General features: G+C 40.2%; 6 protein-coding genes across 6 annotated transcripts; all 6 read right to left on the bottom strand.

Moving 5' to 3' along the window:
- Positions 1–2,047: 2,047 nt before the first annotated feature.
- Positions 2,048–5,195, bottom strand: LOC101465332 (extracellular calcium-sensing receptor-like). Its single transcript, XM_014408490.3, has 6 exons — positions 5,107–5,195; positions 4,686–4,971; positions 4,004–4,576; positions 3,526–3,648; positions 3,183–3,306; positions 2,048–2,946 (listed from the first exon to the last, which is right to left on the bottom strand). The coding sequence occupies exons 1-6, from the start codon at positions 5,193–5,195 to the stop codon at positions 2,048–2,050; spliced, it is 2,094 nt and encodes a 697-aa protein (XP_014263976.2).
- A 13,947-nt stretch (positions 5,196–19,142) lies between these two features.
- Positions 19,143–22,350, bottom strand: LOC143421952 (extracellular calcium-sensing receptor-like). Its single transcript, XM_076892012.1, has 6 exons — positions 22,262–22,350; positions 21,833–22,118; positions 21,150–21,722; positions 20,672–20,794; positions 20,328–20,451; positions 19,143–20,113 (listed from the first exon to the last, which is right to left on the bottom strand). The coding sequence occupies exons 1-6, from the start codon at positions 22,348–22,350 to the stop codon at positions 19,215–19,217; spliced, it is 2,094 nt and encodes a 697-aa protein (XP_076748127.1). The 3' UTR covers positions 19,143–19,214.
- A 17,649-nt stretch (positions 22,351–39,999) lies between these two features.
- LOC101465913 (extracellular calcium-sensing receptor-like) lies at positions 40,000–43,135 on the bottom strand. The gene is made up of 6 exons (XM_076892041.1): positions 43,047–43,135; positions 42,621–42,906; positions 41,937–42,509; positions 41,459–41,581; positions 41,115–41,238; positions 40,000–40,898 (listed from the first exon to the last, which is right to left on the bottom strand). Exons 1-6 carry the CDS (start codon positions 43,133–43,135, stop codon positions 40,000–40,002), a joined length of 2,094 nt encoding a protein of 697 aa, XP_076748156.1.
- Positions 43,136–48,946: 5,811 nt separating this feature from the next.
- On the bottom strand, positions 48,947–52,160 carry LOC101466207 (extracellular calcium-sensing receptor-like). Its single transcript, XM_012917097.3, has 6 exons — positions 52,072–52,160; positions 51,642–51,927; positions 50,899–51,471; positions 50,437–50,559; positions 50,082–50,205; positions 48,947–49,845 (listed from the first exon to the last, which is right to left on the bottom strand). Exons 1-6 carry the CDS (start codon positions 52,158–52,160, stop codon positions 48,947–48,949), a joined length of 2,094 nt encoding a protein of 697 aa, XP_012772551.2.
- A 6,007-nt stretch (positions 52,161–58,167) lies between these two features.
- On the bottom strand, positions 58,168–61,229 carry LOC101466504 (extracellular calcium-sensing receptor-like). Its single transcript, XM_023152715.2, has 6 exons — positions 61,141–61,229; positions 60,733–61,015; positions 60,045–60,617; positions 59,539–59,661; positions 59,228–59,351; positions 58,168–59,066 (listed from the first exon to the last, which is right to left on the bottom strand). The coding sequence occupies exons 1-6, from the start codon at positions 61,227–61,229 to the stop codon at positions 58,168–58,170; spliced, it is 2,091 nt and encodes a 696-aa protein (XP_023008483.2).
- A 3,579-nt stretch (positions 61,230–64,808) lies between these two features.
- On the bottom strand, positions 64,809–66,912 carry LOC101467050 (extracellular calcium-sensing receptor-like). Its single transcript, XM_076892040.1, has 4 exons — positions 66,529–66,912; positions 66,144–66,374; positions 65,874–65,997; positions 64,809–65,722 (listed from the first exon to the last, which is right to left on the bottom strand). The coding sequence occupies exons 1-4, from the start codon at positions 66,910–66,912 to the stop codon at positions 64,809–64,811; spliced, it is 1,653 nt and encodes a 550-aa protein (XP_076748155.1).
- Positions 66,913–71,004: the final 4,092 nt, after the last annotated feature.

The following is a 71,004-nucleotide window of genomic DNA, read 5'->3' as shown; positions in this document are numbered from 1 at the left end:
GTCACATTTATCCTGGTGGGCCGGTCTCTAGTCAAAATGCCCAGGCCGATTTTTTGTCCCAGTCCAGCCTTGGTTGGAGTAAAATATTGGGATCTCTTGTGTCATCCTTACATACCTCCACAACATGAACATTTCAGATGATTTTATTTAAAATTACTATGACATTTATATAAAGAAATTATTTGCACAACATTTATTTATGTGTTCTTTTCAACATTCCTGAAATTATTCATAATTTACTATATAGGTATTAAATCTAGATGGTACAAAGCACTATGCCATTGCCAGTAATGGGCCACTACATTACATATAAATGCAAACACACTGCCAAACAGCAGTTATCTTTAAAGTTATTTGCAACTACACATGTGGTGAAAAGTGAAGAGAAAGAAAAAAACACTTAGGAACCCCCCCCCCCCCCCCCCCCCCCCCCAAAAAAAAAAAAAATAATAATAATAATTTACTGTCTAGTCACCTGCAGATTTTTAAAAAAAGAAGATAGAGAAGTGAACTCCCATCCTCACTTCCTAATTACCTGGAGGCACCCTAAAGACCGGCCCCTCTCAAAAGTTAGGACAAATCAGTTGGTAACTAGATAAGACAAGGAGACTAAACATTGAGGGACAAATTATCATTTTCTCCTAAGATAGCAGCAACTCTTTCATGAGAAATAACTTTAGACAATTCCCCTTACCACAAATTAACAGTGGGACGTTTATCCTTGACCCAGTTAATTAGAATACATTTCCAAGCCAGCAACAATATTTTATCTAATACTTTGCGCTGCAAATAAGTTCATAAAGATTCTTTTGAAAGTAAACCAAGAAGAAAATATCCAGAGTCCCTTTAGATCTAATTCTTAAAAATATTGCTCAATTCTTGAGATATGGAACTCAAAAATCTTTTGATTAGTTTACATTTCCAGAAGTAATGAAAGAGGGTACCAGTTTGTTTTGGACATTTGGTACAAAAAGGGGAAACATGAGGTGTAATCTTATGCAAAACATTAGGAGCTATATATAGGTAGGGTTAAATTTTGTATTGGGTTTCACAAATGGTTGCAAGAAAAAGTAGATCTAGCTATCTTAATGGCTCCTTTCCAATCCTCCTCAGAGGATTATTAACATGATTATTAAAATCTCTCTCCCATTTATGAATAGCACTCAGTGTACTGCATGGAAAAGATAATTCAAAGGAATTTACTGTCTCTTACCTATGATGTTGTTATAGAGTGAAAAGGAGGCAAGAGTTGTTTTTTTTTTCTTAAATTGTTTTGCATGTGTGTGCGTGTCAATGATTAGATAGACAAAATTTTAATATATTTACTCACATACATCCATTTCTTTCAGCAGCATAGAACATATCTTGCAGTGTACTGTAATCCATGCATCCATTTGCTTCCGCTTATCCTTTTCAGGGTCGCGGAGGGTGCTGGAGCCTATCACAGCTGTAATAGGGCAAGAGGCGGGGTACACCCTGGACAGGTCGCCAGTCTGTCGCAGGGCTAACACACAGAGACAGACAACCGTTTGTGCTCACATTCACTCGCGCATTCACAACTATGGGCAATTTGGATTAATCAATTAACTTATCCCTACAAGCTGCATGTCTTTGGACAGTGGGAGGAAGCCGGAGTACCCAGAGGGAACCCATGCAAACAAGGGGAGAACATACAAACCCCACACAGAAAGACCCCGGTCTGATGGAGGACCTTCTTGCTATGCGGCATCAGTACTAACCAACATGCCACCGTGCTGCACAAGTTAATTATAAATCCCTTATCAGTCAAAAATTAGATATAAGTATGTATTTTTCCAAAACTCTGTTATTTAATGTGTCACAGAATTTTAACTCATTCACTGCCATTGACGTCTATAGCCGTCAATGGCAGTGAATGAGTCAATGGGTTTAACTCATTCACTGCCAATGGCTGGCAGTGAATGAGTTAAGTGACTCGTAATGTCTACTAATGTAATAATACATGATGTAAACACAAAAATAGCAAAATAATTTAATTGGTTAATGTTTTTGTTTTTTGGTTTTTTTTTTAGTTTATAATTTTTCCCATAACATGTTTCTTGGTATTTTTTTCTGGCTTAAGAAATATTATGTAACACTTGGGTGCAAAAATGCTACTTAATAAGCCAAAAGCTGAAGACAAAATTGCAAATATTTCTACAGCTACAGTGAACTTTCCAGGAGAGCTGATGTATGCTGGGATGAAGGTAATCCACACAGCACAGAATATCAGCAGGCTGAATGTGATCAATTTGGCTTCATTGAAATTATCAGGAAGTTTTCTTGCCATAAATGCAAGGATCAAACAAATGATTGCAAGGACACCTATGTATCCCAAAACTGCATAAAAAGAAGCCTGAGAACCTGTATTACATTCAAGAACAATAATCTTATTGCTGTATGTGAACAACATATGTGGGTAAGGTGGGTTTAAACTCAGCCACAACACACATATTACTATTTGAATCAAAGTGCAGGAGCAAATGATGATTCTTTGTTGTGTGTGACCAAACTTTCCAGCAATGTTGTTACCAGGAAATGTGGCTTTGAAGGCTGTGACAACAACAATGGTTTTTCCCAAGACACAGGAAATGCAAAGGGCAAATGTCACACCAAAAGCGGTGTGGCGCAGCATGCATGTCCAGACTGTTGGCCGACCAAGGAAAGTGAGAGGACAGAGAAAACACAGAAAAAGAGAGAATAATAAGAGAGAGCTCAGCTCAAAGTTGCTGGCTTTTATCACAGGAGTTTCTCTGTAGTTGATAAAAACCACCATTGTGGCCAAGGAGAGAGAGGCCCCTAACAGGGATACAAGTGTTAGAGCTATTCCCATGGGCTCATGATATTTCAGAAACTCAATAGTTCTAGGAATGCAATCATCTTTTCTCTCATTGGACCAGTATTCCTTTGGACAAGGTGTGCAGTCTGCTGCACCTGTTGAGGATAAACAGAAAGGGTAAGTGATGTATGTAGATAACATTTTAATAGAATATACAATTGTACTTGGAATAGTAATAAATTAAAATTACTTTTAATAAAATCATATCATGCAGTAAGTCAATATTTTAAATATTAGTTATATGTAGACACTAAACAAGCATGTTAAATTGTACACTTTTAACTTAATATGGGACATGCACTCTTGTTATTGATCCCTTGTCTACCTGTTGAGTTGGCTATAGTTCCATCAGCACAGGGTACACAGTCAAAACAACATATAGGTTTTCCCCGAATTTGAGCTTTTCTGGTTCCAACTGGGCAAACATTAGAACACACCGATGTGGGGACCTGTGACAAAAGAAATATTTAAATATTGTAGCTGTAAATGATTATGTGTTAACAAGAGAATACTAAAGGATGAGATACTAAAAGTGTACTGCATGTAAAATAGAGAGACATCATGATTACTTTTTTCCCTGTCCTCCACACTATCTTTTCCTCCTCGATGCTGAGCTTGTAATCACCATTTGCAGCAAATGTCAAATGACCAAGTGTCACATGTTGCACTTTTCCATTTATCAACTGCCAGTTAATGACATCATAAGAAGCAGGAGGATCGCCATTCTCATCAAAAAACACCTCATCACCAAACTGATTTGTGAAATTCACCCTTTGTAATTTTTTACTGACCTAGAGAGGAAAAGATAATGCATTAGATACATATAAATATTCAATTATTGGTTTTGTTTAAACAATTTCAACGATTGTAGCTTTCAGGTGCACTATTTCTCACCTCCTTGGGTTGAATATCTGTCAGGTTTAAACATCGCTTTACTGTTTGTGCTCCAACTGGTTGGCAAAATACCAGCTGATGCAGAGCATGTGCAATAGCATAAACCGCTTTATAGACATTATAGGTCACTCTGAGCTCTGTGACATTGAAGAAATCATTCTCGGAATTCATTAATGTTTCATTGCCTGTACATCTTTTCGTTGTGTCCTCAGTAGCTGCATGTACCCCTGGCAAAACAGGTGTGCAGCCCACGATAATCTCCCAGAAATCCTTCACGAAAGGTGCATTTGGATCTGTATAAGGACTAATACTTGTAAGAAAGTGATTAAGCTTAGGAATAGCCATCTTCTGCATTACAAATCCCACTGTTCCACCAAAGGATCTATACATTTCAGGCGTGGATGGTCGAGATGATGTTATCCAAGCCACACAAGAAATCCATTGAATTCCTGTAATGTTCTGGTTCACAATCTCTTGCATCAAAGGATAAAAATCACCATCAACAGAAAAAGCTAAAATTACTTTGACAGACGACTGTTTAATTATTTCCACAACTTCTAGAAATTCATCTCTTGTGTACGTGCGTAGAACTGATGCAACAAAAGCAACACAAACCCCAAACTTTTCAACCTCCTCCTTAAAAGCAAGAATTCCATTACGTCCATAATCATTGTCTGACTGTATGGCTCCAATCCACTGCCATCCAAAATGTTTGACCAGTGCAGCCAAAGCTTTTGCCTGGAAATAGTCGCTGGGGATTGTTCTAAAAAATGTAGGATATTTAGTTCTGTCACTCAGACAAGCACACGTTGAGAAGTAGCTGATCTATAAAAGAGAATAGAACACAGAAAGAGTGTACATGCAATGTTACATCATACAATGCCATAAAACCAATATCACTTAGCATCATAAAATAAAAAACTTTATCTCTTACTATTGGCATATGAAAGGGTCCAAGAATTCCAGCCACAGCTATTGACTGAGATGACCCAGACTCTGCAATAAGGGCAGATATAGCTGGAGGGCAATGAGAAGATACATCTACCTCCTCTGCTCCACTAGCCAGTGTTAGTGCAGCACGTAGAGCATTTGTAGGAGATGCGCATGAGTTAAGGATCCTATAGCCAAGAGATATGTTTGGAAGGAGAGCAGGATCATTGTTGATTTCTTCAATGGCAAATAACATTGCCTGTGTCCATCGATAAATTCGCAGGTCAAATCTAAGGACATTTTAGTGATTGATCAAAGTAACCCAGCTATTGCTTCACATGTATATAAAGTACAATGTCAAGAATTAAAACACAAATAAACATACATGCATGACATATGAAAAAGCCATTTGTGTTAAATCATACCCTTCACACTGAACTTTAGGCGGCTCCTTATCAAATGTAGAGGTGCTGAGTATCTGTTTGATCAAGATTGGGAAGATTCCTCCGATCATTATGTCACCTTCCTTAAACAAACTTGGCATATCAAACCTGCCAAAAAGTTCACAGCCAGATACTGTGTTCGTGCTGAGAACACACAGAAATAGGAGGATACCTCTTTGCATGTTTGCACTGCATTGCCATATAGGCATGACAGCACAGTTCTTATAACAACAGTATTACATGTAGCCAATGTGCTATAATTTCCCAAAGGGCTCAGTGATCTTAGATTGGCAAACTTGGAATCAGGAAAGTAATGCTTTACACGTATTGTTAAATGTCAGTAAACTATCTTGTATCGAAAAGTGTCTAAAACTACTTTTGCAATGCACATTAATCATAAAGAAATTTGAAAGAGACTTTAGAAAACTCTTTAGCTAGATAATGTATAAGTTATCCATAGTCTTTCAGTTTTGAAGATCACAGACAGGGTAAATACGATTATTGCCCCTATAAGTACACTGTAAGAAATGTACATAAAAATTACAGTTAATAACTGTAAAATAGCAATGGTAAATTACCATTAAATCAAAAAGAGTAATTGACTGTAATATGGAAATTACATTTCTGTAAATTGAAAAATTGTGATTTGCTTTTATTTTTACACTGCTGATATGTTGAAAATATATTAATGTACTGTAATATGGCACATTGTCTTTGAAAACAACAGGGAAAATCTGTAACATTATTTACAATTAATCACCCTACAATTTACATAATAAGATTGAATGACAATCTTTCCTGATTTTTTCATTTGAATTTACGATTTACAACTGTATATTAATTACCTAAAACATACCGTACTTTTAATTTTAACAAAATGTCAAAACATTGCTTGAATTATTGTGAAAATTACAGTGAAATGTTTTTAATATTAACAAGCTCAGGCTCAGTATATGTTAACAGTACATACAAAAAATTACTAATAATAAAAAAATATGTATTTTTTTTAAGTTCTAGAGTCTCACCAAGTATAACACAGCTATTTATAATGAAACATAAATATTTTGTGGTATAGGGAGGTTTAAATCATGGATTTACCACTGTTCAGTCTGTGTTCAATCTGTTTGAGTGTGATACCACCTGCTGAAATTAAAATTAATTGATCAAAATGAAATACAAAAAATAATGAAATAATGTTACTAAATTGGTGTAGTTTGCAAGGTCAAGAGCAGTCAACGAATGTATTATAAAAGCTGTAACAAGCAGTTTCCTTAAAGTCCATGCACGTTTGGGAGACAATGCATCACGTGTCTAAACCGTCACCTATACACACACACACATATATATATATATATACACACATATATACATATATATATATATATATATATATATATATATATATATATATATATATATATATATACGTCCACGGCCGGCACCTGCTAAGCCATCAGCTGGACTTCATTGTCAGGAGCCTCGCAGAGTAATCTGGGTCCAAAACTCCATTTACTTTAGGTCCCAAAGTCAAACGAGCACTGCATCATCACTGAGAGTTAAAAACAGTCTAAATTCGTTCATCTGTAATAAAATGATCAGCGTTGCTGCTTTACCATTAAGTTTAACGTCCAGGCATCCAAGAAAACAGAATTTATTAAATTTAACGGAGTTAAAGTTAGCAGGAAGTTAGCTCGCTAGTTTCCACCTAAACATGATAAACCATGTTCTGACTGAGAGATTTCTGAAAAAATTTAAACGCACAGCTCTGCTATCACTTCCAACATAAATGAAGACAGAAAACTAAACAGCAGTGACGTTTGTAGGGTTACTGAAGTGGGACTAGCTGGTATAGAATGAGCACTCCTTCAGTGGGAGACTGTGGCACCCACGGTGTGGGACGGAGAGATTTCGCAGGTCTTTCCTCCCCACTGCTGTCAGACTCCACAATAAAGACTTTAACTGATCAAACACACACATCCACACATGTGCAATAACACTAAGTGCAATACTTTTCTGGCATCGTTGTATTTTTACTCAGCTGTATATTGCATTTGTATTCTATTTTTATCTTATTGTATATTTTATTCTAATGTATATAGTATTTTATTTTATTCTATTCTGTACAGTTGTGTACTGTATTTATCCTTATTGTATTCTAATTTTTGCTTCATAACTTTTGTACTGTCCACTTCCTGCTGTGACAAAACAAATTTCCCACGTGTGGGACTAATAAAGGTTATCTTTTCTTATCTTATCTTATTATCGCTAGTGACACAGCTATATTAGCAAAACATAAACACAGTGAAGCTGTAGGATGAATGCTAACTTTTTTCCACTCGATAAAAGTTAATGTGAGGGTTCCCCATGGTTAGGGACTAATGCTATCGCATGGCAGGATGCTGTAAACAGACCAAACTTCAGTCAGGTGAACAACTGAGATAATCCATCCACAATATGAGGTTGGCTAAAGTTTGACTTATCTAACTGTTTTGTTTCGCTTAATGCGCCTTATAATCCAGTGCGCCTTATGTATGAAAACAGACCCGTTCATCGACAGTGCGTCTTAGATAAGATAACCTTTATTAGTTCCACATGTGGGAAATTTGTTTTGTTACAGCAGAAATTGGACAGTGCGAAGTTATATAGCAAAAATTAGAGAACACTCGAATACAGAATAAGAATAAGATACTGTACACAACTGTACAGAATAAAATAATACATACAATAGGATAAAAATAGAATACAAACGCTATATATAACTGAGTAAAAAATACAACTTATAAAAAGATTGTTGTTACGGTTTGGAAGAGGACTCAAGCGCAGGACTCCGGTTCTGATGCTCACAAGAAGGGTTTATTTACAAGTCACCAGGTGTATATACAAGAATGTGCGGGGGGTGTTATATACAGCTGAGTGGGGGGAGAAGGGGTCTCCAGGGAAGTCCAAGGGAAAGCACGCGTTCTTCAGAATATCCACTCACACGATCACAGGCTCACACTCCAACACTGCCACACGGGAATCACACGGGGAAAAATCCAGGAAGCTCTGTAGACAGGGAGACAGGGTTAAGAACGACGCACAGAGGAAAACACTCTTAACTAAACTTGCTGTAGCTTGACTTCACTAATGCGTGGTAGACAACGATCCAGCGACGAACAGCAGGTGGGCGGTAGAATGGGAGAGTCCCGAGTTGCGTCTTCGGAGGCGGCAAATTGGCGTGAGAGGGCGTCTGGCTTGACATTACGGGAACCGGGTCTGTAAGTGATCGTAAACTGGAATCTAGTAAAAAACAGGGCCCACCTGGCTTGCCTGGCGTTGAGGCGTTTTGCCGATCGAATGTACTCCAGGTTCATGTGATTGGTAAAGACCACAAATGGCTGGGCAGTGCCCTCTAGCCAATGGCGCCACTCCTCCAGGGCTAGCTTGATGGCTAGTAGCTCTCGATCTCCCACATCATAGTTGCTCTCTGCAGAGGTGAGACGGCGTGAAAAGTAGGCACAGGGATGCAGCTTACCTCCTTGCTGCTGGGAAAGCACCGCCCCCACTCCAGCGTCCGAGGCGTCCACCTCCACAATGTCGAGATCGGGTTGGACGAGAATGGGCGCCGAGGCAAAGCGGTCCTTCAGATGGGCAAATGCTCATTGAGCCAGCTCAACCTTGGGAGAAGTAAGACGGGTCAGAGGCAGGGCCAGTTTACTGTAGTTGCGAACGAAGCGCCGATAAAAGTTTGCGAACCCCAGAAAGCTTTGAAGCTGTCTACGGTCGGAAGGGGTCGGCCAGGCGACAACGGCTTGAACCTTTGCAGGATCAGTCTTGAGGTTACCCCGATCGATGACGTGGCCCAGGAAGGAAACAGTTGAGACATGAAACTCACACTTCTCCCCTTTAACAAAGAGACGATTTTCGAGGAGACGCTGAAGGACTTGCCTGACATGGCGTTTGTGGTCGGCGACAGATCGGGAGAAGATGAGGATGTCATCCAAGTAAATGAAAACGAAATGGTCGATGAAATCTCGGAGCACGTCATTCACGAGAGCCTGAAACACAGCTGGAGCATTGGTGAGACGGCATCACAAGATATTCGAAATGGCCCAGGTGAGTATTGAAAGCCGTCTTCCACTCGTCTCCCTCCCTAATCCTCACCAGATGGTAGGCGTTGCGCAGGTCCAACTTTGTGAAGATGGTGGCACCCTGGAGAAGCTTGAACGCGGAACTCTGCTGAGTTCCGCGTTTTTGGTGACAAAAGAGAAACCAGTGGCAACAGGTGAGGACGAGGGGCGAATGAGACCAGCGGCAAGTGACTCATTGATGTAGTTTTCCATGCTTTCCCACTCCGGTCGAGACAGGCTATACAACCTACTGGTCGGGAGCGGCGCGCCTGGGAGGAGGCCAATCCCACAATCGTACGGCCGGTGAGGGGGAAGGGAGCGTGCCTTATCTTTACAAAACACTTGCGCCAGGTCGTGATAAACAGACGGTATGGAGGACAGATCAGGCGGTTCTGAAATAGTTTTATTGGGTGGTAGGCTCATGGCGGGGGTGGCGGCCTTTAAACAGGACATGTGACACTCCTCCCCCCACCCCGAAATACTTTCTTTCCTCCAATTAATCACAGGGTTATGTTGACATAGCCAGGGATAGCCCAAGACTAGTGGTGTGAGTGGGGCTTTAAAGACGTACAACTGTATGGTTTCAACATGATTGCCAGAAAGAGACAGGGAAATCGGTTCTGTGACATGAGTAATGTCTGGAAGACACTGGCCACTAAGGGCTGTGACTTGGAGTGAATGAAACAGAGGCTCCGTGCTAAGACCTAATTTTAGCGCCAGCGAGGCATCAATAAAATTCTGTTCTGCCCCGGAATCGATCAGAGCGTCGAGAGAATGAGTCTTGAGACGAACCGTTAGCTTAGCCGCAATCATGAGACGAGGAGGAGACTGAGAACAGGTGACCTCGCCCACCCGTACACTCCTCGCTACTGGCGGGCGCTGTCTTTTGGCCGCGCCTGGCAATCCATGGCAATATGGCCCTTGCGGCCACAATAAAAGCACTCACCGGCTCTCCCGCGACGATACCGCTCCTCGGGCGACAGTCTGGAGCGGCCCAGTTGCATGGGCTGTTCACTTTCTTCCATGCTGTCCGACGAGTGACTGCCGCTAGATGCCCCCCCACCTGACGTCTCCATGCGCCCCGGGGGCCTCTGGGAAATGTAGTTTCCGGTTCCCCGACGCGCCCGTAGGTGCTCATCCAGCTTCACACATAGTGTAATCACATCAGACAGGGTCTTAGGAACATCTCTCATCATCAGCTCTCTCTTTAACTCATCACAAATATTATTCAAGAGAGTACTTATCAATGCCGACTGCCCCCAGCCAGTTTCTTCGGCCAAGGTCCAGATTTCGACCGAAAAATCCGCCATACTCTGCCTCCCCTGCTTCAAATTTAACAGTCTGTGGGCAGCCGCCTCCGCTCCGGTGCCTCTTTCAAAAACACTTTTAAATTTGGTGAGGAAGTCCTCGTAAGAAATGTCTGGGGCTGTTCTTAAAACAGCTTGCACCCAGTTTAATGCCGGCCCACGTAACAATTGAACCATAAAGGCGATTTTGGCCCCATCTGTCTCATATGTTCTTCGTAACTGATGGAATTGTAGGGTGATCTGAGTCAAAAATCCACCACATTTATCGAACTCACCCGAGAAAGGCTCCGGCGCTGGTAACGATCGCTCTGGAGGTTCAGTGGAAGCCGGCGTGGGGGAGACAGGCGGAGCGGCTGCAGATGGATTTGGAGCCGATAGCTGAGGAGGAACAGACGGAGGGGGTGAGGTTGGGCTTACTGATGGTAGACGTTGAGCGAGGGCTTGAGTGAGTGCGGCCAGTTGTTGATTTATGTGCTGAAGCATGTGTTCGTGGCGTTCCAGAATTGCCTCCGGGGTGAGGACGGGTTGCTGGGTGGGATTTGAGTCCGCTGAGTCCATGATGGCTGGATCGTTATTGTTACGGTTTGGAGGAGGACTCAAGCGCAGGACTCCGGTTCTGATGCTCACAAGAAGGGTTTATTTACAAGTCACCAGGTGTATATACAAGAATGTGCGGGGGGTGTTATATACAGCTGAGTGGGGGGAGAAGGGGTCTCCAGGGAAGTCCAAGGGAAAGCACGCGTTCTTCAGAATATCCACTCACACGATCACAGGCTCACACTCCGACACTGCCACACGGGAATCACACGGGGAAAAATCCAGGAAGCTCTGTAGACAGGGAGACAGGGTTAAGAACGACGCACAGAGGAAAACACTCTTAACTAAACTTGCTGTAGCTTGACTTCACTAACGCGTGGTAGACAACGATCCAGCGACGAACAGCAGTCACCTCCTGGCTTAAATGCTGCTCCCCTTAATGAGACCCAGGTGTCTCATCTCCCGAGGGCGTGGGCCGAGGGCGTGAACCCACAGTGAGTTCCGCCGGCGAGAGAGAAGAGGAAGAGAGGGAGAGAAACAGAGGGCTGATCAGCGTGCAGCTGATCCGCCTGGCCGTGACAATTGTTGCACTTCGTCTTATTGCACATGTGTGGATGTGTGTGTTTGATCAGTTGAAGTCTTTGTTGTGAAGTCTGTCAACAGTGGGGAGGAAAGACCTGCGAAATCTCTCCATCCCACATCGTGGGTGCCACAGCCTGCCACTGAAGGAGCTGCTCAGTGGTGTCAGAGTCTCCTGCATGGGGTGGGAGATGTTGTCCAACAGGGATGACAGCTTAGCCACCATTCTCCTGTCACTCACCACCTCCACTGAGTCCAAAGGGCATCCCAGAACAGAGCTGTTCAGTCTCTACCTGTCCCCGGCAGAGATGTTGCCACCCCAGCAGACCACACCATAAAAGATGGCTGAGACCACCACAGAGTCATAGACGGTCTTCAGAATTGGGCCCTAAACTTCAAAAGACCTGAGTCTCCACAGCAGGTACCAGCTCCTTGGTTTTATTAGTGTTGATCTTGAGGTAGTTCTGCTGGCACCCGTCCACAAAGCCTTGGGGTCAGTTCTCTGTACTCCTTGTCGTCCCCATCAGTGATGAGGCCGACTATTGCAGATTCATCAGAGAACTTCTGCAGGAAGCACTGGGTGGAGTTGTGGGAGAAGTCTGCAGTGTAGATGGTGAAGAGAAACGGAGCTAGAACCGTTCCCTGTGGGAGCCCCGTACTGCAGACGACCCTGTCCGACACACAGCCCTGAGTTCTCACATACTGTGGTCGGTTGGTGAGGTAGTCCAAAATCCAGGTAGTGAGGTAGTGGTCCACTCCTGTGTTTTCCAGCTTGTCCTTCAGGACCGTGGGCAGAATGGTGTTGAAGGCACTGGAGAAATCAAAGAACATGATTCTCACAGTGCTCCCAGCGGTCTCCAGGTGAGAGGGAGAACAATGTAGAAGGTGAATGACGGCGTCATCCGCTCTGATGCCAGGCTGGTAGGCAAACTGAAGTGGGTCCAGTGATGAGCTCACCAGGCGCCAAAGCTGAGCCAGGACCAGCCGCTCCAGGGTCTTCATCAGGTGGGATGTCAGAGCCACCGGCCTATAGCTGTTGAGGTCCTTGGGGCGTGAAGTCTTTGGCCCTGGTACAACACAGGAGGTTTTCCAGAGCTGTGGGACTCTCCCCAGCCTCAGGCTCAGATTGAAGATGTGCTCCATCACTCCACACACTTGGTCTGCGCAGGAGCTGACAACCCTTGAGCTGATGCCATCTGGACCCGCTGCCTTCTTGCCTTTAATCCTCCTCAGTTCCCTCCTAACCTGTGTGGTTGAGAGGACAGGCTGTAGCCTTGTGTTGAGTGTGTATTGGATGCTGTTGTTGGGGGTGGGGAGGAGTGAGCAGGGTGAGTAGAGGAGGTGTGAAGTGTCTGAGGTGTCAGAGGTGAAACAGCAGCAGTGGGTGTGGGTGAGTCTGCAGCCGATGTTGAAGACTGCCTCATGGATGAATCAAATCTGTTGAAGAAATGATTCAGTTCATTTGCCCACCTCACATCCCTCCCAGGCAGAGAGTTCTGAAGTTTGTGGCCCGAGATGGTTCTGAGGCCTCTCCAGATTTCGCCAATGTTGTTTTGCTGAAGCTGGTTCTCCATCTTCTGCCTGTAGCTGTCCTTCCCATTCTTTATACAGTGGGGCAAAAAAGTATTTAGTCAGCCACCGATTGTGCAAGTTCCCCCACTTAAAATGATGACAGAGGTCAGTAATTTGCACCAGAGGTACACTTCAACTGTGAGAGACATAATGTGAAAAAAAATCCATGAATTCACATGGTAGGATTTGTAAAGAATTTATTCGTAAATTAGGGTGGAAAATAAGTATTTGGTCACCTCAAACAAGGAAAGTCTCTGGCTCTCACAGACCTGTAACGTCTTCTGTAAGAAGCTTTTCTGTCCCCCACTCGTTACCTGTATGAATGGCACCTGTTTGAACTCATCATCTGTATAAAAGACACCTGTCCACAGCCTCAAACAGTCAGACTCCAAACTCCGCCATGGCCAAGACCAAAGAGCTTTCGAAGGACACCAGGAAAAGTATTGTAGACCTGCACCAGACTGGGAAGAGTGAATCTACAATAGGCAAGCAGCTTGGTGTGAAAAAATCAACTGTGGGAGCAATCATCAGAAAATGGAAGACATACAAGACCACTGATAATCTCCCTCGATCTGGGGCTCCACGCAAGATCTCATCCCGTGGGGTCAAAATGATCATGAGAACGGTGAGCAAAGATCCCAGAACCACACGGGGGGACCTGGTGAATGACCTGCAGAGAGCTGGGACCAAAGTAACAAAGGTCACCATCAGTAACACACTACAACGGCAGGGAATCAAATCCCGCAGTGCCAGACGTGTTCTGCTGCTGAAGCCAGTGCATGTCCAGGCCCGTCTGAAGTTTGCCAGAGAGCACATGGATGATACAGCAGAGGATTGGGAGAATGTCATGTGGTCAGATGAAACCAAAGTAGAACTTTTTGGTATAAACTCAACTCGTCGTGTTTGGAGGAAGAAGAATACTGAGTTGCATCCCAAGAACACCATACCTACTGTGAAGCATGGGGGTGGAAACATCATGCTATGGGGCTGTTTTTCTGCCAAGGGGACAGGACAGAATGAATGGGGCCATGTATCGTGAGATTTTGAGCCAAAACCTCCTTCCATCAGTGAGAACTTTGAAGATGAAACGAGGCTGGGTCTTCCAACATGACAATGATCCAAAACACACCGCCCGGGCAACAAAGGAGTGCCTCCGTAAGAAGCATTTGAAAGTCCTGAAGTGGCCTAGCCAGTCTCCAGACCTCAACCCCATAGAAAATCTGTGGCGGGAGTTGAAAGTCCGTGTTGCTCGGTGACAGCCCCAAAACATCACTGCTCTCGAGAAGATCTGCATGGAGGAATGGGCCAAAATACCAGCTACTGTGTGTGCAAACCTGGTAAAGACCTATAGTAAACGTTTGACCTCTGTTATTGCCAACAAAGGTTATGTTACAAAGTATTGAGTTGTATTTTTGTTATTGACCAAATACTTATTTTCCACCCTACTTTACGAATAAATTCTTTACAAATCCTACCATGCGGATTCATGGATTTTTTTTTCACATTCTGTCTCTCACAGTTGAAGTGTACCTCTGGTGCAAATTACTGACCTCTGTCATCATTTTAGGTGGGGGAACTTGCACAATCGGTGGCTGGCTAAATACTTTTTTGCCCCACTGTAAGTACTCTCAGCTCTCTCTGCACCCTTTTCAACTGCTCTTTGTCTCTGGATTTGAAGGCCCTCTTCTTCTGCTTGAGGACGGCTTTAATTTCTGTGGTAATCCATGATTTGTTATTAGAGAAACACCGCACAGTCCTGGTAGGTATGGTATTATCCACACAGAAGTTAATATAGTCCGTAATGCATGTCACAAGGCTGTCGATGTCCTCTCCGTGGTCGTCACAGTTCACCTCCCACACAGTAGACTCAAAACAATCTTTAAGAGCCTCCTCGCTCTCCTCCGACCATCTCTGCACTGTGCGCATGGCTGGTGGCTCCCTGCGCACTAAGGGCTCATACACATGGACAAGGTGCACCAGGGTGTGATCAGATCTGCCCAGGGGAGGTAGAGGTGATGAAATGTATGCCTCTTCAGCACTGGCATACAGTATGTCCAGTGTTTTCTTGTCTCTGGTTGGGCATGTCACATACTGGGTGGGCAGCGTGGAGTCCAGTGAGACATGATTAAAGTCCTCTGATATTAAAAGAAGGGCTCTTGGAGATTGCATTTGCAGTCTGCTGACCACAGAGTGGAGAGGGTCACATGCTGTATCTATGTTGGCTGAAGGGGGGACATACACCCTTATTGCGATAACATGTGAGAATTCCCTGGGGAGGTAGTACACACACATGCTAACGGCTAACAGCTCAATGTTGCAGAGTTCTTCTTTCACAGTGATGTGCCCAGGGTTACACCATCTGTCATTCACAAACACTGCCATCCCGATAGCGTCACGCTCGTGTCCGGAGTTAGCGGTGTTAGCCTGGACTCTGTTAGCATTATGATGCTACATTGCTGATACTCCCTCTGTGACCAGGTTAGCGACGTGAGGTCATCCATCTTAATGGGCAAAGATCTTACGTTTCCGATGATTACAGAAGGGAGAGATGGTCTATAACATCTCCTTCTCGGGTGACGGCGCTCCCTCACAGCACGACACCCCCGTCTTTTCTTCCTCGGCTCACTGGGAATGTCAAGTCTGTCTGCCGGCAGTACTGCTGTGGGACGCAGCGCTAACAGCTGATCCCTACTGTAAACAAAGGATTCCTGCAGTGGGTCCCCAAACACGGGTGAAAAAAGTAGAAAAAAACCAAGAAAAATGACCAAGACTAGCACAAAACGGTAGAACATGATTGCAGAGTCTAATTGCTAATACTTTAGTTATAAAAATCCATCCATCCATTCGCTTCTGCTTCTCCTTTTCAGGGTCGCGGGGGGGCGCTGGAGCCTATCCCAGCTGTCATAGGGCGAGAGGCAGGGTACACCCTGGACAGGTCGCCAGTCTGTCGCAGGGCTAAAATAGTTATAAAAATTACGAGAAAAAAAGATGAGAAAGAAAGAAACTCAGAATGAGCAGAGGTGCTGTAACAGGCTGCCACACACGGGGGGCGCCGGAAGTACCTGTGCACCTTATGGTCCCAAAAATACGGTAAGTCAGGCAAACTGACCTCAATGACCTTAAGGTAAATGTCACCAGGATTCAAACTATTCCAATATTTTTAGTAAATGCAGCTACGGTATCAATTTAAAAAGGTGACTTCGTACTAGAGTTATAGCCTTCACAATATTTTCCGAGATTAAAGTTGGATTAAAATGTTCGGATCTCTCGTGTCGTCCTTACATACCTCCACATTGGTGACCCCTGAGGCGAACATGCTAAGGTAAAAAGAAAAAGCCAGCTCCTGCCTGGAAACATCAGTGGCTGGCGGACTTCCACCTCCACCTATAGCTGAGTTTGCTGTAGCTTTTAAACTACTTGGATCTTTGCCTTCATGATGCCCCTTCATGGTTCGTGTGCATCAAAGTTCAGTTTGCTCTTCGTGGCATTTCATCTGATGACACAAAATACCATCATGTGATCTCATACACTGATCTCAAGGCGCTGCTTGTGCAGCGCTTCTCCCTTTCCAACGTGAAATGGTCCTAGAAACTCCTCCCTCTCTCGGGCCTGGGTGAATGTACTGCTCTTGAGCTCATGGAGAGCATGCTGTCCTTGCTAGGAACATATGATGGATGATTCCTCTTCTTTCAACAGCTGCCAGCTCTCTCAATGCTGTCATTTTCTTCACAACCCTGTTTTACTCGGGGTGCCGAGGCCTTGGTGCATGCTAATTTTGTAACTTCGCGAAACATATTTTAATGTTTGCTTTCTGAGTTTCCCTCACTACCTTTCCCTACTTTCTCAAACACTGTGATGAAGCACGAGGTGGACCTTATCACTCCGGTCGGCCCTCAGTGTTTGTGTGCGCACACCCTGCCTTGACCCTGCTAAACTGTCTGTCGCTCAGGAGGAGTATGCAACTATGGCGCGACTGAGAATTGTGCAGTGTTCGAATAGTCCCTGGACTTCCCCATTAGACGTGGCACCCAAATCTGACGGTCAGTGCAGGCCTTGTAGGAATTTTTGCCATCTAAATAATGTCACGGAAAGCAATTGTTATCCCATTCCGCACATTGAGAATTTTTTTGGCTCATCTCGCGGGGACTTTTTTCATCAATTTTTTCTAAAATTGATTTAGTGCAGGGGTATCACCAGGTTCCTGTGCGTGCTGAGGATGTCCCCAAAACCACCATAATAACTCAGTTCAGCCTTTTCAGGTTTTTGCACATGCCCTTCGGCCTGAGGGGTGCAGCCCAAACCTTCCAGCGTTTGACTAACTAGGTATTACGCGGGCTCTCCTTCGTTTTTGTATATCTAGATAATATCCTGGTGGCCAACAGCTTGGAGGAACAGCACACCTGCGTCAGGTTTCTTGGCGCTTGGCAGCACATGGCCTGATCAATAACTTGTCTAAATGTCAGTTTGGTTTGCCAGTTCTACCGAGATTAAAGTTGCAGTAAAGTATTGGGATCCCTCGTGTCATCCTTACATACATCCTTACCTCCACAACATGAACATTTCAGATGATTTTATTTAAAATTATTATGGCATTTATTTAAAGAAATTATTAACACAAAATGTATTTGTTCTTTTCAACATTCCTGAAATTATTTACAATTTACCATATAGGTCACTTTAGTATTAAATCTAGATGGTACAAAGCACTATATCATTTCCAGAAATGGCCCACTACATTACATATAAATGCAAATATAATGCCAAACAGCAGTTGTCTCAAGGCCTGTTTTGCCTTTCAAATGGAGCTAAGAGAACGTGGTAGAAGGGAAAGTTTACTCCAGTTTTTTTTCATTTATTGGGAAAGGCAGAGGAAGGTGTTTATGTACACACAAAATATGGTTCTTATTTTGCTGGTTAAAAAAGAAGATACAAAGTGAACTCCCATCCTTTGTGCTCACTTCCTAATTACCTAGAGACACCCAAAAGACAACCGGCCCCTCTCAACAGTTGAGACAAATCATCTGGGAAGTAGGTAAGCAAAGGAGACTAAACATTGAGTAACAAATCCTCATTTCCTCCTAAGATGGCAGCAACTCTTTCATGAGGAATAACTCTTAACAATTCCCTGTACCACAAAGTAACAGTGGGAGGGTTATCCTTAACCCAGTTAATAAGAATACATTTCCAGTCCAGCAACAATAGTTTATCATCTAGTTTATGCTGCAAATAAGTTAATGCTGATTCTTTTGAAGGTAAACCAAGCATAAAAAATCCAGGGTCCCTTTAGGTCCGATTCGTAAAAATATTGCTGAGTTCTTGAGATATGGAACTTCAAAATCTTTTGATTAGTTTAAATTCCCAGAAGTAATGGGAAAAGGTACCAGTCTGTATTTGACATTTGATACAAAAAGGGGATACATGCAGTGTAATCTCATGCAAAACATTAGGAGCTATATATAGGCGGTGTAAAATTTTGTATTGGGTTTAAGCAAGCGGTTGCAAGTAAAAGTAGATCTAGCTATGATAATGGCTCCTTTCCAATACTCCTAAGTATATTCATTATTAAGATCTCGCTCCCATTTATGAATAGCACTCATTGTACAGCGTGGAACACATGGTTATTTCAAAGGATTTACTGCATCTTGCCTGTAATGGTGTTAGAGACTGATAAGCAGGCCAGAGTCTGTTTTTTTATCTTAAATTTTGTTGCATTTGTGTGCAGGTCTATAACTACTCACTCACATCCATTTCTTTCAGCAGCATAAAACATATCTTGCAGTGTACTGTAATGTTAATTATAAATCCTTTATCAGACAAAAATTACATTTAAATATGCATATACCCAGACTCTGTTATTTAATGTGTCACAGAATTGTAAGTGACTCGTAATGTCTACTAATGTAATATAAATGTAATAATAATAACAATAATGTAAACACAAAAATGGCAACATAATATAAATTGTTACTGATTTTTTTTTTTACTTTTAGCTTGTAGTTTTGCCCATGACATGTTTCTTGGTATTCTTTTCTGGCTTAAGTAATATTATGTAACACTTGGGTGCAAAAATACAAATTAATAAGCCAAGAGCTGAAGACAAAATTGCAAATATTTCTACAGCTACAGTGAACTTTCCAGGAGAACTGATGTATGCTGGGATGAATGTAATCCACACAGCACAGAATATCAGCAGGCTGAATGTGATCAATTTGGCTTCATTGAAATTATCAGGAAGTTTTCTTGCCATGAATGCAAGGATCAAACAAATGACTGCAAGAATCCCTATGTATCCCAACACTGCATAAAAAGCAGCCTGAGATCCTGTTTTACATTCCAGAACAATCATCCTATTGCTGTATGTGAACAACATATGTGGGTAAGGTGGGTTTAAAGTCAGCCATAATGCACATATTACCACTTGAATCAAAGTGCAGGAGCAAATGATGATTCTTTGTTGTGCATGACCAAACTTTCCAGCAATGTTGTTGCCAGGAAATGTGGCTTTGAAGGCTGTGACAACAACAATGGTTTTTCCCAAGGCACAGGAAATGCAAAGGGCAAATGTCACACCAAAAGCGGTGTGGCGCAGCATGCATGTCCAGACTGTTGGTTGACCAAGAAAAGTGAGAGGACAGAGAAAACACAGAAAAAGAGAAAACAATAAGAAAGAGCTCAGCTCAAAGTTGCTGGCTTTTATCACAGGAGTTTCTCTGTAGTTGATAAAAACCACCATTGTGGCAAGGGAGAGAGAGGCCCCTAACAGGGATACAAGTGTTAGAGCTATTCCCATGGGCTCATGATATTTCAGGAACTCAATAGTTCTAGGAATGCAATCATCTTTTCTCTCATTGGACCAGTATTCCTTTGGACAAGGTGTGCAGTCTGCTGCACCTGTTGAGGATAAATAGAAAGGGTCAGTGGTGTATCTAGATGTACATTTGGGATAATAATAAATTAAAAATCTACTTTAAAAAAGCATATGACGCAATAAGACATTAATATTTTAAATATTAGCTATATGTAGACACTAAACATGTCATGTTATAATGTACACGTTCAACGTTTACAGGATATACACTCTTGATATGTTTCTGTCTACCTGTTGAGTTGGCTATAGTTCCATCAGCACAGGGTACACAGTCAAAACAACATATAGGTTTTCCCTGAATTTGAGCTTTTCTGGTTCCAACTGGGCAAACATTCGAACACACCGATGTGGGCATCTGTGACAAAATAAATATTTAAGTATTGTAGAGGTAAATGATTATGTGTTAACAAGAGAATAATAAAGGATGAGATACTAAAAGTGTACTGCATGTAAAAATAGAGAGACATCATGATTACTGTTTTCCCTGTCCTCCACACTATCTTTTCCTCCTCGATGCTGAGCTTGTAATCACCATTTGCAGCAAATGTCAAATGACCAAGTGTCACATGTTGCACTTTTCCATTTATCAACTGCCAGTTAATGGCATCATAAGAAGCAGGAGGATTGCCATCCTCATCAAAAAACACCTCATCACCAAACTGATTTGTGAAATTCACCTTTTGTAACTTTTTACTGACCTAGAAAGGAAAGGATTATGTATTAGGTATGTATAAACGTTCAATTATTGGTTTTGTTTAAACAATTTGAACTATTGTAACTTTCAGTTAAACAATTTCTCACCTCCTTGGGCTTTATTTCTGACAGGTTTAAACATCGCTTTACTGTTTGTGCTCCAACTGGTTGGCAGAATACCAGCTGATGCAGAGCATGTGCAATAGCATAAACTGCTTTATAGACATTATAGGTCACTCTGAGCTCTGTGACATTGAAGAAATCATGCTCGGAATTCATTAATGTTTCATTGCCTGTACATCTTTTGGTTGTGTCCTCAGTAGCTGCATGTACCCCTTGCAAAACAGGTGTGCAGCCCACCATAATCTCCCAGAAATCCTTCACAAAAGGTGCATTGGGATCTGTATAAGGACTAATACTTGTAAGAAAGTGTTTAAGTTTAGGAATAGCCATCTTCTGCATTACAAATCCCACTGTTCCGCCAAAGGATCTATGTATTTCAGGTGTGGATGGTCGAGGTGCTGTTATCCAAGCCACACAAGAAATCCACTGAATTCCTGTAATGTTCTGGTTCACAATCTCTTGCATCAAAGGATAAAAGTCACCCTCAGAAGAAAAAGCCAAAATTACTTTGACAGATGACTGTTTTATTATTTCCACAACTTCTTGAAATTTATCTCTTGTGTACGTGCGTAGAACTGATGCAACAAAAGCAACACAAACCCCAAACTTTTCAACCTCCTCCTTAAAGGCAAGAATTCCATTACGTCCATAATCATTGTCTGCCTGTATGGCTCCAATCCACTGCCATCCAAAATGTTTGACCAGTGCAGCCAAAGCTTTTGCCTGGAAATAGTCGCTGGGGATTGTTCTAAAAAATGTAGGATATTTAGTTCTGTCACTCAGACAAGCACACGTTGAGAAGTAGCTGATCTATAAAAGAGAAAAGAACACTGAAACAGTGTGCATGCAACAATACATCATACAATGCCAAAACATCAAATATCACTTAGCATCATAAAACATACAACTTTATCTCTTACTATTGGCATATGAAATGGTCCAAGAATTCCAGCAGCAGCTATTGACTGAGATGACCCAGACTCTGCTATGAGGGCAGATATAGCTGGAGGGCAATGAGAAGTCGCACTTGCCTCCTCTGCTCCACTAGCCAGCGTTAGAGCAGCACGTAAAGTATTTGTAGGAGATGCACAAGAGTTAAGGATCCTATAGCCAAGAGATATGTTTGGAAGCAGAGCAGGATCGTTGTTGATTTCTTCAATGGCAAATATCATTGCCTGTGTCCATCGATAAATTCGCAGGTCAAATCTAAGGACATTTTAGTGATTGATACAAGTCATAAAGTAACCCAGCCATTGCTTCCCATGTATGTAAAGTACAATGTCAAGAATGAAAACACAAATAAACATACATGCATGACAAATGAAAAAGCCACTTGTGGTAACTCATACCCTTCACACTGCACTTTAGGTGGCTCCTTGTCAAATGTATAAGTGCTGAGTATCTCTTTGTTTAAAACTGGGAAGATTCCTCCGATCATTATGTCACCTTCCTTAAACAAACTTGGCATATCAAACCTGCCAAAAAGTTCACAGCCAGATACTGTGTCTGTGCTGAGAACACACAGAAATAGGAGGATACCTCTTTGCATGTTTGCACTGCATTGCCATATAGGCATGACAGCACAGTTCTTATAACAACAGTATCACATGTAGTCAATGTGCTATAATTTCCCTAAGGCCTCAGTGATCTTAGATTGGCAAACTTGGAATCAGGAAATTAATGCTCTACACGTATTGTTAAATGTCAGTAAACTATCTTGTATCGAAAAGTGTCTAAAACTACTTTTGCAATGCACATTAATCATAAAGAAATTTGAAAGGGACTTTAGAAAACTCTTTAGCTAGGTAATGTATAAGTTATCCATAGTCTTTCAGTTTTTCAGTTTTTCACAGACAGGGTAAATACAATTATTGCCCCTATAAGTAGATTAATTTAGCTTTAAATGATGAATTATTCGTTTTGATTTTGCTTTTTAAAAGTTTGTGTGCGTGTGTGTGTGTGTGTGTGTCTATATTGCATGAAAAAAAATCTGTCGTGATTCATTGGCAGCATTATTATTAAATTACAATTTTGTGTAATCTATACCTTTGTGCCAATTCCTTGTCTCATAACAGATCTTAAAGGCAGCGATAAACGATTTCAATAGATATATTTAATAATAATAGCAATAGCAACTGGACAGGCAAAACAGAGAAGCAAAAAAGTTCTTTTTTTTTCTTTAGATGGGCTTATTCATCATAAGGGCAGTGCCCTGGGGCGCACTGCCTCTGTCATTGCGCCCCAGGGCAGCTGTGGCTACAATCTAGCTCGCTATCGCCAGTGTGTGAATGTGTGTGTGAATGGGTTAATGACTGAATGTAATGTAAAGCGCTTTGGGGTCCTATGGACTAGAAAAGCGTTATACAAATGCAGGCCATTTACCATTTACCATATAATTAATTTTGAGGTTTGATGAGCTGCTTAGTAACATGATCACATGATTTACACATTTTTAATATGAAGGCTTCTGTAAAATCAGCCAGAGTGATCTAGATGTGAGTAACATATATATATATACATATATATATATATATATATATACATATATATATATATATAAGATCCTGTGGGACTTCCAGATACAGACGGACAAAATGGTGGTGGCTAACCAACCGGACATAGTGGTGGTAGACAAACAGAAGAAGACGGCCGTAGTGATCGATGTAGCGGTTCCGAATGACAGCAATATCAGGAAGAAGGAACACGAGAAGCTGGAGAAATACCAAGGGCTCAGAGAAGAGCTCGAGAGGATGTGGAGGGTGAAGGTAACGGTGGTCCCCGTGGTAATCGGAGCACTAGGTGCGGTGACTCCCAAGCTAGGCGAGTGGCTCCAGCAGATCCCGGGAACAACATCGGAGATCTCTGTCCAGAAGAGCGCAGTCCTGGGAACAGATAAGATACTGCGCAGGACCCTCAAGCTCCCAGGCCTCTGGTAGAGGACCCGAGCTTGAGGGATAAACCGCCCGCAGGGGCGTGCTGGGTGTTTTATATATATATATATATATATATATATATATATATATATATATATATATATTAGGAGTGCAACGATATTCGTATCGATATTGAACCGTTCGATACAGCGCTTTCGGTACGGTACGCATATGTATCGAACAATACAACATTTGTAATTTATTTTATCAACTTTCCTTCTGACGATGCTGTGTGTGTTGAGCGCTCAGTGAATCTGCGTTCGACTACTCCGCCTAGGCTGCACTGTCGAGCGCAGATCCACTGAGCGCTCAACACAGACAGCATAGTCAGAAGGAAGAGCGCAGGGCAAGCTAGCGAGACAGAAGTTAAGCTCTCCTTGCAACATGGACCTCCCCCACCCTCATTCAGATCTGGCGTTTGGAATTATTTTGGTTTTCATGTGACGTATGACCCTGAAGGTAAGCGAGTCATGGACTAAAGTAAAACAGTATGTTGGATGTGCCATGCAATGCTCAATTACATGGGTGGGAACTAGTGTGTTAGCGCAGTTAGCTCGTTAACGTGTTGGCCGTCTAGCCCCATGCACGGGGAGATCTGCGGTAGCTCGTTAACGGAGATTTGCCGTGTTGTGGCGTTAAGGTCATTTCAACGAGATTAACCTGAAAGCACTAGTGGGAACACAACGAATATGACTGCACATTTATGCCAACATCATCCTAGTGCAAAGACAAAAACAACAAGCATGCTACTAACTTTAGCCGAGTCATTTAGACAGCTGTTAGCACATGATTCTCCTTATGCTGCTGAGAATATAGCCCAGAAGAAGCGGATAGTATAGCTTTTATTTTGGAAAGAGACATTTCTCTGTAATAAACTCTCTTTTCCAAAGATGAGTGATTCCTCAATCAGATACAGGGCTCGCAATATCGGTAGCCCAACGTCCTGGGGCTAGCGATTTTTTCAGTCGGGCTACCAAAATCTATCTCTGCCCTGCCCGTCGGGCTATTGTAGGAAGGAAAAATATATGTCAATGCTTTTGCATTCTTTCAGAAATGTAGCTGGGTAATTATGTCATTGGCATCGGTGAGCCACTGTCAATATGTGACATATTGAAATCGCGTTTGAATTTGCACTTGTTTTTTTGCTTTCACTTTGCAATCGTGCGAACTGTGTATAGAGAGCGACAGCACTGATTGGTGAGTGATGATAATTTGTGCACCAATTCCTCTGACATCGTCTTATCAATCGTTAGCTTACTATGCAAACATGACAAGTGAAATCTCCCGCAGCAAGCTTAAACATGTGAGAGGTTGATCGCGCAGAGAATCGCTGAGCTTATGTGAGTGCGTGTGTAAAAGCAGCAGGACATATATTTTAGTTCTGCTGAGCCAAATAAGACAGGTCAGGGTGAAGAAGTGACAGCCAAAGAAAAGCTTACCACAAAACGGAGAAGTTATGACAAATCAGACTATAAGGCAAAAAGAAAGTGCAGCTTTATGGTTTCATGGACAAAAGAATTTCTGTGGCTGCAGTATGACGAGCTGAATAACCAGGGCTGCACATAAGTGGTCCGCAGGTGCGCATTCGCTGTCAAAATAAAAAACACACACAAGGGTTAGGGTTAAATTTAAAAACTGTACTTTTGAGTTAAAATATATATTTATAATTTTAATAAATGACAAATTAAAAAGGCATGAACATTTTTTTTGTATCGAAAAAATATCGAACCGTGACGCCAAAGTATCGAACTGAACCGAACCGTGAATTTTGTGTATCATTGCACCCCTAACATATATATATATATATTAGGGGTGCCTTTTTAATTTGTCATTTATTAAAATTTTAAATATATATTTTAACTCAAAAGTACAGTTTTTAAATTTAACCCTAACCCTAACCCTTGTGCGTGTTTTTTATTTTGACAGCGAATGCGCACCTGCGGACCACTTATGTGCACCCCTGGTTATATAGCTCATCATATTGCAGCCACAGAAATTATTTTGTGCATGAAACCATAAAGCTGCACTTTCTTTTTGCCTTATAGTCTGATTTGTCATAACTTTTCCGTTTTGTGGTAAGCTTTTACACACGCACTCACATAAGCTCAGCGATTCTCTGCGCGATCAACCTCTCACATGTTTAAGCTTGCTGCGGGAGATTTCACTTGTCATGTTTGCATAGTAAGCTAACGATTGATAAGACGATGTCAGAGGAAGTGGTGCGCAAATTATCATCACTCACCAATCAGTGCTGTCGCTCTCTATACATAGTTCGCGCGATTGCAAAGTGAAAGCAAAAAACAAGCGCAAATTCAAACGCGATTTCAATATGTCACATATTGACAGTGGCTCGCCGATGCCAATGACATAATTACCCAGCTACATTTCTGAAAGAATGCAAAAGCATTGACATATATTTTTCCTTCCTACAATAGCCCGACGGGCAGGGCAGAGATAGATTTTGGTAGCCCGACTGAAAAAATCGCTAGCCCCAGGACGTTGGGCTACCGATATTGCGAGCCCTGTATCTGATTGAGGAATCACTCATCTTTGGAAAAGAGTTTATTACAGAGAAATGTCTCTTTCTGTTAATGGAAAATTGTATTTAGTAGTCAGTATAATCTTTTAGTGATATAAGTTTGCATATGGTAGAATACTGCATGTAGTTATTTGTATTAGGAAATATTCAACCATGTATACTTAGAGGCATATAATTAATTGTGTGTGATCTCTAACAGGCTGCAAAGGCTTGGTGTGTATTCCACACTAGAATGCACACCCACATCCTGGGAGCACGAGAGAGGTCATACCTTCTCTTATTGTTTTACGGCAGGATTAACGTAGCTATGTCTGTTTTAGTTTAAGTGCTTCTTTACATATAGATGAACTGCTGGACTTCCTCACCATGTTATTTAGGGTGAGGGGGAGACTACCCTTTCCTGACCAAGGATGTATCTTTTGTGCTTTTATGACCCTTTGATCAGCAGGACACACACACACACACACACACACACACACACATACACACACACACACACACACACAACTGAAGTATAAATAAAGACCAGGGCAAAGCTCAGCGCGAGTCTCTGAGACTGCCCTTGCTAGCAAGAACTCTGTGTGTTTCTCTTCTCTGAGTCTTTACTGAAGAAGTGTTTTAGAATATTTTCCCTAACATTATTTGGTCCTTCGTAGCCGGATCAGAAAATATCAGAACTGTTATCTGTGACTCTGTTCCAGGATCCAGCACTGATTCCTGACGCCGTGGGGAGCCAGCACCGAAGCCTGTGCACAGCCCTCTTGGACGAGGAGAGAGCCCCAGGACGTTAAATTCGGGTCTGGGCCGGTGTTTTTAATCTGGTCCACGGCGGTGGGATTCAGTCCAATGATCTGAACCACCAGTGAGACATCGGAGAGTGAGAAACACTATTTTGGTATATAAGACGGCCGCAAAAGTTTAAAGAAATGTGATAAAAAAAAAAGGTTTAAGTTCGCCAAAAGGAACCGTGTTTTGACCAGTTTTAGAGGTAGCCGAAATTATCTCGTGACAAATTAGGTTTAAGTTCGCCAAAAGGAACCGTGTTTTGACCAGTTTTAGAGGTAGCCGAAATTATCTCGTGACAAATTAGGTTTAAGTTCGCCAAAAGGAACCGTGTTTTGACCAGTTTTAGAGGTAGCCGAAATTATCTCGTGACAAATTAGGTTTAAGTTCGCCAAAAGGAACTGTGTTTTGACCAGTTTTAGAGGTAGCCGAAATTATCTCGTGACAAATTAGTTCGCAAATGTCTATGTGTGTGTATGTGTCTGGAAGTAAGTTGATTTTACAGCACAATAAGCTGCTGAACTACTTCCATTTTTGTTTTCTTTGCTGAGGCTCACGTGCTGGTGACAGGAGAATGGTTGAGTTTCATCTCATAAAACTGATACCGCTTCACCGTTAGGGTGAAGTCGAAGGCCGTATCAGTAAACCAGTCTGAAGTCAAGCGTGCCAGCGACGGCCCAGCAAAATCTTTGAAAATGGGTGATAAACAAGTAAAATTAACACCTGATGAGAAATGTCTAGAAAAACAGCAAGCCGGAGCACGATTAATCCAAAAGAAAGAGAGAGGAATGCATCGTGGAAGAGCAAGAGGTAGAAGAAACAAAGTAGACAGTAACTCAAAATAGGATAGCAGCTCAGGTGAAGAGAGCAGTTCAGACTAGGAAGAACATAATAATCCCTCACCCAGTGAAAATTAGAGATCACAGTAGTTTGAAGTAGTTTAAAAAAGGGTTGGAAACAGACCCGACTGAATAGATATAAATGCAAGAGGAATAAAGTAAAATAAACAAAAAGCTAAATTACAACTTAATTTTAATGCATTCAAACTAATAATAAAAAGGATAACAACCTATAAACTGGTATTAATAATGAAAGCAGATAATTCACACAAACAGAACTATGATAACTGTGATAACTGGAGTGTGCAGCGTTTCCATGAGCAGTTTTCCTGCATCTTGACTTGTGTGTAGAGTGTTCATAGCATCAGCATCATGTTTTTGTTTATTTGTTTTGTTGGGTTGAAAAATAGTTAAACTGGTGATCATATTTATGGATCACCATGGCACATATCATCAGCCATGTGATTTATTTACGCAGATGACAAAGTGAGTGTGAATGTGTCTGACGTCACAGTGTTTGTGTGCGCTGTGTAAAAGTAATTGCCTTTGATTGTGAGAGCGGTGATTCTGCAGGTCACCAGCTATTGTAAAGAAAAAAAAAAGAGTGAAAAAGAGACAAAATTTACACTGTAGATGAAAAATAATTATAGGAAAAAGGTTTTGTGTTGATCAACCAAGAACAACTACAATCTCATTTTCTGCTTTTAAGAAAGGACTGTTCACAAAAACACACAGAGAGAGAGATGTGTGTTGATTAAGCAGTGATGATAATAATGAAAGTCTCTCAGTCTGTCGTTTACAGGTGGGGAACGGACCTGGATCAATTCTCCACGGGCAGCAGTCGGAAGAAAATTATAGGTAGAAATCATTAGAAAAAATTAGAAACGCCCAGCCAGAATTTTTTGGCTGAATTGTTTTGCACCTTCCCGTCCTCATCCTGAACAAGCAAGCTCCAAGGAAACTGATCTCTCCCTGAAGACACCGAGTGCAGTTTCAGAAGCACGAGCATGAACATCAACAGTGGACAGGAGTCCAAGAGACAATACCAGAGTTCTGAGCAGAGAGGTCCAGCAGCATTGTGGGCAAACGGCATCAGAAAGAGAAGAACCACCATCTAGATTGGATGGATGGAGATGCGTTTCCAGCAAGCTGCAACCTCACTGTGTGTGAAGAACTTTTGAGAAGACTGTCTGAGTTTGACATTTGCTATGTTTGGAGTGAGATGGCAATGAAAGAGACAGTGGGACAAAGAGAGACACGGGACAAAGCTGAAAAAAAACTGACTGCCATTGGACTGAAAAGTGGGAGAGAAGGAAAGGAGCAGAAGAGGGCTGAGGCTGCTGTTTTAGTGTGGGCAATCAAATTAGGTTAAGGAATCCGGGGAGACAAGCGACTGCCTGGAAGTGGAGGATTGACACAGTGTCCAGACCACCACAAAAGGGGGAGGAAGACAAGCACTGAGGTATGCAAGAGTACTGTTACAAAAATGGAAAGGTGACACCACACAAGCAGAATATGCATTAACCATACTAACACTTCCAAACACGAAATAACTCATGAAGATTAGACAACATCTTAAGCGTGTGAGTCTGTTTATCATCTTGTCCAAGTCACTTAGTGTGATGCAAAGACCAGTGGACTCATAGCACCATAGTTAAGAAATGATCAAATAATAGTAGAGAAGTGTGTAAGAAAGGCAGCTCTAAGAACATGCTCTGCTGGATATGCAGCTCCACAGACATACATTAAACCTGCCTAATAACACAAACACATGTAATGAAAATTAGCTTGTTATCTTTCATCAGTGTTAAAATAGTGTCAATTTAGCAGACACTTGTTATCAAATACTGAATTTATCCAATGCAAAAAAATTGACCCTCTAGGTTGCAGGACAACAGTTTAACTTTTGTGGGAAAAAAGATTCTGGTTTGACCAACCAGTGATCACACAATAAATTTAGTTGTTGATATAGTAAATTGGGAGAAGCTTCCTGCTTGATTGATGCAGCACAAGTAATTTACTGTATGAGGGAAATTGTCTTTTGTGATACTATTTTGAACATGCATTTCTGTTGTCCTGTCAACTTAGTGGGTTAATAGCTGATATGCAAATTAGTTGATCAGTTTTAGATTAATGAAAGGTGATTGAATTCTAGCACGAGTGAATGGGATGTGTTGGAGTTGTTGTGTGTTGAGCGGAGACTCTAAAACACTGAGTTTCCTGTTTTGATGTGTGAGTGAATCCTGTATTTAGATACACAACTCTGAATACGTCAGAACAAACTTCTTTTGTGAAGTGCATGACAGCATGTCACATGTTTTATGATGAAGGGAAAAAAGGAAAATTGAATAAAATAGATCTGTGGCCTAAATGAATGAAGAGCACAGACCTGGTGATTAAACTCATAAGTTAAAGAAGACATTAGGCTTATGTTGTGTGTTGTGCAGCTGATGGTTGGTTTGGAGTGAATCTAGCTGATGATTCTTCTCCTGTTGTGAAGTTGATGAGGAGTTTGTGTCGTGACTTAACAAGGCCTTTTTATTTTGATACTTTCACAGTGCATTGAAAGTTTGGTTTGATAATCTCTGTTATTTTTCATTTTTTATTTTTTTTCAACAGGCACTGATTTCTGTTTGTCAATTTCTAAGCAGATCTGTACGTCGGGAATTAAAAGCGCTATACGACTCGTCGTCGAGAAAACTGTTGAAAGGTGAGCTTCTCCAAAATTAAAATGGGCTCAGGAGAAAGCCACTTATTTGGGACAAAAAGGATTCAGTGAGGAAATCCGATCTAAAAGTTCTTCTTTTTCTTTTGAAATGACGTCATTTTGCTGGAAGTGGAAACTAAATGCGACGACAGGTTCCACTATCAGCAAAGAAAGAATGAATGAATGAATGGAAATAAAAAACAAACTGACTGACTGGTAAAAGCTGACAGGACTTGACCACGACTCAAGGTTAACCTCCACCTAGACAGGACAAAGGGTGGATGAATTTATGTGTTTCCTGTTACAGGAGCAGAAAGATGACAGCAACATTCGAGGTTGCATGACGATTTAACCTGTTAAGTGCCACTTTCTGTGTCTGTGCATCTACCAGGGGTATTATTCACTATCCTGTGTTGCTCACAGAGGAAACTGTGAGAAAGTGTATACATCTGAGTAGCGCTAACATTTGCATTTTCTTTTCTACAGCATTACAGTTCTTCATGTGAATTGATCACATGATTTATACCAGGACAGCTGGTTGATGTTTTTTCTACTACAGGATTTCTGGGTTTATGTGTGAAGAAACTGTGTTTATAGGTTATGAGTGGTGATGCTGTTACACTGTGTTTTTGGGAAAATGTGAAGGTTACTTTGATGATGTGAATAACATGTGAGAAATTTCCTGTGTTGAAAACTAGTGTCACTTCTTTCCACAGTTATGGATGGTTGACTTTATGGTCTTTTTATGGCACCTCTGGAACCTGTTGACCTGCGTCTGACCACGGTCAATGTGTGTTGCTAATGTTTGTTTTTCTATGACTGGATGTAGAGGATTCGGCAGAAGCGGACAAGTGACATGAGAAAAACAAATAAGAGATACGGTGTTTATGGAATAGTTTAAAATGGAGCTCATTTGCTGGCCACCTTTGAGCTCCTAGTAATATATGAGTGGAGTGACTTTGCTTAAGGGAAGTCACTGATTACATTAATGTTAACAGAGTACATGGGATGATCCATGTCTGGGGCAAATTGGGGTAATAGTTGTAATTTACTGATTTGAGAAAACCTGCACATGACACTTGTCCTGCTAGTGCTGAATGCTTATTACTCTTATGATATAATTGTTTGTAAGTGTGAAGTTTGATTTCACTTCCAGATTTTGCTTTCCAGGCCATGATGGTGTGTATGCAGGCTCCTGGCAGAGCCAGGTGTTATGCAAAATACACTAACATTTTTATTGCAGGATTATAGGTCCAGGGTGGTGCTGCTCCAGAGGAGGAGATGCCCTGATGTTACCTGGGATATGATCTAGCTAATCTTTTTCTTTAAGACAGGAATCTGATTTTGATGAGTTGACTCATGGGAGTGTCCATGTGTCAAGAGAAGGGATCCAGGATTAATATGAAACAATGAATTAACATTAAATTTTGTTTTATATAATTTTTGCAGCGATTTGTGTGATTAACAGTTCATTCAACGGGTATTAAACCTATGCAAGTGATGCATCCATGTTCAGATGAGGCTTTGATGGCCTATAAGTGAAGTTCACTGAACTAAGGAATGTGGTTTGATGATTGTTGACATGCTCTCCAAATAGAAGTTTTTCCTCCTAGCAAGGAAATACAGGTGCAGCAGTAATCTCCTGAGAAATCTTCAGAGGCCCAGTGAGAAGCGAGAACCATTCCAGGCATAACTGACAGCCCAGGCAGTGGTTGAGGTCAAAGGTCGAGCTGGTTGGGGCCCATCATGAGATCAGATTTTGGAGCCACAGCAAGGACCATGAAACTGCGTTGGAATGAGAGCTGTGCCAAAAGGGCTTTCCAGAGGCCAACAGAGGAGATTGTGGACAGAAGATGGGCACCTGAAGGATGAGGGGAGCGTGCCAAGCTCCATCGACAGCGCAGAAGGAATCTAAGGATGATATCATGATTCTGTGAAAGCACAGGAACCAGAAGCTATGGTGGTGATGACAGCAGTTTCCTATGAACATCACCTAATGCTGTGTCACTATACTGTGCATACGCTGGCACATTGAAGACTGCTGGGATCATAACGCCAGTAAGATAACTGGACCCAGCACCCTTTCTACAAAGAGGTTTTTCTGCAGAGGATGGACAGTAGAAGAGTCATAAGTATTCCTACCGCAGGATGAAGGCCTGAAGTGAGGTGATGGGGGTTGATAGAGGCCAATTCAAGTGCTTCTGACCATTTCAACTGCCTGCAAAATACCGGAGAGACCCTCCTGGATTTATCAGAGCCACTGCAAAAAGGTCGAGGTCCCAGGAAACCCCAGCACCCTCAAGACAGCACAATAGAGAAATCTCACACTTGATTGTTTCAGTGGTGAAGGGGGAGTGCTGATTGAGCCCCCGTAGGGTAAGCTCGCACTTCAACCTCCAGCCTCTGATCAACTCTAGGGCAACCAAGTGCGAGGCGTGACGGACCTGTGTGCAACCATGGGAAGGTGGACCCTCTTGGTTACCTTGACTACGACGCTCACTTTTACAGGACCCCAGCTGGTGCCGGAAACAGCTGAACCAGGAGGAAGGCAGAGAAGATGGACACACGACAACTCTCACCTAAGGGATATGACGCAAGACCACATCCCTCCGTGGATGAATAATGCCTGGTACCGTTATATCCACGACAGAACAAAAACAGAATCGGCAAATACAGACTGTTATGTCTGTTCCCATCTACCCAGCACGGTAACATACCCCACACTATATGTGTTCCTGGACCAACTCTCAGGGAAGAATTACTCTATGATACTAGCAGAGAAAGGGGACTTTGTGTCCTCTTCAACAACACATGCTGCACTTACATACCAGACGATGTACATTCATCAAACATGACTGATGCCCTGAATGCTGTGAGACAGATCCAGCAGGCCCAAAAATCAGGACTATGTAAGTGATACAAGTGACTGGTTTTCTTGGCTTTACACTGGCTCCTGGTTACAGGTGCTAAAAAGACTACTCATCGGAGTTGGGATATTTTTACTTTTATTTTGTGTCTTTGTAACGTGTATATTGCCATGTATAAAACTCATAATTAACCGCGTAATATTTTCTACTGTTGCTGCATAAATAGCTGTGACAAATGATGGAACCTGTTGCCTGTTGGAACATGAAGACTTTGTGTGATTAATGACGATGTGACAGAAAATGTACAACAAGATGTTACAAACTGGTATCTCACTTAAAGTTTTACTGACAACAGGAGGGAATGTTAATGGAAAATTGTATTTAGTAGTCAGTATAATCTTTTAGTGATATAAGTTTGCATATGGTAAAATACTGCATGTAGTTATTTGTATTAGGAAATATTCAACCATGTATACTTAGAGGCATATAATTAATTGTGTGTGATCTCTAACAGGCTGCAAAGGCTTGGTGTGTATTCCACACTAGAATGCACACCCACATCCTGGGAGCACGAGAGAGGTCATACCTTCTCTTATTGTTTTACGGCAGGATTAACGTAGCTATGTCTGTTTTAGTTTAAGTGCTTCTTTACATATAGATGAACTGCTGGACTTCCTCACCATGTTATTTAGGGTGAGGGGGAGACTACCCTTTCCTGACCAAGTATGTATCATTTGTGCTTTTATGACCCTTTGATCAGCAGGACACACACACACACACACACACACACACACACACCACTGAAGTATAAATAAAGACCAGGGCAAAGCTCAGCGCGAGTCTCTGAGACTGCCCTTGCTAGCAAGAACTCTGTGTGTTTCTCTTCTCTGAGTCTTTACTGAAGAAGTGTTTTAGAATATTTTCCCTAACATTTCCAAAATAAAAGCTATACTATCCGCTTCTTCTGGGCTATATTCTCAGCAGCATAAGGAGAATCATGTGCTAACAGCTGTCTAAATGACTCGGCTAAAGTTAGTAGCATGCTTGTTGTTTTTGTCTTTGCACTAGGATGATGTTGGCATAAATGTGCAGTCATATTCGTTGTGTTCCCACTAGTGCTTTCAGGTTAATCTCGTTGAAATGACCTTAACGCCACAACACGGCAAATCTCCGTTAACGAGCTACCGCAGATCTCCCCGTGCATGGGGCTAGACGGCCAACACGTTAACGAGCTAACTGCGCTAACACACTAGTTCCCACCCATGTAATTGAGCATTGCATGGCACATCCGACATACTGTTTTACTTTAGTCCATGACGCGCTTACCTTCAGGGTCATACGTCACATGAAAACCAAAATAATTCCAAACGCCAGATCTGAATGAGGGTGGGGGAGGTTCAATTTGCCATGTTGCAAGGAGAGCTTAACTTCTGTCTCGCTAGCTTGCCCTGCGCTCTTCCTTCTGACCATGCTGTCTGTGTTGAGCGCTCAGTGGATCTGCGCTCGACAGTGCAGCCTAGGTGGAGTAGTCGAAAGCAGATTCACTGAGTGCTTAACACAGACAGCATCGTCAGAAGGAAAGTTGATAAAATAAATAAAAAATTTTGTATTGTTCATACATATGCGCACCGAACCGAAAGCACTGTATCGAACGGTTCAATATCGATACGAATATCGTTGCACCCCTAATAAATATATATATATATATATATATATATATATATATATATATATGTGTGTGTGACTGGACAAAGCTGGACTGAAAGACAGCACAGAGGCACTAATCATGGCAGCACAAGAACAAGCTCTGAGCACAAGATCCATAGAGGCTGGGGTCTATCACACCAGACAAGACCCCAGGTGCAGGCTGTGTAAAGATGCCCCAGAGACAATCCAGCACATAACAGCAGGGTGCAAGATGCTAGCAGGCAAGGCATACATGGAACGCCATAACCAAGTGGCCGGCATAGTGTACAGGAACATCTGTGCCGAGTATAACCTGGAAGTCCCGAGGTCAAAATGGGAGATGCCCCCAAGGGTGGTGGAGAATGACCGAGCTAAGATCCTGTGGGACTTCCAGATACAGACGGACAAAATGGTGGTGGCTAACCAACCGGACATAGTGGTGGTAGACAAACAGAAGAAGACGGCCGTAGTGATCGATGTAGCGGTTCCGAATGACAGCAATATCAGGAAGAAGGAACACGAGAAGCTGGAGAAATACCAAGGGCTCAGAGAAGAGCTCGAGAGGATGTGGAGGGTGAAGGTAACGGTGGTCCCCGTGGTAATCGGAGCACTAGGTGTGGTGACCCCCAAGCTGGGCGAGTGGCTCCAGCAGATCCCGGGAACAACATCGGAGATCTCTGTCCAGAAGAGCGCAGTCCTGGGAACAGCTAAGATACTGCGCAGGACCCTCAAGCTCCCAGGCCTCTGGTAGAGGACCCGAGCTTGAAGGATAAACCGCCCGCAGGGGCGTGCTGGGTGTTTTTTTTTTTTTTTTGTGTGTATATATTGTAAAATTATGATATTATTTTATGCCATGTTATACCCCTAATCAAAGATTGTGAATTATTATGTAGTTTTAGTTTGCATTATTCTCCTGAATTAGAAGAAGCTGATAACTATTGCATTAGTTAAACTGATTTGCATTACATTAAATTGCTGACTTGTTGTGAATGAATGATATTGTTTTATGATGCATTATACTGCTGAGTTATAAGAAATCTAATTTGTCTGAGTAGAAGAGAACAGAGTGTGCTGGAGTTTTCTGCCCCATTTCAGCAGGAGCAGATAAACAGGGAGCCAAGGTCGTAGCTTAGGCGCTGTGTGAGAGAGAGCATGTGAATGTTTAGGCTTTTTATGATAAGGTGGAGGCACCAGAGGCTATAAAAGTTTGAGCAATGCTCCACCATTTTGAGATTTTGAGGCTGTCTGCATCAGTGTCCATCTCCCACGTGTGTGATCATTAAATCATCGTTTGACTCAACCCGGCCGGACCAGTGTTGTTATTGTGGTTTTTTCTCTTGTCTCCATCCCCAATATTTTGAACCTTAACAATATATATATATATATATATATATATATATATATATATATATATATATGTATGTATGTATGTATATATATATATATATATATATGTATGTATGTATATATATGTATAGGGAACTGTGAAATTACATAAAAGATGAACAAATACAAAAGAGTCGAATGGGTTGTGGATGGGATCTTTAAATGGGGCAGATTATGTTACAGCTGAGGAGCTGAAAGAGTTAAATCCCATCAAATGTTTAAAACCACTTGAAAAATGGCAAAAACTCATGCAATTTCTTGAAAACAACACTTAAACTGAAACATGTTGTTTTACAGCTTATTAAAAGCTTAGGACCATACCTCCAAAAAAAACCACACCCACCCCCCCAAAACAGAAAGTTCCAAACAAGAACTCAGTAATGAGTAACTCCACTGTTATTGTTTTCACTTAATAAAATGTGTTGCAGCATGCTTGATGCAAGCATTTTCATGAGGCGAGTGGGAACATTTCTCCAAGTGGTGAAGACGGCCGCACGGCGGGCATCTACTGTCTGGAACGGTTGTCCATTTTAGAGAACTTCCCTTGCCATCCATCCCCAAAGGGTCTCAAATGGATTTAGATTAGGGAACACGCAGGATGGTCCTAAAGAGTGATGGTATTCTCCTGGATGAAGTCCCTTGTCCTGCGGGCATTGTGTACTGTAGCGTTGTCCTGTTGAAAAACCCTGTCGTTCCTACACAGACAAGGGCCCTCAGTCATGAGGGATGCTCTCTGCACCATCTGGACATAGACAGTGGCTTTTTGATGCCCCTGCACCTCCTGAAGCTCCATTGTTCCACTGAAGGAAAAATCACCCCAGACCATTATTGTACCGCGACCACTGTGCCGTGTCAAAAACATGTCAGGTGGGATCTGCTTGGCATGCCAGTAATATTGGGAACCATCACGACCATGAAGGTTACATTTTTTCTCATCAGAGAATAAAACTTTCTTCCACCCTTTAAGGTCCTATGTTTGATGCTGTCTTGTAAAGCTCAAATGGTCAGTTCTGTGGTGTTTAAGGAGACTAGGCCTTTGAAGACATTTCTTGTTTTTGAAGCCCTTCAGTCTCAGATACCAGCTGATGTTTATGGGGCTCCAATCGGCACCAGTAACAGCCTTAAATTCGGTTGAGGATCATCCAGTGTCTTGGTTGACAGCCAATTGGAGCCTCCGGCTCAGTGCTAGTGAAATATTTTTGGGTCTTCCACTTGATATTTTTGTTCCATAAACCTAAGGATCATTTAAGAAATTCCAAATTACTGTCTTACTGCATCCCACCTCGGCAGCAATTTTTGCCATTTTTCAAGTGGTCTTAAACTTTTGATCAGGACTGTATGATATCTAAGAATTCAATTGCACAATTTTCCCCATTAGACGTGGCACCCAAATCTGACGGTCAGTGCAGGCCTTGTAGGAATTTTTGCCATCTAAATAATGTCACGGAAAGCAATTGTTATCCCATTCCGCACATTGAGAGTTTTTTTGGCTCGTCTCGCGGGGACTTTTTTCATCAATTTTTTCTAAAATTGATTTAGTGCAGGGGTATCACCAGGTTCCTGTGCGTGCTGAGGATGTCCCCAAAACCACCATAATAACTCAGTTCAGCCTTTTCAGGTTTTTGCACATGCCCTTCGGCCTGAGGGGTGCAGCCCAAACCTTCCAGCGTTTGACTAACTGGGTATTGCGCGGGCTCTCCTTCGTTTTTGTATATCTAGATAATATCCTGGTGGCCAACAGCTTGGAGGAACAGCACACCTGCGTCAGGTTTCTTGGCGCTTGGCAGCACATGGCCTGATCAATAACTTGTCTAAATGTCAGTATGGTTTGCCAGTTAAGCCGAGATTAAAGTTGCAGTAAAGTATTGGGATCCCTCGTGTCATCCTTACATACATCCTTACCTCCACAACATGAACATTTCAGATGATTTTATTTAAAATTATTATGGCATTTATTTAAAGAAATTATTAACACAAAATGTATTTGTTCTTTTCAACATTCCTGAAATTATTTACAATTTACCATATAGGTCACTTTAGTATTAAATCTAGATGGTACAAAGCACTATATCATTTCCAGAAATGGCCCACTACATTACATATAAATGCAAATATAATGCCAAACAGCAGTTGTCTCAAGGCCTGTTTTGCCTTTCAAATGGAGCTAAGAGAACGTGGTAGAAGGGAAAGTTTACTCCAGTTTTTTTTTCATTTATTGGGAAAGGCAGAGGAAGGTGTTTATGTACACACAAAATATTGTTCTTATTTTGCTGGTTAAAAAAGAAGATACAAAGTGAACTCCCATCCTTTGTGCTCACTTCCTAATTACCTAGAGACACCCAAAAGACAACCGGCCCCTCTCAACAGTTGAGACAAATCATCTGGGAAGTAGGTAAGCAAAGGAGACTAAACATTGAGTAACAAATCCTCATTTCCTCCTAAGATGGCAGCAACTCTTTCATGAGGAATAACTCTTAACAATTCCCTGTACCACAAAGTAACAGTGGGAGGGTTATCCTTAACCCAGTTAATAAGAATACAATTCCAGTCCAGCAACAATAGTTTATCATCTAGTTTATGCTGCAAATAAGTTAATGCTGATTCTTTTGAAGGTAAACCAAGCATAAAAAATCCAGGGTCCCTTTAGGTCCGATTCGTAAAAATATTGCTGAGTTCTTGAGATATGAAACTTCAAAATCTTTTGATTAGTTTAAATTCCCAGAAGTAATGGGAAAAGGTACCAGTCTGTATTTGACATTTGATACAAAAAGGGGATACATGCAGTGTAATCTCATGCAAAACATTAGGAGCTATATATAGGCGGTGTAAAATTTTGTATTGGGTTTAAGCAAGCGGTTGCAAGTAAAAGTAGATCTAGCTATGGTAATGGCTCCTTTCCAATACTCCTAAGTATATTCATTATTAAGATCTCTCTCCCATTTATGAATAGCACTCATTGTACAGCGTGGAACACATGGTTATTTCAAAGGATTTACTGCATCTTGCCTGTAATGGTGTTAGAGACTGATAAGCAGGCCAGAGTCTGTTTTTTTATCTTAAATTTTGTTGCATTTGTGTACAGGTCTATAACTACTCACTCACATCCATTTCTTTCAGCAGCATAAAACATATCTTGCAGTGTACTGTAATGTTAATTATAAATCCTTTATCAGACAAAAATTACATTTAAATATGCATATACCCAGACTCTGTTATTTAATGTGTCACAGAATTGTAAGTGACTCGTAATGTCTACTAATGTAATATAAATGTAATAATAATAACAATAATGTAAACACAAAAATGGCAACATAATATAAATTGTTACTGTTTTTTTTTTTTTACTTTTAGCTTGTAGTTTTGCCCATGACATGTTTCTTGGTATTTTTTTCTGGCTTAAGTAATATTATGTAACACTTGGGTGCAAAAATACAAATTAATAAGCCAAAAGCTGAAGACAAAATTGCAAATATTTCTACAGCTACAGTGAACTTTCCAGGAGAGCTGATGTATGCTGGGATGAATGTAATCCACACAGCACAGAATATCAGCAGGCTGAATGTGATCAATTTGGCTTCATTGAAATTATCAGGAAGTTTTCTTGCCATAAATGCAAGGATCAAACAAATGATAGCAAGGATCCCAATATTTCCCATCACTGCATAAAAAGCAAACTCAGATCCTGTTTTACATTCCAGAACAATCATCCTATTGCTGTATGTGAACAACGTATGTGGGTAAGGTGGGCTTAAAGTCAGCCATAACACACATATTACCACTTGAATCAAAGTGCAGGAGCAAATGATGACTCTTTGTTGTGCATGACCAAACTTTCCAGCAATTTTGTTGCCAGGAAATGTGGCTTTGAAGGCTGTGACAACAACAATGGTTTTTCCCAAGACACAGGAAATGCAAAGGGCAAATGTCACACCAAAAGCGGTGTGGCGCAGCATGCATGTCCAGACTGTTGGTTGACCAAGAAAAGTGAGAGGACAGAGAAAACACAGAAAAAGAGAAAACAATAAGAAAGAGCTCAGCTCAAAGTTGCTGGCTTTTATCACAGGAGTTTCTCTGTAGTTGATAAAAACCACCATTGTGGCAAGGGAGAGAGAGGCCCCTAACAGGGATACAAGTGTTAGAGCTATACCCATGGGCTCATGATATTTCAGAAACTCAATAGTTCTAGGAATGCAATCATCTTTTCTCTCATTGGACCAGTATTCCTTTGGACAAGGTGTGCAGTCTGCTGCACCTGTTGAGGATAAACAGAAAGGGTCAGTGGTGTATCTAGATGTACATTTGGGATAATAATAAATTACAAAATCTACTTAAAAAAAGCATATGATGCAAGTAAGACATTAATATTTTAAATATTAGCTATATTTAGACACTAAACATGTCATGTTATAATGTACACGTTCAACGTTTACAGGATATACACTCTTGATATGTTTCTGTCTACCTGTTGAGTTGGCTACAGTTCCATCAGCACAGGGTACACAGTCAAAACAACATATAGGTTTTCCCTGAATTTGAGCTTTTCTGGTTCCAACTGGGCAAACATTCGAACACACCGATGTGGGCATCTGTGACAAAAGAAATATTTAAGTATTTTAGAGGCAAATGATTATGTGTTAACAAGAGAATACTAAAGGATAAGATACTAAAAGTGTACTGCATGTAAAAATAGAGAGACATCATGATTACTGTTTTCCCTGTCCTCCACACTATCTTTTCCTCCTCGATGCTGAGCTTGTAATCACCATTTGCAGCAAATGTCAAATGACCAAGTGTCACATGTTGCACTTTTCCATTTATCAACTGCCAGTTAATGGCATCATAAGAAGCAGGAGGATTGCCATCCTCATCAAAAAACACCTCATCACCAAACTGATTTGTGAAATTCACCTTTTGTAACTTTTTACTGACCTAGAAAGGAAAGGATTATGTATTAGGTATGTATAAACGTTCAATTATTGGTTTTGTTCAGACTATTTGAACAATTTAAACTTTCAGTTAAACAATTTCTCACCTCCTTGGGCTGAATTTCTGACAGGTTTAAACATCGCTTTACTGTTTGTGCTCCAACTGGTTGGCAGAATATCAGCTGATGCAGAGCATGTGCAGTAGCATAAACTGCTTTATAGACATTATAAGTCACTCTGAGCTCTGTGACATTGAAGAAATCATGCTCGGAATTCATTAATGTTTCATTGCCTGTACATCTTTTGGTTGTGTCCTCAGTAGCTGCATGTACCCCTGGCAAAACAGGTGTGCAGCCCACGATAATCTCCCAGAAATCCTTCACGAAAGGTGCATTGGGATCTGTATAAGGACTAATACTTGTAAGAAAGTGTTTAAGTTTAGGAATAGCCATCTTCTGCATTACAAATCCCAGAGTTCCACCAAAGGATCTATGTATTTCAGGTGTGGATGGTCGAGGTGCTGTTATCCAAGCCACACAAGAAATCCACTGAATTCCTGTAATGTTCTGGTTCACAATCTCTTGCATCAAAGGATAAAAGTCACCTTCAGAAGAATAAGCTAAAATTACTTTGACAGATGACTGTTTTATTATTTCCACAACTTCTAGAAATGTATCTCTTGTGTACGTGCGTAGAACTGATGCAACAAAAGCAACACAAACCCCAAACTTTTCAACCTCCTCCTTAAAGGCAAGAATTCCATTACGTCCATAATCATTGTCTGACTGTATGGCTCCAATCCACTGCCATCCAAAATGTTTGACCAGTGCAGCCAAAGCTTTTGCAAGGTAGTAGTCGCTGGGGATTGTTCTAAAAAATGTAGGATATTTAGTTCTGTCACTCAGACAAGCACACGTTGAGGAGTAGCTGATCTATAAAAGAGAAAAAAAACACTGAAACAGTGTGCATGCAACAATACATCATACAATGCCAAAACATCAAATATCACTTAGCATCATAAAACATACAACTTTATCTCTTACTATTGGCATATGAAATGGTCCAAGAATTCCAGCCACAGCTATTGACTGAGATGACCCAGAATCTGCTATGAGGGCAGATATAGCTGGAGGGCAATGAGAAGTCGCACTTGCCTCCTCTGCTCCACTAGCCAGCGTTAGAGCAGCACGTAAAGTATTTGTAGAAGATGCACAAGAGTTAAGGATCCTATAGCCAAGAGATATGTTTGGAAGCAGAGCAGGATCGTTGTTGATTTCTTCAATGGCAAATATCATTGCCTGTGTCCATCGATAAATTCGCAGGTCAAATCTAAGGACATTTTAGTGATTGATACAAGTCATAAAGTAACCCAGCCATTGCTTCCCATGTATGTAAAGTACAATGTCAAGAATGAAAACACAAATAAACATACATGCATGATATATGTAAAAGTTTGTGTTAAATCATACCCTTCACACTGCACTTTAGGCGGCTCCTTATCAAATGTAGAGGTGCTGAGTATCTGTTTGATCAAAACTGGGAAGATTCCTCCGATCATTATGTCACCTTCCTTAAACAAACTTGGCATATCAAACCTGCCAAAAAGTTCACAGCCAGATACTGTGTTCGTGCTGAGAACACACAGAAATAGGAGGATACCTCTTTGCATGTTTGCACTGCATTGCCATATAGGCATGAGAGCACAGTTCTTATAACAACAGTATTACATGTAGTCAATGTGCTATAATTTCCCTAAGGCCTCAGTGATCTTAGATTGGCAAACTTGGAATCAGGAAATTAATGCTCTACACGTATTGTTAAATGTCAGTAAACTATCTTGTATCGAAAAGTGTCTAAAACTACTTTTGCAATGCACATTAATCATAAAGAAATTTGAAAGGGACTTTAGAAAACTCTTTAGCTAGGTAATGTACAAGTTATCCATAGTCTTTCAGTTTTTCAGTTTTTCACAGACAGGGTAAATACAATTATTGCCCCTATAAGTAGATTAATTTAGCTTTAAATGATGAATTATTCGTTTTGATTTTGCTTTTTAAAAGTTAAATTGCATTACATTTTTGTTTTTGTACACAGAACTATCTATCTATCTATCTATCTATCTATCTATCTATCTATCTATCTATCTATCTATCTATCTATATGTATGTGTGTGTGTGTTTGTGTGTGTGCGTGTGTGTGTCTATACTGCATGAAAAAAAATCTGTCGTGATTCATTGGCAGCATTATTATTAAATTACAATTTTGTGTAATCTATACCTTTGTGCCCAGAGCGTTCTCACTCCCGAGGCGTAACATGTCAACGTTTTGTCACGTCCCGCGGCGTTCCTGAGGAACGCGAAAGGAGACCTTCGGCGTTCTTATGGTACGCGGCGGGTTATGGCTGGGATCCAGTGCAATGACGCTTCCGCGGTAATAGATGTTCCAGCCCTGTATTCCAGCCCTAAACCTAACCTTATCCCTAGCCCTGACCATAACCTTATTCCTGACCTTAACCAGGACTTTAATGAAGTTAAATAGCGTGTTTCTAAGCGATTTGAAGAAAAAGAGCGAACATGTGTAGATTCAGTCCAGACGGTTCTCATATTTCCTCTTTTTTCCGAGGTCGTCATTTAGGAACGTGGTGGGTAGCCGAAAACGTAATATGGTGACGATTTGTCACCTAGCGTAAAATGTTACGCTTTGGGAGTGAGAACGGGTTGCAGTGCCAATTCCTTGTCTCATAACAGATCTTAAAGGCAGCGATAAACGATTTCAATAGATATATTTAATAATAATAGCAATAGCAACTGGACAGGCAAAACAGAGAAGCAAAAAAGTTCTTTTTTTTTCTTTAGATGGACTTATTCATCATATAATGAATTTTGAGGTTTGATGTGTTGCTTAGTAACATGATCACATGATTTACACATATTTTTAATATAAAGGCTGCTGTAAAATCAGCCAGAACGATCTAGATGTGAGTAACACATACACATAAATATACATATATATATATATATATATATATATATATATATATATATATATATGTGTGTGTGTGTGTGTGTGTGTGTGTGTGTGTGTGTATAGGGAACTGTGTAATTACATAAAAGATGAACAAATACTAAAGTAGGGGTGGGTTTTTATAATCGATTTATTGATTAAAATCGATTCTGGCTTGGATAACATAAAATCAATTCATTAAAATCCTGAATCAATTTTTTAATATAAATTTATTTTGCCCGAAATGCCAGAATCTCAGGTGAAATCTCACAAAATTTCAACCACCACCAAACAGCTAAGACAGTAAATGAGAGCAGGAACACGGATTCTGCACAAAGACTTAAACACACAGCGTGACCCGCGGATCAGAATCAGTTAGATGATGCCTTTCTCACGGTCGGGGCTGAAAACCGACAGTTTGCTGATTCTGATCTGTCGGCGGGTCCGCGCTTTGTGTTCACGCCCTTTATGCGCTGATTCTAAAGCTGTTAGTTTGAATTCTCTCCAAACAATATTGACCGAACCAGCAGCAAAAGAAGATCCAAACTATGCTTCACATAAACATTGTCATGTATTCACTCTTAATTTTACTGTTTTGCTTCGACCACGATGCACAGCTCTCTCTCTCTCTCTCTCTCTCTCTCTCTCTCTCTCTCTCTCTGTACTTCAAGAACAGTTTCCCGTCTAAAAATCTGTTTTCTTCATTATTCGCTTACTTGTTACGCACAAGACTACCGTTGTTTACAGCGCTGTCGGCCGACGTTTTTTTTTTTTTTTCGTTTTATATACTTCCATCCATCCATCTTCATCCGCTTTGTCCGGGGCCGGGTCGCAGGGGCAGCAGCCTAAGCAAAGCAAACGAGACCCTTATGGAAAGGACACCGAGGGAACAGTTTACCCTGCCCAGGATAGGGTTACCGGGGCCCCGCCCTGGAGCCAGGCCCGGGGAGGGTGCCCGAGGGCGAGCGTCTGGTGGCCGGGCCTTAGTCCATGGGGTCCGGCCGGGCACAGCCCGAAGAGGAGACATGGGCCCATCCTCCCGCAGGCCCACCACCCGCAGGAGGCGCCATAGGGGTCGGGTGCATTGTGTGCGTTTTATATACTTCCGAAAAGAAAACCTAATTTCTGCCGTTCAATACTGAACAAATTTAAACTTTTTAAAATTATGCAAAATGCAAAATGCTTAGCCCTGTCTCTAATAAAACCGCTGTAACTTCAGATTACAATCATGTGTTGATTAATGGTTTTCTTTCGTTTTTGATGTACTGCAGAATATTTTTATAAAATCCCAGGCCAGGAAAATCACCTTCATGTTGACACAAAGGCATCTGCTATGATGCTCACACCTTTGATAAAGTCTTGCGTGTGTCAGCTTCCTTTTTATAGATACAAAAATATGTAAATGTACTGATCTGAATTATAATATTTCTGTCAAAATTTCCCAGATTCAAATTGAATAGAATCGAATTAAATTGAATCGTGGATCGAATCGATTCGGGACCTTGTGAATCGGAATTGAATCGATTCTCGAAATCAGTGACGATACCCAGCCCTATACTAAAGAGTCGAATGGGTTGTGGATGGGATCTTTAAATGGGGCAGATTATGTTACAGCTGAGGAGCTGAAAGAGTTAAATCCCATCAAACGTTTAAAACCACTTGAAAAATGGCAAAAACTCATGCAATTTCTTGAAAACAACACTTAAACTGAAACATGTTGTTTTACAGCTTATTAAAAGCTTAGGACCATACCTCCAAAAAAAACCACACCCACCCCCCCAAAACAGAAAGTTCCAAACAAGAACTCAGTAATGAATAACTCCACTGTTATTGTTTTCACTTAATAAAATGTGTTGCAGCATGCTTGATGCAAGCATTTTCATGAGGTGAGTGGGAACATTTCTCCAAGTGGTAAAGACGGCCGCACGGCGGGCATCTATTGTCTGGAACAGTTGTCCATTTTAGAGAACTTCCCTTGCCATCCATCCCCAAAGGGTCTCAAATGGATTTAGATTAGGGGAACACGCAGGATGGTCCTAAAGAGTGATGGTATTCTCCTGGATGAAGTCCCTTGTCCTGCGGGCATTGTGTACTGTAGCGTTGTCCTGTTGAAAAACCCTGTCGTTCCTACACAGACAAGGGCCCTCAGTCATGAGGGATGCTCTCTGCACCATCTGGACATAGACAGTGGCTTTTTGATGCCCCTGCACCTCCTGAAGCTCCATTGTTCCACTGAAGGAAAAATCACCCCAGACCATTATTGTACCGCGACCACTGTGCCGTGTCAAAAACATGTCAGGTGGGATCTGCTTGGCATGCCAGTAATATTGGGAATCATCACGACCATGAAGGTTACATTTTTTCTCATCAGAGAATAAAACTTTCTTCCACCCTTTAAGGTCCCATGTTTGATGCTCTCCTGCAAAGCTCAAATGGTCAGTTCTGTGGCGTTTAAGGACACTAGGCCTTTGAAGACATTTTTTGTTTTTGAAGCCCTTCAGTCTCAGATACCAGCTGATGTTTATGGGGCTCCAATCGGCACCCCTTTTGATCAGGACTGTATAATAACTAAGAATTCAATTGCACAATTTTTATGGATCAATTTACAACAATCCTACAAATTATTCATAGTTCACCATGTGGGCTACTTTATCATGATATCCAGATGACACATTACTAAAGTCACTTCATCCTTTCCAAAAATGGCCCACATTTACAATTTTACATGGACCAGTTGATGGTCACAGTAAATTTTTGAGCAAATAAATAACATAGAGAGAGTTTTTGAGGTTTTCTTTTACTTATATTTCAGTTTCTGCCTAAACCTATTTTGCTGTTCAGAAGCTCAAAGAGCATCCACTTGGGTTTATTTATTTAGGAAAAAAAAGAGGAAGGTGTGTAATTAGGGAAATTTTATTCAACCGCCAACTAGAAGTCGCACAATATTTGCAGCAGGGCTTTAATGAATATTTACTTATACAAAAGTAAATGTAATTTCATTTCATTTCAGGGAAAAACAACCTCTAAAAACAACAACAACAACAAAAAAAAAAAAACGCTTTAGCTCCATGGTGTTTAAATTACCACAGTTTTTCACTTTTCAAGGTCACAGACAGGGGATATACAATTATTGATAGTATAAGTGGAGTAATCTTGCTTTAAATTATGATTTATTCTTTTTCCATCTGATTTTTCAAAGTTACATTGCATTACATTTTTAATGTTGTACACAAAAGCCTATTTCTCTCCATCACAAGCTATCTATTTATCTATCTATTTATATACATCCATACATGTGTTTGTGGAGGGGGGTGTATGTCTATATTACATGAAAAACAGCACGATAAGATAAGATGAGACTTTATTGATCCGATGGCGGGGAAATTTGTGCGTTATGGTGGGGACTATGAAGAATGCATTGCAATGTCTGAGCTCTCAATCAATCTTTCTTCTCTTTAAAACTGGCCATGATCTAGATGTGTCTAAAATATCCCCAATGTATATATTTAACGAAAGGCCGTATATACAACATATATGTTACATATATTGCTACATTGATAGTGTTACTAAGTTACAGGACATTGAAATACTTATAGCTGTACTAGTGAAATATAGCTTATGTAAATCAAAACATAAATGGCAACATCACTGACCCTTTTTTCACCACTGACCCAGCTGTGGTTCCATTTTTTTTAGAGGTGCTTTTAAATGAAGTAACTTTGCTACTGTTTGTGCTAGAGACAAAATTGAAATGATTTCATTAAAAAAAGAAAACAAGCTTTTTAATAAAAAACATATGTGGTGTTTCGTGTTAGTACAAAGCATACACAAGGTATTGTTGTCCAAACACAGACAACAAAATTAGCTCTGCCTAGATTTTACCATGTGTGCTTTACATTAAAATGACTTGTTAACCACTTATGCTATCAAGTCATCCATCCACTCGCTTCCACTTATCCTTTTCAGGGTCGCGGGGGGTGCTGGAGCCTATCCCAGCTGTCATAGGGCGAGAGGCAAGGTACACCCTGGACAGGGTGTACCTTACATTTACTCCTGCATTCACACCTAGTGGCTATTTAGATTTTCCAATTAACCTATCCCCACAAAGTGCATGTCTTTGGACTGTGGGAGGAAGCCGGTGCACCTGGGGAGAACCCACGGGGAGAACATGCAACTCCACACAGAAACACCCTGTCCTGATGGTAGAATTGAAGGATCATCTTGCTGTGAGGCAACAATGATAAACACAATGCCACCGTGCTCTGAATTATTTTGTAATTTTACACCCAAAATTAGAAGACAACTCCAGGCGGCCTGTAGGATACTTGGTTTATAAAGGTTTAACATAGAACAATATCATGTTTCTTTACTTTATAATTTTTCCCATAACCCATTTCTTGGTATTTTTTTCTGGCTTAAGAAATATTATGTAACACTTGGGTGCAAAAATACAAATTAATAAGCCAAATGCTGAAGACAAAATTGCAAATATTTCCACAGCTACAGTGAACTTTCCAGGAGAGCTGATGTATGCTGGGATGAAGGTAATCCACACAGCACAGAATATCAGCAGGCTGAATGTGATCAATTTGGCTTCATTGAAATTATCAGGAAGTTTTCTTGCCATAAATGCCAGGATCAAACAAATGATTGCAAGGATCCCTATGTATCCCAACACTGCATAAAAAGCAAACTCAGAGCCTGTGTTACATTCCAGAACAATCATCCTATTGCTGTATGTGAACAACGTATGTGGGTAAGGTGGGCTTAAAGTCAGCCACAACACACATGTTATTAGTTGAATCAAAGTGCAGGAGCAAACAATGATTCTTTGTTGTGCGTGACCAAACTGTCCAGTAATTTTATTGCCAGGAAATGTGGCTTTGAAGGCTGTGACAACAACAATGGTTTTTCCCAAGACACAGGAAATGCAAAGGGCAAATGTCACACCAAAAGTGGTGTGGCGCAGCATGCATGTCCAGACTGTTGGCATACCAATGAAAGTGAGAGGACAGAGAAAACACAGAAAAAGAGAAAACAATAAGAAAGAGCTCAGCTCAAAGTTGCTGGCTTTTATCACAGGAGTTTCTCTGTAGTTAATAAAAACCACCATTGTCGCCAAGGAGAGAGAGGCCCCTAACAGGGATACAAGTGTTAGAGCTATTCCCATGGGCTCATGATATTTCAGGAACTCAATAGTTCTAGGAATGCAATCATCTTTTCTCTCATTGGACCAGTATTCCTTTGGACAAGGTGTGCAGTCTGCTGCACCTGTTGATGATAAACAGAAAGGGTGAATAATGAATTGAGAGACCGTGTTAGTCAAAGATTTAACTTCCTTGACAGAAAAAGCAGTGAAATTAATTAGAAATCAAGATGATGCCCTACCACATTAATATTTTAAATATTACTTATTTGTATACACTAAATATGTGATATTATACTGAGTATGCTCGATTTGATAAGACATATACACTTCATATATTGGTCTACTTGTCTACCTGTTGAGTTGGCTATAGTTCCATCAGCACAGGATACACAGTGAAAACAACAAATTGGTTTTCCATTAATCTGAGCTTTTCTGGTACCAGATGGGCAAATATTAGAACACAGTGATGTGGGGACCTGTGGCAAAAGAAATGTTTAAGTATTGTAGCAATGATAAATAAGTGTTGAAATGATCTTACTGCCACAATTCAAATAAAGTTGAGATACTAAAAGTGTACTGCATGGGAAAAAAAGAGACATCAGAATTACTGTTTTTCCTGTCCTCCACACGATCTTCTCCTCCTGGACATTGAGTTTGTAATTGCCGTTTGCAGCAGATGCAAAATGACCAAGTGTCACATGTTGCACTTTTCCATTTATCAACTGCCAGTTAATGATGTCATAAGAAGCAGGAGGATCGCCATTCTCATCAAAAAACACCTCATCCCCAAACTGATTTGTGAAATTCACCCTTTGTAAGCTTTTACTGACCTAGAAAGGAAAGGATTATTTATCAGCTTTTTATGAGCTTCTTCTTCAGTCAGAAGAATTGTAATTTTCAATTGCACCATTTCTCACATCCTTGGGCTGAATTTCTGAAAGATTCAAACATCGCTTTATTGTTTGTGCTCCAACTGGTTGGCAAAATACCAGCTGATGCAGAGCATGTGCAATAGCATAAACTGCTTTATAGACATTATAGGTCACTCTGAGCTCTGTGACATTGAAGAAAACATGCTCGGAATTCATTAATGTTTCATTGCCTGTACATCTTTTGGTTGTGTCATCAGTACTTGTGCGTGCTCCTGGTAAAACGGGCATGCAACCCACGATAATCTCCCAGAAATCCTTCACGAAAGGTGCATGTGGATCTGTATAAGGACTAATACTTGTAAGAAAGTGTTTGAAATTTGGAATAGCCATCTTCTGCACAACAAATCCGAGGGCGCCACCAAAAGCTGTGTATATTTCAGGTGTGGATGGTCGAGATGCTGTTATCCAGGCCTCACTTGCGATCCACTGAATTCCTGTAATGTTCTGGTTCACAATTTCTTTCATCAAAGGATAAAAGTCACCTTCAGGTACAAAAGCCAAAATTACTTTGACAGTTGACTGTTTTATTATTTCCACAACTTTCAAAAATCTGTCTTTAGTGTATGTACGTAGAATTGTACCCACAAAAGCAATGCAAATCCCAAATTTTTCAACCTCCTCTTTAAAAGCAAGAATTCCATTACGTCCATAATCATTGTCTGACTGTATGGCTCCAATCCACTGCCATCCAAAATGTTTGACCAGTGCGGCCAAAGCTTTTGCCTGGAAATAGTCGCTGGGGATTGTTCTAAAAAATGTAGGATATTTAGTTCTGTCACTCAGACAAGCACACGTTGAGAAGTAGCTGATCTATAAAAGAGAAAAGAACACTGAAACAGTGTGCATGCAACAATACATCATACAATGCCAAAATATCACATATATCACATGGCATAAAACATACAGTTTTATCTCTTTTACTATTTGCACGCAGCATCATAAAACATATAATTGTATCTTATTGTCTAGTTATCTCTTACTATTGGCATATGAAATGGTCCAAGAATTCCAGCCACAGCTATTGACTGAGATGACCCAGATTCTGCTATGAGAGCAGATATAGCTGGAGGGCAATGAGAAGATACATCTACCTCCTCTACTCCACTAGCCAGTGTTAGTGCAGCACGTAAAGCATTTGTTGGAGATGCACAAGAGTTAAGGATCCTATAGCCAAGAGATATGTTTGGAAGCAGAGCAGGATCGTTGTTGATTTCTTCAATGGCAAATATCATTGCCTGTGTCCATCGAAAAACTCTCAGGTCAAACCTAAAGACATTTCAGTGATTGATACAAGTCATAAAGTAACCAAGCTTTTGCTTTACATGTATGTACACTACAATCTCAAGAATTAAAACACAAATAAACATACATGCATGACAAATGAACAAAAATGTTTGTGTTAAATCATACCCTTCACACTGCACTTTAGGCAGCTCCTTATCAAATGTAGAAGTGCTGAGTATTTCTTTGATCAAAATTGGGAAGATTCCTCCGATCATTATGTCACCTTCCTTAAAAAAACTTGGCACATCAAACCTGCCAAACGGTTCACAGCCAGTGTTCATGGTGAGGATACAGAGGAATAAGATGATACCTGTTTTCATGTTTGTGCTCTATTATCATATATGCATGAGAGCACAGTTCTTATAACGACAGTATTAGATATAGTCAGACATTCTCTCATTTCCCAAAGGGCACAGTGATTTCAGATTGGTAAGCTTGAAACAACAAGGAAAATAATTGCTCTACTCATTATATATTTTCAAATGTCAGTAATCTATTTTGTCTGTTGTCAGTAAAAATTCACATTTCTTCTATACAGACTTCCACATATAACCTGTAGATGACCAAGAGTTTGATGTCAAGAGTTTTGTGTTTAGGACTACAGTATACATTTGAGGTTGGTGAGAATAATATATGTTGTGTCTCCTCAAGAAAGTGACAGTCATTTCTTCCACAACAGTTTATTGTGGAAGCTATTGATGTGAAATGCCTGCAAAGCACAGCACTGGCTTTTCAGTAATTAAGATATTAATTGCTGCATAACACTGCATGCATGATTAAACTAATTATGCATATTCATTACTTTAAAAACAGGCCTGCTAAAATTATTATATAGTATCCTGAATTTTTTTAACAAGATGATCATGTTGATGACTGTAGCCACGCATGTCATTCCATTGCAAGAATGTCTGCATTTGTTTATATTCTTGACTGTGTGATACAACACTTTTCATTTCTACACTCTTGTTGTTTGTGTTGGGTGCTGAAAAAACTTTGAAAAAACTCATTTCTAATTTTAATTTTTACAGTACGACACATGGCTGTGTTGTGCGGCCTTACTTGTTCGTTAGATCTACCCTTCTTTAGAAAATTTTGACCACTTTTAGAGACATTTCTCATCACGATACATTAATAGGGATGGGAATTGATTAGAATTTAATGATTCTGATTACATTATTGATATAATTTGTCGGCTGGATTCCTTACCAATTCTCTTATTGATTCTCATTGGCTTTGCTTTGAGACTCAATTAAAAGGGTTTTTAATGACATCCTTCTGGCATGTGATTCTGGTAACCATGTTGTTCTTGTCTTGCTTGACCTAACTGCTGCCTTTGACACCGTAGACCACAATATTCTAATTTCTCGATTACATGATGTAGTGGGTATTGGTGGCACTGCACTTAATTGGTTTAGGTCTTATTTGTCAGATAGAACTTTCTCTGTCAGCCTTCTCGGTTACGAATCGTCTTCTGCTCCTCTGTCATGCGGCGTCCCACAGGGCTCAATTTTAGGGCCACTGCTCTTTTCACTGTATCTACTGCCTCTGGGTTCTATCCTTAGAAGGCATGGGATCTCATTTCATTGTTATGCCAATGACTGCCAAATTTATTTGCCACTAAAACACAAGGATGGCATCTCCATAAAACCTCTCTTGACATGTCTAGATGACATTAAAGCTTGGTTGGCTTTAAACTTTTTAAATTTTAATGAAAAGAAAACAGACGTGTTGGTGTCTGGACCCAGTGGTCCCTGTGAGTCCTCCTCTGTTGTTTTAGGATCCCTGGAATTCTATTTTAAATCTGTTGTTACTGACCTTGGTTTTAAGTTGGACAGTGATTTTAAATTGGTGAAGTCCAGAGCAGTGGTGAAGTCCAGTTTTTATCATTTAAGGCGACTGGCAAGAGTAAAATCTTTTCTTTTGAGGCAGCACCTTGAAACACTGATCCATGCTTTTATTTCTTCCTGCCTGGACTACTGTAACTCACTTTATGTGGGGGTCAGTCAGTCATTGCTCTCACGTCTGCAGCTGGTTCAAAATGCAGCTGCACGACTCCTAACAGGAACTCGAAAAAGAGAGCATATAACCCACGTGCTAGCCTCTCTGCACTGGCTGCCTGTGTCTTTTAGAGTCAATTTTAAAATTCTTATGTTTGTTTTTAAATGCCTTCACAGTCTTGCCCCGCCTTACCTCTCTGAGCTTCTTCATCCCCACATACCCTGTCGGTCTCTCAGGTCAGCTGACCAGCTGCTCCTGGAGGTACCGAGATCCAGGAGGAAGCTCAGAGGGGACAGGGCCTTCTCTATTGTGGCTCCAAAATTATGGAATAATTTGCCCATGCATGTTAGAGAGGCCCCTTCACTGTCCACTTTTAAATCACGTCTTAAAACCCACTTTTATTCCTTGGCTTTTAACCTCAGTGAGAGTTAGTTTTCTCTTTTAATTGAAGTAGTTATTTAATTAATGATTTCACTCTTCTTTTATTTGTTTTTTATTTATATCTCATGTAATTTTATTTTACAGTTCCAATGTACAGCATTTTGTGTCAGCTGTGGTTGTTTTAAAGTGCTTTATAAATAAAGTTGATGATGATGATGATGATTGTTGTTAATAATAAATTAATTAAAGCAACAAAACAACCTGAAGAGCCGGTTGGGAGCCGAAAGAGCCGGCTCTTTTTAGTGAGCCGAGCTGAAAGAGCCGGTTCTCTAAAAAGAGCCAGAAATCCCATCACTACAGTGGATGCATATGTTTGAGTGTAACCCCCATTTGGAACATGCTTTGTCCTGTATAGTGTTTATAGAGAGTTTTGTATTATATACGTTGTAAGTTGGGGCCTTTAGTCTTTTTGCAGGTCCCATCAAGAAGATGGCTAATGAAGAAGAATCTAATATGATGGCATGGCCATGTCAGTGCTCTGTCATTCTCCTTTTCAGACTCTCATTCGTGCAACCCACCCCCTTCCCATCTCCACCTCAACTGAGTCATTCAGAGCTCCATCAAGTCTACATCTTTACCATCACCAGTGTTCAAACTCCAGAAGATCATGCCCTATATCCTATTGCTGCTAGGATTCTGTTCTGTTAAACCCCAAGATGTGTCAAAGCTGCAGATTCTAAATGAGTGCTTAGAATCCATCAAAGGTTGGATGGCTGACAACTTCCTCCAACTTAATGAAGAAAAGACTGAAGTCCTTGTATGTGGTCCTGACAGACATGTACCTATGATAATGAATGCTCTTGGTCCTCTTTCAACATTTGTGAAATCATCTATCGGGAACCTAGGGGTAATTTGTGACTCTGCTCTTACTTTGGATGTTCACTCAAATCTCTGGTTTGGTCTTGCTTCTATCATTTAAGAAACATTTCTAAATTAAGTCCTATTGTATGGACATTGTTATTGCATATTCATTCATTTCAGTTTGTACTAGTTTGGACTACTGTAACTCATTGTTCACTTGTCTAAGCAAGGGCTCCCTGGAGCGTCTGCAAAGTGTCCAAAATGCTGCAGAAAGGCTTCTGACCAAAACATCTAAGTACTCTCATGTGACACTGTTGCTACTACAGCTCCATTGGCTCCCCGTTGAATTCAGAGTGCATTTTAAGATTCTGGTTCTGAGCTTTAAAGCTCTTCATGGACAATCACCAGCCTACATTACTAAACTTTTACAGCCCTATGTCCCTAGGAGGTCCCTGAGATCATGTGATCAGTGCCTACTTGTTATTCAGCATACAAGGCTGAGAACCAAGGGAGATAGAGCTATTGCCACTGTAGCCCCCAGACTGTGGAACTCTCTTCGTCTGAGTTTAAGATCTGTGGACTCATTTAAAAACAACTAAAAACGCATCTTTTTAGAATTGCATTTTGTTAACTTTTGTCTATTTCTGTTTTATACTCTGTCATCCCGTTGTGGAGCACTTTGTGATCGTTTTATCTAGAAAGGTGCTTTAAAAATAACATTTTACTTTACTTACTTTAATTTACTTCTACCACGATGGGTCATCTGAGTCTAATCACCCAATTCAATTAATTTCAATAAACTTCAATTCAGTTCAATTTTATTTACTGTATTTTCCGCACTATAAGGCGCACTTAAAATCCTTTAATTTTTTTCAAAAATTGACAGTGCGCCTTATAATCCGGTGCGCCTTATGTATGAATTCTGGTTGTGCTTACTGATCTCGAACTGATTTTTTGTGGTACATGGCGCTCAAAAATATGTCAAAAAATGTTTTAGTACGACTTTGGTAAGCTACGAACCACACCGCTTGATGGATTGTCGGAGCATTACGTCTACCGTAGTCAAGAGCCTCGCGGAGTAATCTGGGTCCAAAACTCCATCCACTTCAGGCCCAAAGTCAAACGTACACTGCAGTATCACTGAGAGTTAAAAACTCTAAATTCTTTCATCTTTGATAAAATGATGAACGTTGCTGCTTTGCCAGGTGTAACAATTGAGTTTAACATCCAGGCATCAATGAAAACAGAATTTATTAAATTTCAGTTAGAAGTTAGCTCGCTAGCTTCAACCTAAACATGATATACTATGTTCTGACTGAGAGATTAGAAGGTACAGCTCTGCTATCACTTCCAACATAAATGAAGACAGAAAACTAAACAGCAATGACATTTGTAGGGTTACTGAAGTTGGACTAGCTGGTATATAATGATGTGCTATGTGATCGCTTGCGACACAGCTATGTTAGCATAACATAAACACAGTGAAGCTGGAGGATGAATGCTAGCTTTTTTTCCACTCGATAAAAGTTAATGTGAGTGTTCCAGATGGTGAGGGACAAATGCAATCGCATGGCAGGATGCTGTAAACGGACCAAACTTCAGTCACGAGAACAACTGTGATAATCCATCCACAATATGAGGTTAGTCATTAATATACTGCAAAAACATGGGAATACAGCAGCTGCGAGAGAATTCAAATCAATGGTACAGAAGTGGAGGAAGCAATAAGAATGAGTCAAGTAAAATTTGATTGAGCTGACTGTTTTGTTTTGCTTAATGCGCCTTATAATCCGTGCACGTTATGTATGAAAACAGACCCGTTCATCGACAGTGCACCTTATGGTCCGAAAAATACGTTTTACAGTACCAAATCATAACAACACCTCAAGGTAGACCCTACAATAATACATGTTCAGTTCTTCCAAATGATCTCTGCCTGTTAAAATAGTTAGATCTGCCTGTAATTGCACTGAACCTCAAACAAATTCTATGAATCTAATTGAATAAAGCTTTTTCCTATTCTTTCTGTCATTCTGAATTTAGCTGTAGGTCCTCCATTAATAGTAGCTCTATAGGCAGCTGGAAAATTTTTAAATGGGCATTTTCTAAGTAAAAATGAGAACAGCCACTGGAAGAGTAAAACAGAAAAGTCATTAAAGTTCCTTCTGCCAGCCATCATTATTTAAACTGTGTAAACATCCAACTGAAGCTCCCTAAATGTTGTGTGAAAATAAAATGTAAATAGATTGACACTGTATACAGGTATGCAAATAATTACTCACATCCATTTCTTTCTGCAGCATATTTAATGTTTTGCAGTGTACTGTAATTTTGTACATAAAGTATTTACAATATTAAGTGGCTCAATATCTATTATTGAAATATACATATATTTCAAAGGCAGCATGATGGCATGGTGGTTAGCACTGTTTGACACCAATGTCTGGCTGGGACCTTTCTGTGTGGAGTTCGCATGTTCTCCCCGTGTTTACATGGGTTCTGTCCACGTACTTTGGCTTCTGCCCACAGTCCAAAGACCACATGCAGCCACGTGCCTATGTGTTAGCCTTCCAAAAGACTGGCAGTCTGTCCAGGGTGTACCCCTCCTCTTGCCCCATTGGCATAATTTTGTGCTGAACATTGGGGAGGTCAAGATCTCTGTCTGAATAAATAAATAAATAAATCTGGGTAAATTCCCAGATGATTCAACATGCAACTATTTTGCTGGTGATACCTGAAATGAGTAAAGAAAATCAACAGCCTATTTATGCAAAACGATACATAACTTTATTGGGGGGGGGGGGGGGGGGGGGGTTACATTGGTTGGGTCCGATTATTGGGGGGGGGTCGTAACCCCCTAACCCACCTGGAAATTATCCCCCTGGCTTGCCCTATGATGGCTGGGATAAGCTCCAGCGCCCATACAACTTGCATTTAGAAACATAAAACTGGTGTTTTAAAATTGAGGAATTATATATTTTTTTACTTAATACTTTTTCCTATAACATGTTTCTTGGTATTTTTTTCTGGCTTAAGAATTATTATGTAACACTTGGGTGCAAAAGTACAAATTAATAAGCCAAAAGCTGAAGACAAAATTGCAAATATTTCTACAGCTACAGTGAACTTTCCAGGAGAGCTGATGTATGCTGGGATGAAGGTAATCCACACAGCACAGAATATCAGCAGGCTGAATGTGATCAATTTGGCTTCATTGAAATTATCAGGAAGTTTTCTTGCCATAAATGCCAGGATCAAACAAATGATTGCAAGGATCCCTATGTATCCCAACACTGCATAAAAAGCAAACTCAGAGCCTGTGTTACATTCCAGAGCAATCATTCTATTGCTGTATGTAAACAACTTATGTGGGTAAGGTGGGCTTAAAGTCAGCCACAACACACATATTACTATTTGAATCAAAGTGCAGGAGCAAACAATAATTCTTTGTTGTGCGTGACCAAACTTTCCAGTAATTTTATTGCCAGGAAATGTGGCTTTGAAGGCTGTGACAACAACAATGGTTTTTCCCAAGACACAGGAAATGCAAAGAGCAAATGTCACACCAAAAGCGGTGTGACGCAGCATGCATGTCCAGACTGTTGGTTGACCAAGAAAAGTGAGAGGACAGAGAAAACACAGAAAAAGAGAAAACAATAAGAAAGAGCTCAGCTCAAAGTTGCTGGCTTTTATCACAGGAGTTTCTCTGTAGTTGATAAAAACCACCATTGTCGCCAAGGAGAGAGAGGCCCCTAACAGGGATACAAGTGTTAGAGCTATTCCCATAGGCTCATGATATTTCAGGAACTCAATTGTTCTAGGAATGCAATCATCTTTTCTCTCATTGGACCAGTATTCCTTTGGACAAGGTGTGCAGTCTGCTGCACCTGTTGAGAATAAACAGAAAGGCTGTGTTGTGTATCTAGATGTGCATATATTTTTTTAAACCTGAAACATAAACAAACACTGAGTACATCACACTATGTCTTTTGTTTCCTTCTTTTTGGCAGGATGAGTGGGACTGGGGGGCGGTATAGTATACCTGTTGAGTTGGCTATAGTTCCCTCAGCACAGGGAACACAGTCAAAACAACATATAGGTTTTCCCTTAATTTGAGCTTTCCTGGTTCCTGCTGGACAACCATTAGAACACACCGATGTGGGGACCTGTGGCAAAAGACATGTCACATTAACATTCAGGAGAACATACAGTTGTCAAATTCAATACTGCAATGGAAAATTACAGTATAATTACCATTTTTCCTGTCCTCCACACTACTTTCTCCTCTTCAATGCTGAGCTTGTAATCACCATTTGCAGCAGATGTAAAATTACCAAGTGTCACATGTTGCACTTTTCCATTTGTCAACTGCCAGTTAATAATTTCATAAGAAGCAGGAGGATCGCCATTCTCATCAAAAAACACCTTATCTCCAAACTGATTTATGAAATTCACTTTTTGCAAGCTATTACTGACCTGAAAAAACAGAGTGATTATTCATTAGATTTTTATAAGTTTATAAATGACTAATTATTATTATTATTATTATTAATTATTATTATAATTTATCTAATAATTCAGAAAAATTTCAGTTGATTATTTCTCACCTCCTTGGGCTGAATTTCTGAAAGATTCAAACATGGATTTACTGTTTTTGCTCCAACTGGTTGGCAAAATACCAGCTGATGCAGAGCATGTGCAATAGCATAAACTGCTTTATAGACATTATAGGTCACTCTGAGCTCTGTGACATTGAAGAAATCATGCTCGGAATTCATTAATGTTTCATTGCCTGTACATCTTTTGGTTGTGTCCTCAGTATCTGCATGTACCCCTGGCAAAACAGGTGTGCAGCCCACCATTATCTGCCAGAACTCCTTCACAAAAGGTGCATGTGGATCTTTATAAGGACTATTACTTGTAAGAAAGTGTTTAAGTTTAGGAATAGCCATCTTCTGCATTACAAATCCCAGGGCGCCACCAAAAGCTGTGTATATTTCAGGTGTGGAGGGCTGAGGTGCTGTTATCCAAGCCTCACTACCAAGCCACTGGATCCCTGTAATGTTTTGTTTTACTACTTCCTTCATCAAAGGAGAAAAGTCACCCTCAGGAGCAAAAGCTAGAATTACTTTGACAGTTGACTGTTTAATCATTTCTACAGCGTCTAGAATTTTATCCCTTGTATATGTACGTAGAACTGACCCAACAAAAGCAATGCAAACCCCAAGCTTTTCAACCTCCTGCTTAAAAGCAAGAATTGCATTACGTCCATAATCATTATCTGACTGTATGGCTCCAATCCACTGCCATCCAAAATGTTTGACCAGTGCAGCCAATGCCTTTGCCTGGAAGTAGTCGCTGGGGATTGTTCTAAAAAATGTAGGATATTTAGTTCTGTCACTCAGACAAGCACACGTTGAGAAGTAACTTATCTGTAGTGGAAGAAAAAAGCAACACCAACAAAATGTGATGAAAATATTCTAAGAAATTGCCTAATAAAGCATAACAAAGCCTTAACATCGCTTAATAAACAACTTTATCTCTTACTATTGGCACTTGAAATGGTCCAAGAGTTCCAGCGACAGCTAAGGACTGAGATGATCCTGCCTCTGCTATGACTGAAGATATTGTTGGAGAACAAGCAGTAGCTTTTATCCCCTGTGGTCTGCTAGCTAGTGTTAGTGCAGCACGTAAAGTGTTAGTAGGAGATGAGCATGAGTTAAGGATCCTATAACCAAGAGATATATTTGGAAGGAAAGCAGGATCATTGTTTATTTCTGCAACAGCAAACATCATCGCCTGTGTCCATCGAAAAGCTCGTAGGTCAAACCTAAAATGTGTCATTACAAAAAATCACAATTATAGAATTGCTGCTGAACAATTCTATGTAACATAACATTAAAGATGCAAGCGTAAAGAAGCATGTATGGAGAAGTCTAATGTATCAAGACTTACACTGCACAATTCACTCCAGGAGGCTCACTCTCAAAAGTATAAGTGCTGCTGACCTCTTTGTTAAAAACTGGAAAAATCCCACCGATCATTATGTCACCCTGCTCAAACAAACTTGGCATGTTAAATTTGCCAAGCAGCTCACAGCCAGAAACTATGCTCAAGTACTGTATGGAAAGAAAAACAAAAACAGTTCTCTGCATGTTTACACTGCACTTCTAAAATCAAATGAGGCTAGAGCTTTTATAATGAGCTGGACAAAGGCAAATATCCCAAGGCAGCAATCTGAGCACAACAAGAAAAGGTGACTGCTCAAAAGAAGGTTCACATATCCAGTGCTGCATGTAACGTAACAGACATGTCCACATGTAATCAATTCCCTACAGATAAAGCAGTTTATTCAACACACTGATAATTCAAAGAGTGTCAAATGCAAATAATGTACTGAATAGTAACTAAGTATCTATTCAATTTTATTCAGTTTCATTTATACAGTGCTAAATCACAACAACAGTCACCTCATGGCACTTTGTATTATAAGGTAGACCCTACAATAATAATTGTAGGGTCTATTGTAGGGATATCTGCAATGTCTTAAACTGAAGCAATTTCCCCACGGGGATTAATAAAGTATACATTATATTACCTGAACATCTCAGATCATCATTTTACATGAAACTGGGATTATCTGAGGTTAAAGTTATTAATAACTGTTTCAATTTTGCAGGTTGTGCTTAACAAAGGATAGACTATGTCTTCACCAATGTTCCCTCTAAGCTGTGCCAGCAGTGCGCAATTGCGCACTGCTGGCATGGTCTCTGCTCACAGAAAATCTGTGTTGCGCACAGAAAAAAATCTAACCTGAATTGAAATTAAAATTAATACTTTAACAATTCTGTTTTGCAGTGTTAGTCAGTGAGTGACTGGCTGCTCCCGTATGGGATTAGAACGATGCCCCCCAATCCCATAGTCCAGCCAATAATGCGATTCACATTCGTATATACGCAGCTAATCAACGTCGTTGACAGGCTATGACGGCGCCCTTACGTGCCGACACCAGTGTTTTAGCTAGCAAACTGTCGTGGCTGATGTGGAGTGAAGCCACGTTAATGACAACGTGTACAACCATTGGAGATGTGAGCAGGACAGACGGAACAATTGACGGAAAAAGTGTGGACTTTGTACCAGTTTTTAAATTGTGTTGATAGGCCACGTAAAACCAGAGTTGTGATAAAAATATATGCAATGTTTGGTTTTCTTCCTGAATACTATCATTGTTTATATTTACTGCGGGAAGAAATGGTAAAAACGGCGTTTTATAAGGAAAACGCTCAAAAGCACTCTCTGCCTGTGAGCAAAGACAAAACTAAAAACCCCACCCATTCCTATTCGTCGAAAAAAGTACCATGTCGACCAATCAAAAAATGATATGGCAACATGGCATTTAGTTGTTTAGGAAGGGGGGAAGTTTTAGGAGTGACGGCGGTGTTTTGAGATGTGAGAGATTTTCGACGTTTAGCGTAAATCTTGTGTAGTTAGTGTGTAGTGTAGTCAATAGTTTTGCTGTGTGTGTCAGAACAATGAGGCCATTGCTGAATGTTACAGGTTTTACAGGAGTGATACATCTCCTGTTGTCAGGCCTGCAGGTATCAGGCTGTTGTTCTCCTTTATCTCATAGTGGACAGAAATTATTTTTTGGAGTGGCACAAATAATTTATGTGGCATCAAATTTAATGCAGAACAGCTGATTGTTCTGTAAATAGTTTGAAATGTTTATTTAAAAAAACGCCTTGGCTGCATTTTTAGGTAAACAGCTGCAAAAAACTTTGTTGTTTGCATAACTCAGTTACTCTTTTAAAGAAGTAACCATATAATTAATTGCCCAGCACTGGTCATTATATACTGTATTTTGCAGACAGAGAGTTACAGGACTCTCTCCCAGACCACAGACTCATACTCACAATACAAGTCAGAGCTTTATTAAAAAAGAAAGAAAGAAAGAAAGAAAGAAAGAAAGAAAGAAAGAAAGAAAGAAAGAAAGAAAGAAATTTGTGTTTTCAAAATTGGAGTTCAAGTTGTTTTTACTTCCAATAGTGTTAACACACAGGTCATGAACAAGATTTTCTTTTTTAATTTTCATTGTAAGTGGGATAAAGCAGTTAATTAAAAGTAGTCTAACATAAATGTAAATGCTGTAATTTGATTATCTTAATAAACCATGGATGGAGTCGATGCTGGCGTGACCACAGTGCTCTCGTCTAATGTTGCTCACAGTGGTCCAAGGGACCGCTTAGGGAGTTTGTGTGTTCGCTCCGACACATGAAAAATTAGACGGAACATTGGTCTTTACTAAAACAAAGTAAAGTTTTTAGGAATTTAACTATTTTTATTGCTTTGAAAATATAGCCAAATTATTTATATAGCCAAATCTCAACAACAATTCTACTAAATACATACAAAAAGCATGTCACGCCTTCAATATGAAATGCAATTCAAAATCTCACTAAGCAGTGCTAGCTCTATTTGCCTGAAAATGTGAAGGGAGCAGTTAAAATCCCAACCTGATTTAGATGTAGCTAATTTTAGTAACATAGTATAAGACGTCTGTGCTGAGTATGGCCTAGAGTCCCGAGGTCAGAATGGGAGACAATCCCAAGGGTGGTTGAGAATGACCGAACTAAGTTCGTGTGGGACTTCCAGATACAGACAGATAAGATGGTGGTGACTAACCAACCGGATGTTGTAGTGGTAGACAAGCAGAAGAAGACGGCCGTAGTGCTAGACATAGCGATACCGAACAACATCCGAGATCTCTGTCCAGAAGAGTTCAGTCCTAGGAACAGCTAAGATACTGTGCAGGACCCTCAAGCTCCCAGGCCTCTGGCAGAGGACCTGAGCTTAAAGGAGAGACTGCCCACAGGGGCGAGAGTGGAATATGTATAATATATATATTATGATACTTCATAACTTCGTAAAGTAATATATATAATATAATTAATTACTTTTCAAGTAACACTAGTACGCCCCAGAACTGCACAAGGGGGTAATTCTGCCCTGCAATAATGGCATTTTTAAGTAAGATTTGACAAAACAAGTAGAATTTTTAGGCAGTTTATTTGTTTTTAAAGATGATTTAGATATTTTCTTTGCAGGCTGTAAAGTTAAAATACAGAAGAATGTGCCAATAAACAAAGGGTAACAAATAGCTAAAGAAAACAAACCGCTAAACCATCTAAATTATTACATTCTCACTGAAAAAGAACATAATGAAAAAAAAGAAAGAACATTGGAAAAAGCTTCTCTGGTAAATGGTAAATGGCCTGTATTTGTATAGTGCTTTAGTTATTCCCTAAGGACCCCAAAGCGCTTTACACTATATTCAGTCATTCACCCATTCACACACACATTCACACACTCTGTGTGAAAATGTATCAAAGAAGGTTTGAAACATATTACAAATGAAGCTTGTGTCAAATATATGTAGTAGTTAAGTTCGAATTTTATATTCCTTTACTCAACAGCCTCCCGGATAAACAGAAAAGAGGAAAAAAACCTTTAATCTATGTTTTCAGTTTATTCAGCATCTCACAGCTAAAAAAATTAAAACAGACTACACAGATACAGTGAAATTATTTCTATGATTCATACACCAGGACCAAATAAATTACAAATTACATCGTTCTTAGTGGTATTTTTCCCATCAAATGCTTTTTAGAATTTTGTTCTGGCCTAAATATGATTATATAACATTTTGGAACAAAAATGCACACCAACAAACCAAAACTTGATGCCAGAATGGCAAATATTTCCACAGCTACAGTGAATTTCCCTGGAGAGCTGACATATGCAGGGATAAATGTGATCCATACTGCACAGAATATCAGCATACTGAAAGTGATCAGTTTGGCCTCATTAAAGCTATCTGGCAGTTTTCTAGCAAGAAAAGCAAGTATAAAACACAAGATAGCAAGAAGTCCAATATAACCCAGGACAGCCCAGAATCCAACAGCTGAACCCAGAGCACACTCTAAGATGATCTTTTCTTTATAGTAGTCAATGTTCATGTTTGGGAATGGGGGGTTTATTGTTAGCCAAAGTATACATATCATAACCTGAATCAGAGTAAATATCAGAACAGTGAGCCTCTGTTGTACAGGCCCAAACCACTTCATGACATTACTGCTTGGAAGTGTAGCTCTGAAGGCCATTAAAACCACTATTGTTTTCCCCAGAACGCAAGAGATACAGAGAACGAAGGTAATGCCAAATGCTGTGTGTCGTAGCATGCAGGACCACTCGGAGGGACGCCCGATGAACGTCAGAGAACACAGGAAACACAGTTTCAGTGAGAATAACAGCAGGAAGCTCAGCTCAGAGTTGTTTGCTCTTACAACAGGAGTCTCTTTATGAGTCAAAAATATTACTGATATCATTAGTGCTAAAAACACACCAATACAACTAAATGCAGTTAAAAGTGCCCCCATGATCTCTTTGTAGGAAAGGTATTCAGTAGGTTTTGGAAGACACTTGTCTCTGTTTTCATTTGGCCAAAATTCAGGTGGACAGAGCAAACAGTCAGGAGAATCTGTGACAGATGTAAATGACAGAAAATATAAGTATAGTATATCCAAGATATATAATCAATTGAAACATTCGGTGGTTCAAATATTTAAATGTTTTTGATATATATTCATTCAGGACACTAGAACTGATTTTAAATAGGTATCCTTACTCACTTGTCTGATTACTAATTGTTCCCTCGGGGCATTTAAAGCAGTCAAAGCAGCAAACAGGCTTATTCTTGTTTATAGCCTTTCGAGTCCCTGGCAGACATGGTTCTCTGCAGACAGACCTGGGAACCTGATTCGGCAAAATTCAACATGTTAAAACTCAATACTGAAACACAAAATATGTTTTCTTAATAACATTAAAATGTTTCTAAAACTGCTGTGAAGAAAAGATTATTTTTAAATCTATGAAATGTCCATAGTGTTGAGGGAAATTACCTCACTACTGTTTCCTCCCCAAACTATGATGACATCTTCTTTTAGTCTGAATCTTTCCTCCTTTGGAAAAGAGGCATCATATTGACCAATAATACTAATTTCAGCAGAGCCGTCCTCTTTCATCTGCCAGTTTACTAAGTCATAGAGGGCAACTGATTGCCCATATTCATCAAATAAAACCCTGACCCCATTCTTAGTTGTGAAGTTCACATACTTAATGTGTTCGAGCACCTACAGAAAGACAATTAGCACATTTTGTCATATATAAAATCATTAAATAGTCAGAATTTAACAGAAAACAAACAGAAAACAACAATAAATTTAATGATTAGAGACAAAGATCAAATAATTTCGATATATTAGGACTTACCAACTTAGGTTGAACCTCATTTTTGTTCACACAAAGCTTTCCTGTTGTAGGATTTGAGCCATTCTGACATTGCAGTAGAGTGTGTAGGGCATATGCTACTGAATACACCGCTTTATATACATTATTCTCTTCCCTGAAATATGCCACATCTGTGTAATCATTTGAGACTGTTCGCAGGTCCTCTGCACCAGTACACATAGTAGAAGTGTTTGATGGAGAGTAGCTGCAGTCAAAGAATTCCTCCCAGAAAGCTTTAATTAATGCACTCTGTGGCTCATCAGAAGGCTTCAAACCAAGTAAGAATTCTCCAAGACCTGGTATGGATGCCTGAGGGAGCGCAAAGCCCATTGCCCCATGTAAAATGTGCTTTCTGTCAGCAGAAGCCAGGTCTGGTTGCATTATCCATGACTCTGTGCCAATCCACTGCTTTCCAGTTATTTTATAAGTTTCAATTTCTGACAGGAATGATTTGGCATAAGACAAGGACATAAACAAGAGGACCACATTTGATGAGGACTCCAGTAGTGTGTCTAGAATAATACTGAAAAGTTTTTTGCTTGTTTGTGAGTAGGGCAGACTGTATTCAATACATATGCCTTCTTTCTTTGCTTCCTTAACAAAGTCAGCTGTACCATCCTCTGAGTACATGCCTATTGAATAAATAACTCCCACCCAGCGCCAGTCAAAATATTTCATAAGCTGTGCTAGACCACTGATTTGGTAGCGGTCACTTGGCACTGTTCTGAAGAAGGTGGGGTAAAGTCTTCTGTCACTTAAGCAAGCACAGGTTGAAAGGTGACTCACCTTCAAAAAAAAAAAAAGCAAACACAACAATCCTTTTTATGTTTTAAAGATAGACAAACTCAATAAACAGTATTCAAAAGTTATCCCTCCCAGTCATTTCTGCTCACCTGTGGAACTGATAGTGAACTTAATATGAAGTTTATGTCTCCACTTACTCCTGATGAAGAATGGCCAACTAGAGCCTGGACCTGATCACTGCAGCTTTTTGAATTCTCTCCACTTATAGCCTCTACAGCTGCCCGTATTAGGTTTTCACTCCCGCAGCCATTATACACCCTATAACTCAGACTCACTCCAGGAAGCAGTATAGCATCTCTATTGATCTCCTCCACAGTAAAAATCATTGTCCTGGCAAATTTCAGTTCCCTGTCATTCCGTCTGTAAAGAAAGTGTCAACTGTTGATGCTATACACATAAAAAAAATATTTCACATTATCATAATGCACTATATCAGAAAGACATGAAGTATTCTACTAGCATAACATACAGCTGTTATTTATTTATTTTAATCATATTCACTTACTTTGTGCAGTATGTGTATGGAAGTGCTTGGTAGTTATTATCTATAAGTGTCCTTGTACTAGACATAGAGAAAAGTCCTCCTATAATTAAATCACCTTCTTTAGAAAACTCCATGAATCCTGTCTGTCCAATCAGTCTGCATGTATGGTTGTCAGACTTTATCCTTGCCAGCAGAGTGAATAAAATCAAAGTGATCATACTCATCATGAGCTGCCCTCCCCTTCACTGAAGTAGTTGTGTGCTCGGAGCTGACCTTTATAGTTTTTCTTCAATCATCAGAGAAATGTCTCCATCGATTGTGAGCACTTTCCCCATTCTCAAAAGATTATTTTGTTATTTTGCATCACTGAAACTACTTCTATCTCTACTTCTGCTATTTGACTTGTAAAAGACAAGCAATTAAAATGTTCTTTGAGAATCTAAACAATACTTCATGGTATATTGGTTTAATATTAACTCTATATTATGTGTGATATTCTGAAGTACATTTGATTATGTAATCTAATCAGTATTTCATTTTTAACTGGCCAGATATTCTATCTGTTTATTATTGTTTCTGGCATCAAATTGTGCTTTTTTCTTATCTGATGATGGTGCTTTGTTTATATACAAACAACAATATTTGTATTCATGTGAAAAAAAATGGAATTGTGTTTAAAAAAACATAAAAGCAATACTTCTTGGACCAATATTAATGGGACGTGCTCTACGCACTCTTCTGAGTAATGTTTCTTTCCACAAGGAGCAAACAGGCAAAAAAAAAAGAACAGGAAAATGGCGTACAAGAGGACACAGATGGATGCTTTTATTATACATCTTTGATCTGCATTAATACAAATGTTCATTTTGTTTTCACATTTCATATGACAGCTGTAGTGGAGAGAGATGGATGCTTGAAAATGACCTTCATATTAACCTATTGATCTTGACAATTAAGAGATACTTTGTTGGAATCCTAGAATTCTGGTGGCAGGTGACCAGTTGCACATGAAAAAGGACACTCAAGAAACTGACTTTTGTTAGGATGGATTGTCGCAAACTTGAAAGGGAAACTAACACACAGCACAAAGTAGCTAATAGTTCTATCTGCCTTAACACACCCCAGGATCTCAGTGCTGATCCATCAGTTCCCTCAATAAGTAGGTCTTTTGACATGTGTTTCATGTTATTATTGAGGAGAAAAATACTAAAGGTCAGCCAGATGAGCAACACAGCAACAAGTTGGGCATTTAATCGATAGCGTGTTGAAAAAAACAATTTCATGACAGGATGAGCTGCCTTGAAGATAATTAATACATGAAAAGTTCTCCCCACTACACAGGTCAAGCATGCAAGTATTATATACCACTGAGATGGCTGGTAGATGTTGACTGATGCAGAAAAGTTGCAGTTATGATGCAGGCTGTCTCTGTTTGATGACATTTCTATTCTTGTCATGTGCATTGCAAACAGCAACAGAGCTGCCTGAAAAATTTTGCCCACCCATTTACTGGAATCTGTTGGCTGCACAATTTTGCCCATGTAAACAGTAACTCTGACGCCATCTGTATGAAAAGAAAGTTACGCTTTTTTATACAACTGTTCAGGCATGGTATTAAAGAACTTGTGTATTTATTTGTTTATTACCTGCTGGTGTTAGAAACACTTCTTTTGGGTAGTGTGTTGAATAGACCTTGGATGACATCTGCTGATGAAATAAAAAAAATAATCTGTTATTGGATCGTCATCATAGACAAAACAAATGGAGATGGACAAAACGAAAATCTCAAAACACACAATTTGACATATTAATTGCACACATATCTTATTGCAGCTAATCTTGACATAAGCTCTTCAGTTTTTCAAAGGATTCTTGGCTCATTTTGTTGTCAGCAACATTAAAATATTAACACACTGTGGAATTTGGGGTCTTTATATACAGGAACGAGAATGAGTTTGCCCTTAAAGTACACATTACAGATGCATATACAATCCATTTTTTTTTCTGGTGGTACACCAGGACAAGAGTAATAATGTGGGTTCAATGTGCCAGAGATCTCAGAAGAACAGATGGGCTGGTATTTCTGTAATTTAAATGTATCCTTTAATGATTAGAATATATCTGGATGAAGGCTAATTACAGATAATACATAGGATTACAATTTGTATTGAATTGGCATGAGCAAAAATGTTTCAGTGCTCTAAATTCACATCTCATTTTTTATACAGTAGGATTCATTTTATTTTTCTATCATAAATCCGGCAGTTACCTGTGTCATGTGGGGAACACAGTTGGTCTTGGACAGCAAATATACCAAGAACTGTAGAATTCTACATTTATGTACATGCTTGCTTCCCTTATCTTCATTCACAGTGTACTTATATTCTTGAAGCAGGTGTACACACCCATTGGAGACCATGCAGTTCAAAGGCAGATCCACAAAAACTGTATAGTCTGTTTTGATCCTCTCTTGTGTGAAAATATTATTAGAGCCAACAGTAATTTCAGAAGTCCTAAAAAAATGAGAAAAGAATTATAAACATTTTTAAATAGCATTTTAGAAGTCTTCATGAATTCATTACACTTATTTACAGTCAAATTGCTTGAATTTCCATTTATTCATTATTTGTAGGCACATAAAAATGACTTAATTTCATTTAAATAAGATGGAAGGATAAAATTATGGTAAACCATTTTTAAATATGAAATGCAAAACTAAAAAAAGTATCATAACACAGCACTGAGCCTGTTACTTTGCCTATAATTACAGTAATATACTAATGACTTGAAATTGTAACATATTTGAAATCAAAACATATTATCATTTATGGTATTTAGACTCCCAAATTTCTGGGAAAACCACACCGGCTAACCATGTACACACAGATCACCAGTCAGGTTGTAATTTACTCACCTGTAACATGTCTGTATTAGTTTTGTGCTGTCATTGTCATGAATGGCAACATTTTTACACAATGCTGCAAAGGCCTTTGTTTCTTCATAATGCTCATGCAGGTCCAGGTTGCGCCATGTCTCACATGACAACACCCAAATGAACAGTGTTAGGAAAACAAATGTGACTGTTGTCATCTCAGAGCCTTGCCTTTGGCATGCATGCTTCTTAGAGGGACGTGTTTTATAGCTTCTTCTCTGTAGCAAAAAAAAAGTGTAGCCAAAACAATGGG

Source organism: Maylandia zebra, linkage group LG14 (genome assembly GCF_041146795.1).
Source record: "Maylandia zebra isolate NMK-2024a linkage group LG14, Mzebra_GT3a, whole genome shotgun sequence".
Taxonomy (NCBI): Eukaryota; Metazoa; Chordata; class Actinopteri; order Cichliformes; family Cichlidae; genus Maylandia; species Maylandia zebra.
Note: the sequence above shows the minus strand (reverse complement) of the source record. Positions and strands in the feature narration are given on the sequence as shown.

Excerpts from the sequence above, each read along its gene's own strand:
- LOC101465332 (XM_014408490.3), bottom strand. The coding sequence starts at position 5,195 with ATGATCGGAGGAATCTTCCCAATCTTGATCAAACAGATACTCAGCACC. Across the intron at positions 4,972-5,106 it reads CCTAAAGTTCAGTGTGAAGG|ATTTGACCTGCGAATTTATC; the intron begins GTATGATTTAAC and ends AAATGTCCTTAG. Across the intron at positions 3,307-3,525 it reads GGCAGTTGATAAATGGAAAA|GTCCCCACATCGGTGTGTTC; the intron begins GTGCAACATGTG and ends CTTTTGTCACAG.
- LOC143421952 (XM_076892012.1), bottom strand. The coding sequence starts at position 22,350 with ATGATCGGAGGAATCTTCCCAGTTTTAAACAAAGAGATACTCAGCACT. Across the intron at positions 22,119-22,261 it reads CCTAAAGTGCAGTGTGAAGG|ATTTGACCTGCGAATTTATC; the intron begins GTATGAGTTACC and ends AAATGTCCTTAG. Across the intron at positions 21,723-21,832 it reads GACCATTTCATATGCCAATA|ATCAGCTACTTCTCAACGTG; the intron begins GTAAGAGATAAA and ends TCTCTTTTATAG.
- LOC101465913 (XM_076892041.1), bottom strand. The coding sequence starts at position 43,135 with ATGATCGGAGGAATCTTCCCAGTTTTGATCAAACAGATACTCAGCACC. Across the intron at positions 42,510-42,620 it reads GACCATTTCATATGCCAATA|ATCAGCTACTCCTCAACGTG; the intron begins GTAAGAGATAAA and ends TCTCTTTTATAG. Across the intron at positions 41,582-41,936 it reads AGGATTTCTGGGAGATTATC|GTCAGTAAAAAGTTACAAAA; the intron begins GTGGGCTGCACA and ends TTTCCTTTCTAG.
- LOC101466207 (XM_012917097.3), bottom strand. The coding sequence starts at position 52,160 with ATGATCGGAGGAATCTTCCCAATTTTGATCAAAGAAATACTCAGCACT. Across the intron at positions 50,560-50,898 it reads AGGATTTCTGGGAGATTATC|GTCAGTAAAAGCTTACAAAG; the intron begins GTGGGTTGCATG and ends TTTCCTTTCTAG. Across the intron at positions 49,846-50,081 it reads AACTATAGCCAACTCAACAG|CAGACTGCACACCTTGTCCA; the intron begins GTAGACAAGTAG and ends CAACAGGTGCAG.
- LOC101466504 (XM_023152715.2), bottom strand. The coding sequence starts at position 61,229 with ATGATCGGTGGGATTTTTCCAGTTTTTAACAAAGAGGTCAGCAGCACT. Across the intron at positions 60,618-60,732 it reads GACCATTTCAAGTGCCAATA|ATAAGTTACTTCTCAACGTG; the intron begins GTAAGAGATAAA and ends CTTCCACTACAG. Across the intron at positions 59,067-59,227 it reads AACTATAGCCAACTCAACAG|CAGACTGCACACCTTGTCCA; the intron begins GTATACTATACC and ends CAACAGGTGCAG.
- LOC101467050 (XM_076892040.1), bottom strand. The coding sequence starts at position 66,912 with ATGCAACCAGACCTGGCTTCTGCTGACAGAAAGCACATTTTACATGGG. Across the intron at positions 66,375-66,528 it reads TTTGTGTGAACAAAAATGAG|GTGCTCGAACACATTAAGTA; the intron begins GTTCAACCTAAG and ends GTCTTTCTGTAG. Across the intron at positions 65,998-66,143 it reads GGGGAGGAAACAGTAGTGAG|GTTCCCAGGTCTGTCTGCAG; the intron begins GTAATTTCCCTC and ends TTGCCGAATCAG.